This window comes from Nanorana parkeri, unplaced genomic scaffold (genome assembly GCF_000935625.1).
Source record: "Nanorana parkeri isolate BGI_ZX_2015 unplaced genomic scaffold, ASM93562v1 scaffold54, whole genome shotgun sequence".
In the NCBI taxonomy this organism is placed as follows: Eukaryota; Metazoa; Chordata; class Amphibia; order Anura; family Dicroglossidae; genus Nanorana; species Nanorana parkeri.
Genome location: NW_017306322.1, coordinates 1,670,434 through 1,735,215, shown reverse-complemented (window position 1 = coordinate 1,735,215; position 64,782 = coordinate 1,670,434). Strand labels below are relative to the sequence as shown.

The following is a 64,782-nucleotide window of genomic DNA, read 5'->3' as shown; positions in this document are numbered from 1 at the left end:
TCTTTTTTTTTTTCTCTATTCTGACATCGCTCGTGTCAGAATAAAGAAAAAAGACACAGCGGGGTTTCTCTTCTTGGCGGCCGGGAGCGGGGGGCTCCCAGAGCGCCCGGGACACCCAGAGCGCCCGGGAGATTTTTAAAATTTTTTACAAATTTTTTTTTTTACAGCAGCAGAGCCGCCGGACAATAGGAAACTATTGGGCGGAGCTAGCTGTCACTGCTAGCTCTGCACAATCGTTTTCTATTTACTTTTTTCTACTTTTTTCACTCTTTTTCTGTTCTGCTCGGTGCCTCTGAGGGACCGAGCAGAACAGCCGAGCCAAATGCCGCTCGGCGGCATTCGGCTATTCTCTCACTGCTGTTCGGGATCTTTCAGAATAGCCCGAACAGCAGTGTGAAGCCTGCCGGAGGTTCGGCTCAGCCGATCCAGATGTTGGATCGGCTGAGTCGAACTCCTTCTGCACTTCGGGTCAGCCGAACATGCTGAGCATGTTCGGCTGATCCGAAGCCACACGAAGCAAGCCGATGTACGGCTGATTTCAGCCGATGTACGGCTGAAATCAGCTGCACCAGCCTGAAGTGAATAGCCGAACAGTGTTTGGCTCACTTCACTTCTGATCGGTCATTCACTCGGCTGCCCTAGGCAGCTTTGTGAATAGACCCCGAGTCAGCTCCTCCTCTTCTGAGCCCTATAGAACTACTCTCTTTTAATAACTATAGAAGGTAGCTCCCACCTGCTTTGCTCTTTTGTCCTTGCTCCAGTTCACCTAAGATCATTGCTTCCCATCAAGCTCTGCTATGTTTAAGCCCATCTTTGTTCAGCCTCTCCTGGAGTGGAAGGTTCTGATATGGGGGATAGACCCTCATAATTTCAGTGGCGTCCTATACTGCCTTCCTTACTGGGAAAATGATGTGTCAGCTATGCATTAAAGAACTCTCTCAAGTTGACCACAGTGGGGACGAATGCAGTGCTGCAGAGGCTGGTTACATCACTCTGGAGAATTCTGTTTCCTTTGAAGACTCAGTGGATAGGAGGACAGACCAACAGGGTTGGCAAGAACTTTACGTACCTGGATCAGTAACATCAAAATGGTCTTGCAGTCCAATGTAGAGAGGTCTTTGATTATACCTGCATTGCCAGACCTTGTGGGGGCATCTGATCTTGTGAGATGGTTGTGTATATGGTACATCTCTCTTCTCACCTTAAGGCTCAATCAGTAACTGTGAAGAGAGCCCTAAGGCTCAGGCTTTGGGCAGCAGACTCATGTTCCAAACATGTGCAAACAAGCTACTGCGGGCCCCTTCATCAGGCAACTATACTGATAATCAGACTGCCTTCCCAACCTGTTGCTATAAAGACAGAAAGCAAGATTTTGCCTACTAATGTACTTTCAAATCTGTAGTGTAAAGTTAGGTGTTACAATGTGCATGTGGCTTAAAGTGACATTAAACCCTCAGATTTTTTAACATAAAACAATACTGTAATGTGTGCCTCACTGTAATCCATGGTTGTTTCCCTTCTCTTTGCTGCTCTTCCTTTTAAATCTGTATCTCTTCTCATGCTGGGCAGAACTTCTGTTTTGCAGCAGACTGCCTTGTCTCAGGAATGGATATATGGTGTCTGTGTATATGTTTGTATAGGTTTGTAACCTGAGCCAGCACTACAGGAAGAGGCCCTGAGCTGCAAAGGGAAGTTCTCACCTAGCATGAGAAGACATGAGGATTTAAAAGGAAGAGCAGCTAAGAGAAGGGAAACAACCATGGATTACAGTAAGGCACACATTACAGTATTGGTTTATGTAAAAAAATCTGAAGGTTTAATGTCACTTAAATGTGTGTGTGTGTGTGTGTGTGTGTGTGTGTGGTTACTGTAATATTTTCTCTTTTGTGCAGTGGAAGTACAAGGAGAGGAGCTCTGATTTCATGCAGTCTGACAGGGTCTATTAGGAGCCATTGATGATTGCACTATATACAGTGGTGGGTGATGTCATTTGGTGGAGAATCTTCATTATCTATACGAGATTTAACTTGTGGAGGACTGTTTGATATTTTGTTATACTATTTATGAATTAAATAATTTTTGCATCCATACCGCATTAGCCTTCTGCTAACTTCCTGCAATCAATTCTTTAGTGCTATAGTTTGTTATTTTTTTGTTCTTGGCTACCAGCTGGAGCTCTTAATATTGAGTGAGACAGTGGTGCTCAACTTTAGGAGACTCCTAGTTGTTTTATTATTTTTGATACTCATGCTGCTCACCCACACTGTGCACCTACACTGTCTACACTGTGCACCTGCACAAACACCCAGGCAGTGGGAGACTGTAAAGGCACGATTGCAAACTGCGAGAATCGCGCCAAACCGCGCATGCGCGAGAATCGTGGCAAACTGCGCGTATGCGCGAGAATCGCGGCAAGGTGCGCGGGAAAACGCACAGGAAGTGAGGTAGCTGTCTGTGAGCCTTGGGACTATAAAAGGAGGAGCCAGCCTCTCTGGCATTGCTGATGGTCTTGTCAACTTAGTGTTTGTGCCTGTGTTCTGTATCTGTTACTTTAGCCTGCCTTGACTCGGATTGCTCTGGACTATTCTCTGCTTGCTGCCAGCCCCTGACCTCGGCTTGTTTCCTGGATATTGAGTTTGCCTTACGATTTTGTACCTCGCCTGCCCGACCGGATTTGACCTTGGCTTCCTGACTTCTCTTCACTGTTGTCACCACGCAGTGGGTGTTTCCAGCCTACGGCACTCGTGCTCCTCTTTGCCCTGCACCCTTCTGTTCCCAACTCCAGGGGTCGCAGGACACGATTCGCAAGAGACGCCTCCCCATCTTCCAGTCTCAGCCTCAGGTACGTGATAGAGACTTTCTTACACCAACTTTGGGGAAAATTTTCTCCCACTGACAAGCAGTCAGGGGCAGAAGATTTTTCCACTATTTGCATATTATAACCCTACACTGTATATGCTATGTTGTATATTATACTTCTGTTCCCTGCACTGTACTCATTATATTCCACATTATACACCTGACCCCTGCACTATGCTGTACATTATACTTGTGACCCCTGCCCTGTATACACTATGTTGTGCTCTATATTCCTTACCCCTGCACTGCATTCCGTTTTGTACACTGTACTGTATATGCTATGTTGCACATTATAATCCTGTTCCCTATACTGTATATGCTATGCTGTACATTATACCTCTGATCATTGTACTCCACTCACTATGTTGTACACTCACTGGTGGAACTACCAGGGTCGCATCGGTCGCCATTGTGACCGGGCCCTGGCGTTCCGCCTACTGGGGGGGGCCCAGAGAAGAAGAAGATTCCCCCCCCCCCCCCCCCCCCCTCCAGAGATCATGCCGCTCCTTCCCTGCCGCTCTGCCACCCGCAGCATGTACAGGCGGCTGTGTGGTAGGGCTGGAGAGGCTGTAACACTAGTCCCGCAGAATGTGCTGCAGGCACCGCCTGGCAGCACATTCTGCTGCGTGAGAACCCTCTCTGCTTAGCCACGCCCCCTGGCCGCCTACACATGGAAGAGGGCCCTTCAGGAGAGGGAAGGTAAGTCTGAAGTGGGAAGTGCGGGGGCACGGGGAAGTGTGGGGGGATGCTGGTATTCTGCATAGCTGACTTTTATTATAATGTATTGCTGGGACTTGTAGTCCCGCATAGCTGGTGGTATTCTGCATAGCTGACTTTTATTGTAATGTATTGCTGGGACTTGTAGTCCCGCATGGCTGGTGGTATTCTGCATTGCTGTATGATGATTATACAGCTATGCAGAATAGCACCAACTATGTAGGACTACAAGTCCCAGCAATGCATTATATTTTTAAGTAGGGATACACCACTGCCAATACTGGGCATTTTCACGAGTACTTATACTCATGAAAATGCCCCGATACTAAATGCACATACCGCTGTTCTTTCGAGAACGCCGATGTAGTCGAATTTGCCGACCTCAGCATTTGCATTTGCGCACAGACCAGTATTATCGAGGAAACCGGGATTTATTCACAAAGTATTTTGTTTAAATTGTTAATTGTGACCGTTAATAATATTCCACCCATCATTCACTGCCATGGATGGCATACTATTAACAGTCACAATTAACCATTACAAACGAATACTTTGTAAATAAATGCCGGTTTCATCTTAATCCCATCTGTACGTAAGCGCAGATACTGGGTCGGCGTTCTCGACAGAACACCGGCACAAAAAGTTTAAACAAGCGGCTGCCTGAGGTCCTGCGCTTGCTGGGGACCTCGGCACCCTTCCTGTTAACCATGCGGTGCCATGGCAGTGGGGGGTTGGGGGGGGTTTCCTTCATGGTTTCTTGCACCGGGGCCCTGAAGGTTCTAGTTACACCTCTGTGTACACTGTCTATGCCAGGTGGCCCATTTTACTCCTGACCCCTACTCTATATACACTATACTGTATTGTTCTTTATATCAAGCTGGCTAACAGAGTCCCAACTAGTTTTATTACTTTTGCCACCTACAAAACCCTTTAACCCATCAGCAGCCAAAACAAGTGTTGCAGTACTCAGCAGAAAGGACAGCGTCAAATGATGTTTTCTAAATATTTTATGCCAACTGTCTTTTCAGAATAATATTTGTTTATTATTGTATTCTCTGCAGGAGCTGTTGGGTTGCTACACTTTTAATACACTGTAGAAACTTAAAGGCATTTGGCATGCCTGGAATAGAATGTGGAAGGAGAACCTCTGTCAGGTTTTTATCACTGCCTGTGTCCTCTCTGAGGGGACGTACCCTTCCTAATGTTCTGATCAGTACAATGTTGGAAAGCGTAAGTGATGAGAAATTTAGAATTTCAGATTTAGAAATTCCGATTTCCTCTAACTTACTGTTACAATGGGACTCCAACAGCATAATAAACAGGAACAGGAACCATACCGCACTCCTTACCGGGATTCCCACTTGATGAGGATGGGTGCTCGAAATGACTACGGATGGCACCGCTACACATTCACTTCTTAATAAATATGTCCCAATGCATCCTGCATATCCCTTTAATCACAATTCAACATCCACTCAATCTGTTTATAAAACACATAGGGTTTTTTTTTTATTATTCTAAAATATAATTTTGGACATTTAAAAGTGCAACAGTTAACACATCTGTGGAGTACATCACAGTCAAAACAAATAAACAAAGGCAGTGATACAGCTTAACATAATTGTTTTGGCAGTATTTAAGGACTATATAGTAATAAAATATACAAATTGATGTATAACATCATCATAGCTTACGTCCTTCATGGCAAAGTAGGACTTTTAACACAAAACCCATTTCGTAGAAGTATCTCCTGATAGCAGTGTTTACTGGAAAATAAAAAAATTGCATTTGAAAGTTGAGTTTGTTGAACTTTGATGCTATTGAAATAAAAAGAAACTACCATTACGGTAAATAAATGGAATGTATCATGGAACCATCACACCTTACACTGCTTAATATATTAAACAATCTTGCAGATTTGGTCCACTTGGTTGGTTCTTTGAACCAGTTTCCAGTTTATATTGCATATCATTTGGATTATTACCAGTATTTAACAGTGGCTAATTATTGCTAATGGCTAGTCAACAAAGTTGAATTATATAATAATATTAATAGTAAAAGACAAGAATCCAGATGTCTTATGGCAATCAAACATACATCATATTCCCAAGATTGGTAGCTCCATTGTTCCTAATATGGCCTTCCTAATGGCAACCTAGGTATACCTTTCTTGCATGACCATTTTAGATCATGCCAAAAACAACATAGGCATCAGCACTGTACAAATATTTTTTGAAAGCCCAGTACCATATACTGTTAATTACCCATAGTTCATAATTCATGAAATTGTTTAAAATTGTATCATGTAAATAATATCACATAATGTTTAATGTTTCTCATAATCTGGCATTTTAGAACATGTTTTAGAACCTAAAGAAACAGAAATGTTCACAGTTGTTTATTGATGGAGTCTTAGCCCAAGCTTATGAAATGACCTGAAGTCTACTATTGTGATATCATGCCATATGTTCTACACAAATGCCCTCTTCATCAGTTTCTATGCTTCTGATATCCACTACACATCAACGAAGTGCATAAGCTTCCTCTTTCAGTAGAACCCCACTCAGTGGAGTCAGTTAAGGTTATTTTCACTCTGTGCCCCCTTTTGTACTTGTTTCAATAACATTAGCCGTGACATCACTGTCACTAATATATTTTTGCCAAATTATTTCTTGGTCAGCTCATTGAAGGGACACCACCCGTACCATTGACACATGTAAATCTAAACCTATACAATCTGATTAATGTTTTAGTGTATCATAATACAGTTAGAAATACTTAGTATTAGTTTATTTTACTTTGTAACATTGTAGAAAATTCTAAACTAGAGCTAGCTCTATTCTGTATGCTTCATCAACGTAAACTCTAGTGGTCAACATTTTTCTGCCAAACCTAAAGTCACTTCTACCACATGTTAGCAGAATTCTGCTATAAGCACTATTTCAAAATCTGTATTAATCCACAGACACAAAACTACATGACTTTATGTTAGCTTTTGTAATCTTTAAAGTCCCTTGTTAAAAAAATATTACTTTCAATTTATTACAATGGGTTACCAAAAATACTTCTAGTATTAATGCAAATATTTGCGTTACTTGCAGAGAACAATAGTTATGAAAGCATCGATGGTTACTGAGGCCCGGAGCCCCACAGTGTTTACCCCAACTTATGTTAAAGTTTGTTAAAGAAACGTATACTTTATGAGTCTTCTTCAGTCCTTGAAAGTGGTTTAAAAAGTGTTTTTCAGTTGTTTAACAGCAGCCAATTAAAAAAAGGAACAGCATGCAAAGTCTTGAGTGGTCTGTTCGCATTAGTTTATATAATAAGTTTATTTCTTCATTATTTACATAATTACACTGATGACATTCAGCTGCTGGTTGGTGCCTGCTTCATATAGGCTGGAATGCCCTTGGAACACATAGCTACAGTTTAAAGGTCTGTCGAAAAACATAAAAAAATATAGGAAGGATATGCTGAGATGCTACGATGTACCGCATGATAGAAATAAAAAATGTACTTGGAAGAGCTCAGGAAGCTGACCATTGATTCCAGTTCCTACTTGTGTTCTAGGTGCACATAAAGTTCTGAGAAAGTACCATGTGGTTGGCAAGGCTAATAGTTCCTTGTCATATTGTCCATTGCAATAAAGTGGTCTTCTGAGTAAAAAAATAGAAATCCCTGGATGTCATTTCTCTTGCTTTTGTTATTTCCTTGGAATGATTAGAGGAAAGGATGTTGAGATATGTGTTCTAGAGAAAACTGTCCTCAACTAGATCTGAAGAATCTATTCCAATGTCATCCATCATTTCAATGTCTTCAATGGTCTCATCCTCTCTCTTGACAATTGTCGAGCTGCTGGATCCAGTCTCAATTGCACTTTCTTCAGATGTTTGAGAACTGAAATTAAAAATGTTTTATCAGTTAATCAATGTATAAAAAATGATAGTAGGCAATACAATTCTGTGTTGTTGGGTTTACTGACTTCCAATCTACCTGGAAATGCATTAAAGCTCAGCTTCAGCTCAGTTTTTATGAGGGGGTGGATGGGGGAAGGGTTAGGATTTTTGTCAGGTGAATATGGGCTGGAAAATAAAATTTAGTTTCCCCAAGAGGATAAGGGTCATGAATAAAAATGTGGCAGGATTTCTAACTTTTTCCCATATTCCTAAAACAAATTAGGAATAGAGGTGTCAAGAGGATGTTAGGAATGTACCATGTTTTTAAAATTACCCATGTGCCAATAGTCTGCAATCCGCTGGTATATGGTAAGTGTACATGGGTATTAGAGGTCAGTTTTAGCATACAGTGCTCCATAAGCTCCAGTTCAAATACTGCCTTTCACATCTATAAAAAATGCATCATAAACGGATGTCAGAAGTAAAACACAATTGCCTGTGTACCCTTGCCACAAAGTTTCCAGCCACTTCCAAGATCTGCCAAACTCCTCCCATTAAGTATTAGGCACACAAAGGTCTAATTTTGCTGTACAAAAACCAATGGAGATGATGATGTTGAGTAATAGGTCCTGGAAGTGGAATGAATCGGGCTGAAGAGGGTTGTGAATATTAAGGTAATCTACCTATTATACTCGCTAATTTAATCTCAGCTGATCCCCTTTTAGTAATCTTTCTCTCATTGAAACACTTAGGTCTAGGTGATGACTGTGGCCACAGTACCTCAAGGCCAATCTTAGTTGGGTATGTCCATTTTCTTTTTACATTATTAACTTGTTGAGTCATTAAAAGAAAAGAAAGCTCCTGTAATTACCTGTGTCTGTTTCTCTTGCCTGACTCATCATCTGAAACCGGGTCAATATCTGGAAGAGGGATGATGTAACCACTATCAGCACTGAGTCTTTGTTCATCAAATACATTATCTCTGTCCTTCATTTTATTCTCATTCTTGTAAGTCACCCCAATGTAAGAGTTGTCATTTTCGCAACCCATACGAGTTACAGCTGGATGGTCACTTTTCAGGAAGTCATGAAGAATCTTCTCATAGCACTGCAAACAAGGGAACATATATAAGTTGTGGAATACTGGTATAACAGTCAACATACAAACACAACCAGACCCTACCATTAGTGGAATTTGTGTTAAACATATACGCAGATATATGAGACATGTGAGAATTCTGGGTGTCTTTAGGAGTTTTACTTCTAAGGAGGTTTACTTTAAGCTCCATACAATCTTTCTCTACATTTATTAAATGATTTATATATCCCAGTACTGGTACTCTTTTAAGTGACAGTATGAACCGCACTTATAAAATAACCTTTATTGTGGTGTTTGGCTTCCGTATATGTTTGCAAATGTATGTACCTGAGACTTTTTTTTTTATTATTATGTTAAATGAAGATTTTAATAATCTCCCTTTAGCTGAGTATCAGGAAGTATGTTTTGTGTTTTGCTAGCACTGCTATCTGCTCATGATTTAATCATGGGATCACTAAGTAATATCATAATATCAGAACAATACAATACACTTGTATTGTTGAGTAAGATACAGGTATTGTCTGACCAAGTTTGAATACAAAATGAACTGGGCAGCATGGTGACATTCTAGTGCCTATTGGACTATGCAGTGATATTATTACAAACTGTGCAACTACTACTGCTTATGAAAATGGACAGGTGCAATGTTTATATGATAGAATATCTATTTCTGCAACTTCAACTGGGCAGTTTTTGTGATGTTAAAACTAACGTAACAATCCCTGCCAGAGACAGAATGTTTAAAGTGTAGCTCATTATATAAATGTAATTAACCGCTAAATGTATATGATAATGAGGAAAGGTTTATGAAAATTATCCCAAAGATATAGTTAACAAATTATTATTTCCTTTTTTTTTTTTTACTTCTGTGAGATTTGCCATTGCACTAGATCCTTTTAACATTTGTTAACATATTACATGCGGTACGAAAACAATGCTAAAGGATGTCTTTGTACCGTTTTATACTCTGCAGGTAGAAGGCTTTCCACTATTTCGCTCAGATGGTAGAAGGAAGGTCTCTTCTCTGGCTCGCTGTTCCAGCACTTCCCCATGATGTCATATCTGGGATTAAAAAGACAAATTAAGTTGCCTTCATAATCACCATTGGAAAATATTTTAAGGTATTACGGACCCGCTGATCGCCTATATGTGTAACACCCGGTAACGGGTGTGTGTACTGATCGGGTCTTTTCTGCCCGTGGGTGCCCGCTAAGGGGCGCGCGCGAGCAGAAAAAAATTGCCGTCTGGAGACGGCAACCCGCAGATGCTGCAGTGCCGTCCGTCCGTTTTTCTACTACGGGCGGACGGCAAGAGGTTAAACATGTATACTTACACTTCATGGGTGGCATACTCTGGTTTTGCCATTCTGTAGCCACTTTTGATTTTGTTATAAAATGAAGAATCCACTACCATCCCTGGGTATGGTGTTCCACCTTAAGACACAAGAAAAACTTAATAAGGGTGCTGTTTCAAATACACACAGCTTCTCTGACCAATGTAAACCATTAATTCTAATTTGAACCACTTGTGGAAAAAACATATTAAGCTAACAACAATACAAGAAAAAAGTCCTCTTGTTAGCTAAGTATGTATTGGTCCTCACCATTTTGCTTTACAGCTATAAAGCTTTTAGATCTCCAAAGCTGAAATAAAATGTGATTGGCTGTGGGTTTCAAATAGCATTTTCTCTACCCCCACATTTCATCTATATTGTGTTTTGTTTATGATTCGCATACTGGATGTTCATTGGTGCACTGAAAAACGATGGATCAAATACAATTCATTGTTTTTCATTGTACTGCTGATACCATAAAATGTTTTACCGTACCTGTTTTTGGTAATCAGCACAGTATGATCACAATGCAGCATATCACATATCAGTTTAATGGGGTATACACAATGCTGGTGACCATACCTCATTCAATGAATAGGGTTTCTTATTATTAAATCTCACATAACATGATAATTATAAACACCTACCAAGAGAAAATATTTCCCAAAGAAGAATGCCAAATGACCACACGTCACTCAGGGTTGTATAGAGGTTGTCAAAGATGCTTTCTGGTGCCATCCATTTTACTGGGAGAAAAGTCTGCAGAGCATACAACAAGAAATGCAGCAGTGAACCCAAGGCCAGAAGTCTTAACTTTACACAAATAACAGACAGGCCAATATGATGTGTCTACAAGGAACATACAGGGGAGCTTTTAGCATGTGGCATCAGCTGAACTCACCTTCTAACTAGCTTAAAATAGGCTATAACATAGCAAAGTATATAATCTCAACAAATATTTACAGGACTAGTACTTGTTTGTGTGTAGGATAAAACATTTAGCCTAGGCAGACTTTGGGTGTGGCTGGCTAAATTAAGCTAGTGATTTAGGGTTTGCATACGTTAGATAAATGACATGTAATTTACTCTGACCTACACTTCCACCAAGCATCACTGCTCTAAAATCAAGCATGGCCATGAAAATTATAATCTTCTTTCTGTGTTAGACTGTAAAGCAAGGGTAGAAGTGATACGTACGCTGCCCTTTGAAACATAATTAGAGTCATGCATGATGTCTCTGGCCAGACCAAAGTCACAGATCTTGACTATTTTCCCCTGTGCCAGCAGAACATTTCGAGCTGCCAAGTCACGATGTACGCACTGTATAAGGATAAACAACATAGAGAAATTAGGGGCTTTGCAGGGAGTGGATTGCAAAACAACTCTGGAATCATTATGTGAAATGTATTTACATTCTTCGAAGCTAGGAACTCCATGCCTCGAGCAACTTGGTAGGTGATGCTCAGCAAATCCAGCATCGTCAAACCCTCAAAGCCTTCATCTGAGAATAGGTTTTTGACCTCTGTTTAAAGGAAAAATAGAAATATTTTATTTACAGTCAGACACTAAACTTGAGGACTATCTAAAGAATTAAAAAGCATGTATAGCTACATTCTAAATTTGCAAACATTCCTTGGTACGTTGATATATTATATATTATAAACTTGATATTTTATACACTGCATCAAGATCTCCCGTGTTGCCAAACATATTTATTATTCAAGTAGTCTGCCGTTTTAGGATGGAAAGAGACTGACTTATTTGTATTTAAACTTAATTATTGAGCAGACATAATATTGTATTTACACCCCACAAATAATAACACCCACTTCTCATAAATCTTCAATCTTGAGAAGGGTTCGGAGATAATCCATTACATTAGAGGACATTCAAGTAAAAATGGTGTCCACTGTAAAGAGTCAGAACATAGCATTGAAACCAATAAGGATATTAATTATCCTGTATTTAGATATATCTGTAGTATTAAAATAATTTTAAAAAGCTGACTTAAGTGCTTAACTACTTAAAGCTGCTAAATGGCTTATTTACCTGACATGGGCTTCTTTTTGTAAGATGCAGGACGATCATACCAGGACCTCTGAATGTCAGAATACTTAGACACCTCGTTCATCTCATGCATTGGAACATACTGGGTATTGTCAACCTGCTTCATGTCCATATAATCACCATTATTTTCAAAGGATAAAATTACATAGCTGCAATGGAAAAAGAAAAGTTATCAAAACCTGTTGAACAGTTTCTTGTAATAGAGGTCAGATACATACATGCAACTTGTAACTCATAATTTCAGCAGAGTAATTGAATGCAGGTAACATGCTATTTTTCACATGCAGAAAAGCAGAAATTATAGGTGAATTTGTCCATATATGATCAGTTCGGTTGGCTTTTCGTTAACCAAAATGACCTAGAAGAGGACATAATGGTTAGATGTTTTCACTATTGAAGATCAACTCAGGTCTGTGGACATTTTTAAAATGTAAAGATAGAATGTATTTTTATAGAACTAATAGCATATTAAATGCCTAAAGCCCAAATCATGGTTCATAAAATATTCTACAGTAGTCCACTTTATAGTAGGTTAAAGACACTGGCTAGAGGGGGTTGTATGGTATCTTTAATTGGGGGAATCTGACTGTGGAGAAACAATAGTAAATGCTACTTACATAGGTGACACACTATTAATTTTGATGGAACTTTTCCTACTAATGCCCTCCTATGACACCTGCTTTGGTCAAAATATGTCTTGTTACCACACTACACTGGTCTGTTAGTGTACACTAAGTATACTAAGTACACAGTCCTGTGGCAACATGTGTTTTGTGTAGTGTTTACCCCACACTACTGCATTCTCAGGAGCATATCTGTTCTTTTAATTGGAATCTCACGATGACAGTACATACAGCACACCAATGAGAACTTTTCAAGTGATTTTTATTTTACCCAATGCAGATTATGTGTTTGTCTTTTTAAGACTCAAGACCAAAAGATCACCTGTACCTAGTGGAATAATAGTGACATATATGACACTTCGGTGGCTTTGGTCCAGTAATAGGCGCATAAGGCCCGTGGCATACCTTTTTATAGCAACCATGTTGGAGTGCTGTGAACTTTATGAAAATATAAAGTATATATGTACAAATACTGGATGTATAAAATACAGATTATCTCAAGTTGGCATGCTTTATGTAAGGATAATAAATATGTTTCCATCCAATTAGTTTGCATTAAAAGTCACATACATATTAGTATGAAGGTAGAAAGTAAAAAGGTGCCATACTTTTCATACCTTCTGGTGCTCTCATCAACCGGGTTCAGTCCAAAAATGTCAAGATCTTTCTTCAGCTTTTCTGACTGTCGACTCTGAAAGTTGTCCCGATTCTTGTGCAGATAATTCACCAGGTCCCCATAAAAACAGTATTCAGTAATGATGTAAATAGGTCCTAGAAGATAGAAAATTAGCCAGTTAAGCTACTGCTTTTAACAGTTTTGGATGAAGTGGTCTAACTGCACCTCTGTATATTTTGGACAGATCTAACAAATCTAACTTAGCTTTTCTAACATCTAATTTTGAACTTAGAGGATTATTAAAACGGCTCTAAATGTTTAAATACTGTACACAGTTGTAAATTCACGTTTGGGCATTAGAGAAGTATTCCATCTGAGATATCACCAAAGGTTTTATAAAGAGGATCAAAGTAAAATAAAAAATTAATATAATAATAATATTAGATACCTGACTTGGTGCATGCTGCTAACAAGTTGACTATATTCAGATGAGGTCCAAGGTGAGTCATGATTTTCAGTTCAGACATTAGAGCTTGTTTCTCACTGGATCTGGCAGTGGCTGTTAAGTAGGAAATAAATTGATATATTTACATTTGTTCAAAAAGTATATGTATCATTAAATGTTTTTTTTTAGATAGATAGATAGATAGATAGATAGATAGATAGATAGATAGATAGATAGATAGATAGATAGATAGATTATCGTATGGATAAAATATAAATAGAAAGATAGTAAGAACACCTACGTTTAAGCATTTTCACAGCTACTTTCATCACAGGCTGTGACCGGCTAAGTCCATATGCGGCACCTTCTACTACCTTTCCAAAGGCACCAGATCCAAGTATTCGACCTGAATATTATAAAACAAAACACAGATTGTTCTATAAAATTGTATTAAATAAAACAGAAAAACAAGTAAACTGAACTAATGTTTTCAGCTGCAAAGAAGAGCAAAATAACATGCTTACCAATTACATTGTCACACTAATTGCAGATGTGTCAGTTTTTGCGTAGATGCTAATGGTTTCAATAATCTGCTTTTTTTTTTACCATTGAATTCTCAAAAATTCTCAAAAAGTTAAAGGAACCTTAGTTTTCTTACCAAGAACAAGGCCATCTCTTGGAAATTCCCATCTTGAGTCATAGGGCAATTGCATTGGATCTACGTATATATACTCATGGCCATCTGGGCTGATAGACTCAATGACACGCCATCTAATTTCATATCTAGGTTTCTGAAAAATAAAAATAAAAATTAGGTGTGAGAATGTCTATGAACAAATGGGGTGTTGACCACTGCTTCACTGTGTGTGAGAGTCATTTCCTACCTGCTTCCATATGATGACTAGGACTATGAGTGATATGATGACAATCACAAGAAGAACGAGTACCGCAGCTGCCACTGTTAGTTCTGAGCGTAGAGCTGTGAAGAACAATTCCTTGATTACAATACTATATTTTCAAACACTGAACTACAGGGCTATAATAACAAGTATGAGTAGGAACCCAGGTTTTCCTTTTGGTTCATGAGGAGAACAAATTTTAATAAGGGGATTGAAGGGTTTGATAATGAGCACTGCACAAGCTGCAATAACCTATAAATCAACAATTATGATTCATTGTTCTGACTCTACTAGTTTAAGAAAACTAAAATCTGGTTGGTTGGTTGGTTGGTTGGTTGGTTGAAAACAGGGGAAAATGCATGAAATAACTTTTTGGTATATGAAATGTTAACTCTAAAAAATATGCACTAAGAAGCAAAGCTTGGCAAACAGTATCAAGGATAAATTGGGGTACAGGGAAGAGTCTGTTTACTGAAGTCTCTAGTATAATAAAGTAACTGTTATCAGCTAGCACAACCAGCCTTTCAAAAGAGCATTTTAGAAAGGTGCATTGTCTTAGTACTTACTAGCAGCAACCAATTTCAGCTCCCTTGCAACAACCCCAAGATCATTCTTTGCTATGCACCGAATTGCTACAGTCTCATCAACCTTCTTGAAAGTCACTTGGCTCTCCACTGTGTTCTCATTGTTTTGATGAGTCTCCATCATGATTTCTGTACCATTGGTTACCAAAACAGACCAGGAGCTGTCATTATTACACCTGAAAAAAACAGCACATTGTTAGGGATCAGGTGTTGCTATGTCATGGACCACATATTGTCACACTGCAGAAAATGTAAGCCCTTTACCTTTTTATATCCTTGCACACCAACCATTCAACATCAGGAATGGGCATTCCTTTAGCCAGACACTCCACAGTTTGCTGACCAGATGAGCCATGATGATCATCCACCAGTTGTAATATCAAAGCAGGAACTGTGGGGAATTGAAGAAAAACTAAACATAATACTTTCCGAAGGGGTCTATTAAGAAATGTTTTAGATAAAATGTTATGTTTTAGATACTTTCTTTGTAAAAATAATTATTAAATTGCTAAAGCATATGCATAGTACATTCAGATCAAATACTCAAGGTCTAAGAGGGTCTTACAGTGTTATCATTACCCTGAGTAAGTTCTGGAGTTTCAGAAAGCCTGAAATACTTTTATACTTTCATGCTTTTATAATGACTGGTAGATAAGTAATTAGACGGCTGCGGTGCAGGGTGACCCATTATTAAACAATCAGGGCCAAAGGTAGAGAAAAGGTAGTTATTCGAGAACCTATGTATAGCAGTAGGTGTCCCAGAACAAGTTAGTGACTGTGACTAAAACCTGTCAGGGCATACTGGAAAGCCTTCTTACAAAATGTTCCATTGGCAGAAAGAGAAATAACAAAAGAGAGCTTATAGGGACACTGCCATTCATAGTATTGGGAAAATGAATTTTGTTAATGTTCAATCTTGTATAGACAGTACTTTTTCTTTTATGGCACTTGTGAGCTCTGCTGTTAAAAAAAAAGTTATTAGTAAATTACTGAGGACCTGGGAACTGAAATGTTATGGTACTTGAGTAAGCAGACAAATCATGGCTCTGGGAGGTTTAGTTGGATGTCCAAGATGTAAGAGACTCTCCTTTAAAAAGAAGTGGGTCTGGACTGGAGTAATCCATGGGGACTGACCCTCAATATGGGTATTGAAGAGTGGAACCTAAAATGCTAGATTTAGGAATAACAATAGTGTAAAATCACAGGCCAATGGAGATTCCCTGCAAGTGACTTATGTGCATAGAATATGAATCCCTACTATGTGTCTGTGACAAAGACCATTTATGTTATTTGTGCTAAAAAGATAGAATCACCTATAAAATTATGTATTTACCTTTAATTTTCAGCTCAAATGAAGATGTTTTATTTTCTGCATCATTCTGAACTACAAGTGTATACATGCCGCCATCCTCTTCTTTGACACGGATAAGATTCAATCTACTTAAATATCTGGAAAAAACAAGATGCACACATTTATGGTATATCTAAAAATATGGTATTTTTAAATGGTATGTATAAAGTGAATATATACTAAAGCTACACACTTTGATGGCCACAGAGTTGCAAAGAATATATTTTACTGGAGCTGAGCTATTAGTGTGAGAGCATAACAGGAGTGTCACAACACCAATGGGAGTGCAACAATCTTTTACAGATGTCCTTACGTTACATTCCACATTAATCCTCATTTTAAAAAAAAATAATTAAATGTAAAACTCAGCATCTGTGAACTAGACTAAATCTGGGCATACACTTACAGATTTATTTAGTTCAGCCTGAAATGTGGACTGACAAATCTCCCCTGCTGCTGTTCATAATAAATAAACAGTAACTGCAGTTCATTAGATGACTTTAAGTCTATTCTGGTGTGTTGGCAGCCCGATCAGACGAATGGACTCTGTAAATGCACCCCATCAGACCAGATAGGCCTAAATGAGTCCTAACTAAATATAAATATAAAACTTTTATTTATTCCAAGACATGAAATTGGTATACAGTTTATCTATGTCTTACTTAGCTTCCTCATTCCTGATTGTGGTCGTAGTGATCTCAGTCATGCTGTCATTCAGGGTGACATAGTCCTTTAACCAGAAGATCTTTGGTGATGGGTAAGCCTCTACCTCCACAGAAAAAGATTTTACTTCATGGAGATTTGCAAATTCTAGCTGTCCAAACTTGGGGATCAGTGTTACAAATCCTTTATCTGCAATTGAAAAGGATTTACAGAAATTACACAAAGTGTTACAGGTATTTTAAAATCCATTTACTTCCACAAAAATAAATTTTAAAAAATTCCAGCTTAGCTATGTAGCACAGTGCATGTTCTTTGTGATTCCCCTCTCGCTCACATATGTCAGCCTACTAAAATTGACTAAAAACAATGTCCTTGGCTTATCCTGTAGCTGATTTTAACTCCTGCTGAAACTGACTTTAACCATACTGAGCATGATTCACTAAAGTGCCAAGTGAGGTAAACTGAGATGAGGCGAACGCGTCAAAAATCCAATAGCAAATTTTTACAAATCTGCACCAACCCGCCCGTAAAATTGCCTTTTACTCACCGTGAACTGTCACGTTAACTGTTTGTGCTTCTTTGCCGTCTCCTATGGCAAAAATGACTGCACATTCATATTCCCCAGAATCCTTTTCTGTAACATTTGGGATGGTCAGTGTATATTCCAGTCTCAATTGAGGCTTCTTGCTTTCTTCAACTTTTTTAATGCCAGATTTTCTCTGCAATTACAACACATACTCTTTAGGGCACACAAGAAATAAAACTTTACCATGTAATTATTTAAGAGAGTCAGTTAGTGTTATAGGCCGATTCTACAAACATGATGCAACATTTAGATTCTGTACAAAACATCTGCCAAAAAAATCCAGTGGCATGTTACCTTTGTAGAATATAATTTAAAATTCATTGGGCAATACTAAGTAAAAAAGCTGTAAGTATTGGTGTTATTATGTTGTTATTTGATGACGTTTAAAGTGGTTGAGTTAGGGATCAATATTTGCAACTTGATTTAAGTGGATTGACTTTTCTATCCAGGGTCACTGTACAATCATGGAAGGGAGTTATGCAAGAATAGAAATTGTCCTCCATATTTGAAAATGACAAGGGCATAACTATAGACTTGGCAACAACAAATTACATCTATAGGACTTGAGGGGACAGGAGATGGGAAACATTGCTGATTATGCCAAATACTAATTTATATGCCAAAATGTCTGCTAAACAAGAATGTAAGACCCTGTTAATAATCCAGAGTCATATCTAATTCATGTGCTATCTGAGAAGCCCAATCTTCTGCCCTGGTTCTCCTGTTCATTTTATTCAGTCTGTTATTTTTAGGCCATGTCACAGTCATGTGCTTAATATAAAGACATAATGAGCAAGGCCTAATTAGCTGCTGGCTGTGGCTAAGTGATCACCTAATTCCCTGCGGATAGCAAATTTTGTCTGTGCACTATTGTTCTTTTCCATCAGCACAAAAATTATTGTATTTTCTCAGTGATGGCTTTTTTGATGTCCTTTAAATGGCAGCATAATCACAAACAATATAATAATTAGGAAGAAATAAAGTCAGTCATTGTATACTATTGATTGATCAAAGAGGGTCATCGTGCTGCAACCTGTTTTGTTGTCAGGGCAGTAACATTTGGTAATTTGTTTAATCCCATTCCTTTAATTTCCACACTGCCACAAAATTATAAAGACTGTTTGGAGGTATAAGCATTCACACTGTCTGCTTGTGTTTTTTCCTGCAGTTTTGAAATGTAATAGGTGATCAGTTTGAACAGTGTATGATATAGTCCTACTTCATCCTGTAGAATATATCTTTATATTGGCAACATCATGGAATACCAAAGTTAACTATTCATACGATCAGTTAATAAGTAACTAAAGTACTACACGTCACAGAGTTGAAGTGAGGAAACAGGAAAAGAGAATAACATCTAAAAACTAATGGGGGTGAATAGAGTTTGTGTAGAAGGGAATGCTTTCCCATCTTGGTCTCCCCATGGTTGAGCATCTAGGTAAATAATCTTGCATGCAATTGTGGGTAGACATAAGAGATCTAGGGTTGATCTATTTGTATCAACTTGTTGTGGCTGTCCTTTGGTATACTGGTGAGTTTTAATTGATTGTGATTCCACAATCAATTAAATTCCTACACAGTGATTTAAGCAGGTAGCAACAGCATTTGGCAAATTTGAGGAAAATTGATGTATATATAGTTTGGTAAGACCTATGCTACTAATTAGTATTCTGTATTAATGGAGAATTTTCCTTTATGATGAGGAGCCCCTAATGATTTTGCTATGGAGCCCCATCACAAATAGTTGCAGCCCTTGATCAATACTTGTATACCTTCTGTATGGAGGACATTGGTGAGTCCAGCTTTAGCTGTCATTTGCCAACTTTGGAGTGGACTAGCATTTATAGACACATTTATTTTGAGTGCATTTTTTTATAATGTTAGATTTCTAGTAATTTATCAATGGCAGGAAAAGGCTGTGAAAGCAAAGCAGTGATTAAATATATAAGGTGCTGGATTTACATTTCTTCTTTGTAAAGTACTATTATACCTTAAATAATACAGAGGAACAGTCAAAATAATGTAGTTAGGCAAAGCAATCTTCAGTTTAATGTTGTTGTGATATCCAATTGCTGACCTGGGTTACTACTTTCTACTCTTGTCCTAGTTAAACATTAACTTGCAATTTTACCTGCTTTCCGGGGTAATTCCATTGCAGATCAACCAACTCATTGTCTAGAACAATGCAGGAAATGGTGATGGTTTCACCTGTAGTGTAAACAGTTTTTGGAGCTTGCATTTCCACTGCAATATTATTACTTGCTGTAAGACAAAGAAAGGGCAGTTTATCAAACATTAACAATATTAACATTTTTAGCGGCTGCACATATTGAGCACTTTTCATTGCACACTTTTGAAAATATTGAAGTTGTTTTCCATTTTAAATTGATTGAAGATGACAACTAGTATCAACATATAAGTGAAAGACTCTTAGGTTTGTGGCCTGTTTTATGGAAGACGTCTATAAATCAAATGTGCTATAGACATAATCAGTGTTTAGTACAACTGTTTAGATAATCTCTAATTCTTTGTTATGAGAAAAGGGCACTGTGTTTAGTTAATATCTATATGTGTCTCTGCTAATTGCTTCTTTTATTTTCTATTTGCTTTGTATTATTTGAGTGATAAAGTAATAATTAAGAATAGCTAAAAAGAAAAAAAGAAAAAAGATTATTTTTCTGAAGTCTATTACGACAATGGCATTTAAGTTCTGAAAGTTTTATTGGGTATAATGAGTTAATTCGAAGCTCTTAGGCCCCATTCACACCAGGGCAGAAGCGTTTCAGCGGGGTTTACAAGCGATTTTTGAAAGGGCGCTTTTAATCGCGTTTCAGCGCATTGCAATCTATATGGAAAATGCGCGGAAAAGCCTTGCGATTGCATGAACAGTCCCCATAGGAAGGTATGAGATCTTTCATGTCGGCGGTTCAGCGCGGACAAATCTGCGTGACCAAACCGCCCTGGTGTGAACAGGGCCTTAGAGATTGAGCCCAGCAAAATGTAGCCACACGTAAAATACAATCTGCAATAGTTACTGACTAGTCTTGAGTTTGATTCTGTGTTGAACACTGTACAACACTGTAAAAAACTAGAAAAGTCAGACAGATGTGTTCCCCAATTAGGTGCATCCTTTTCCAGCAAAATCAAGGAAAAAGTAAAAGTAAAAACGAATAGGTTATGCTTATCTTTCCTCCAGTTATTTTATGAGAGGCCTAGTTTAGCAGAAAAAAACAGAATATACCATAAACTGTATGCAGTATTATTCAAGTTCTCTTTCAGTTTGCACAATACTAAATATTGACAGTAAAGGACTATTTAGAAAACCAACAGATTTAAGATGATTGCACAATTTAACAGAATAAAGTTGGATCGAGAAACGTTATTTTGCTGTGGGTATTCTCTGATCTCCACATACACCCTCTGGATGACCAATCACAGGGGAAGGAGCAATTGTCTAAAATAGATTTTCCCAATGACTGTTACATCCAGCGCCATGAGCTTCTGTACAATACAGAAACCCTTATCCTCAGCTAAATAGTTTGTGCATGTTTATGCAGTCATTCTATTTTAGGATCTTGTGGTGCTCAGATCAGACAACCACCATTTATAGATAGCCTTGGACAACAAATTGTGGTCCATTGAGAAGCAAATCATATTACAATCGAATTGTTGATCAGGGTGGATTGGATGGTAGAAATAAAAAACGGCTGGTAGGTGCAATGTATGTATCATGCGTGCTTTTGAAGGAGGAAAATGAACATGCAGTCTGAGTGAAGGTGTGAGGGAGTAGGATCTAACCAGTACAGGACTTGAGCCCCTAGTTCTCATTCTGACAGAGACAATTTTTTCCATAGTAAGGACAATCACATTTTGGCCTCTCCCTTGACCCTAGTATAATTGCATTAAGAATGGGGCATGGTTTTGCCAAAAGAATAACAAACCCATAAAACTTATATATATATACTGAGTGGCCAGATTATTATGACCACCTGACATTTATAGACAAATTAGCTATAATTAGCTATAATTTCGCGCTGAAATTGCTAGAGGGCCAGACGGGAAGCAGATTGTTTACCACGACAGTAGAAGTGATTTTTTTCTGAAGATACGGGTAAACCACGCGATTTAACATATATATATATATATATATATATATATACTGTATACATATACAGTGTATATATACTGTATATAAATAATATCCAACAGATACATTTTCCCAAAACACTGCATAAATCATTTTCTGACATTATAAGTACCTTTCCATGTCTGTAGGTTGAAATCATCTGTTATGAAGAGCACACCATTTACCATGGTTTCACAAATGTAGACACTTGATAGGAAATTGCCAACAAAACCTTGCTTGCTGTCGTAGAAGGCATTGACAATCTTGTCCATCTCTTTGTTCCTCAAGGTCACTTGGCTGTTGGGATCAGTTGTCCGACAAGGAACGATAGCAGAGTCATCTTCTTCCACTACAATAATGTGGTCAAACATTGCACATGGAACAAAAGGAACTGTGGGATCTAAAAAAACAGCCCATATATGAGTAATAAAGCCTTTATTCCATATTGTGGACATATATATATATATATCTCATATATCCACATGTCAACATTATCTATGCAAATTGTACAAAGGAACATCACACTAGTGTTGAGTCACTGCTACTATCTCATTCAGGGTCTCTGATTCGCAATAGAGTTTAAATTAAATTCTGTTTATTACACCAAGGAAAAGCTTTGCAGTTCTGGAAAAATTTACTCTCCATTTGGTACATCTTAAAGAAAAACAATGACCACTGCCTCTAATATCCATGTAGCCCTAGTTCAAATTTATGTAAGCGAATGTTTCTATAAACGTGAAATAAATAATAAAACATTTCAAAATCAAGCATTTGTAGTTTGTGATTGGTGGTAAGTGGACAAACCTGGAACATAAATGTACATTTCCATGCCTTCAACTTCCAATTCATCTGTCTGGGTGTGATTGTAATAGCAGGTATAGGATCCTGTGTGAATGGCAGACGCGTTCTTCACTTCTAGCACTGACATAAAGAGTCCGCTATTGTTTTCTTCATGCCGGATGTCTACATTGTCATCACCGTTATCTTCAGTGGGATACTTCCAACTTAGCTCACTCTCACCACTGCAGCTTATTGAAATGGAATGGTGTAACTGTACTACCATCTCATCATTCTCTGGGAAGATCATCGGCAAGGGGTTCGTACCATAAGTAAAAAGTGGAGCTGTAAAGCAAGCAAACAACTTTTCATCAGCCAACAGTACCTTACTGATGATCAATTCTGAAGAAGAAAAATTATTTTTATGGAAAGATGTCTTTATTTTAAGTTAAACCTAGAGCTCTTATGTTTAGAGTACTGAAAAGGAAAGATTTCATGTTGCTTAGAACAACCAGACACATTCCAGTTTTCCTAAGTTAGGAAAAAAAACTGATAAAACCATTTTGAGGTCCATGGGCTTATTGTACTGTAACATTACTAGATGCACAGTGGTCCCACCAAACCCCAGTACTCAATGTACCCAAAACTATATCTGCCTGAGTTAACTTTAGAGTAAAGGCCTTTGATTTGTATTTTTGCTAGTGATATGTGAGAAAAAGGATACTTCGCATGAATTGCTAATTCTGTGATTTACAGTTGTACAAATCTCTCTGTGGGGTATCATTGTATAAATATATCTAGGAATTAGTATTCATTAATTTCACAAGTAAATCAGCATTTGAATATCTAAAAAAAAATCAGAGCACTGCCATTCCCTGGTCAAAAAAAACAAACAAAACAGCCTAAATGTACCTGATATAAATTGAAGATCAATGCATCCATCTCTCAATAATTCTTTTGTTATATACGTTTATAAAATAACATTACATATGTTCTTTTGTACATTATTTAATACTATCCTCACATCGTTTTTTCTTAAACTTGTTAATTTATTTTGCTACACTGTAAGCACTTTATTGTTACTCTGAGGGTTCAGTAGTTGTCCAGAGCAATAAAAGAGACAGAAGCTGATATTAAGAATGATTTCTAGAACTCAGCTAAATAATTATACTGCACATACAAATTTATTTAAAATTCATTCAGCAAGTTTTGTGATTCAGGCATTCCTGCTAAACAGCACAGCCAGGTCAATGTCCTCACTTTTCTCCACTGCAGTTAAGAAATAAAGTTTTTGCATTAACCTGACCCAATGGGCTGACTGGACAATGATAGTGCAACTACAACACTAAAGTGATCCTCGCTGTGCTCTCACTCTGTATCCTACTGTAACCAAGCAACCAGTGTTAGACTGACTGACTGCACTGTGATCATCTGGATTGGCTCACATTGCTGCACATTTCCCTCCCAGTCTGCATTCTTCACTTCGGGGGCTTACAAAAAGCTAATACAAAGGTAGATGAAGCTAATTTTACTGTCTGCATTAAAACACATATTATATGTTTATGTAATGACTACATAACGGCATTCAGTTGCGATCTTTAGTTCTACCTGGAATTAAGTTTCAATCTTTACCATGCAGACACATTCATTTGGCTTATATACATTAGATATTGCAAAAATGTCATACTTACCAATAAACAGAAAGCATCCCAAAATTAGGGATTTCCTTGGGGCAAGCGCCATTATTCCTCAAGCTGCAATGATAAAAAAACATGATCAGTACATATTATAATGAAAATCAGCAGGAAATAAAAGTTCTTGATCTTAGTACAGGACTTGCATATATTGTGGTGCCCAGTAAATGTATTACTTACTTACTTAAAATGCCTTACTCTATTCAGATATGGAGCTTAAGGGGAATAACTGGTGAATCACACCAAATGCCTCTACCACAGTCACATAAACAGAAAAACACTGAATGCGGTTGATTTACTACAGGCAAACAGGCTGTTCACTGTGCAAGAGAATTTGCACTAGGGGAAGACTACCCTTTGTTTAGTGAATGAGGTGAAGTAAAATCATCTGATCATGCGCATGCAAATATGCTTTTTTAAGAAATTTCATGTGACTGGGTATTCTTGGCAAAGTGAAATTTCACCACATTCACTAAGCTTCCCCTTCAAAGTGTATTTGCCGGAGAAGCTTACTGAATTTGGTGAAACTTCCCCTACAAAGTGCATTGGCCTTTAGTAAATCAACCCCAATGAGATTTGATCAGTAAAGATACATCATAGAAGAATAAATGCAAATGGAAGCAAACAGGAATGCTGAAGCGCCCCCAGGAAATCCCCATGGAATGGTGAATAAAAATGCAGACGTCAACAGATTCATAACACTCCTCTACAATGCCCTCTACTGGTGTCTAGTTCTGATTCTGATGTGTTTCCCCTAAAAAGTCTGAAAGTGAGCTATTCCCAGTTTACCGAATGTCATGTAAAACCATTACATGAAAACAACATCTGTAATCTGATTGATGGACAAGACAATTCAATCTATTTCAGGCTCAATGACTCAGCCCCACTGTATACATTGCATGAAGGTGACGATGTTGACTTCCATATGATTGGATGTGCAAAGTTAACAGAGATTAAAACATTCATTGCTAGACGAAATAAAAATCAACAGAATATCATAGGGAAAGAAAAAAAATGCAATGATAGAATCAAACCAAAATGTACATTATCTATAAGCCTAAAAATGTTGTCTGTCTATGTCGGCAGTAAGACAGAAATGATGTCACTTTTCAGGAATCGCAATGACATATCTTAAAATATATGTAACAACGAGGTACATGAAACCAAGATATGAAAATCTGTATCTTGCATTCCTCCTAAAATATGCCCTACCCTTCATATACATATACAGCACATTCATTCAATGTTACAAGTATTTGCATCATGAAGCCGCCACCCGGGCAAAACATAGAGAATTAAACATCTGTATCATGAGATTATGGCAAGAAATATGACTAGATATACATAATATGGACATTGCATCCAAGAAGCTAGATAGGTATCCTATGGGTATGAAAAACATCAAAGGGCCCAGGAGCTGAGCCTGTCTGTGTTTTATCAGGACACTCTTTGTAATATCTATCTTTTGTCTAAAGCAAACAAAATCCTTTATCTATAAAGTGACTGTATGCAACAAACATAATTAAGAACCGTTTTGTCCTAAAACCACAAGGAAAAACAAGTTACTTTCTTAACAGTCATTATCCAAATGGTTTATTTGATATGGTTTCTTTTCAAAACCATTTTTTTCTCATAAGCAATGGACTTCTACTATAGTGTGTTCAGCTAGAACAATAGTTGTATAAAGGGACATTTGAATAAAAATATATATATTGTGCTTAAAGATTTTACCAGGAAATTGTATATTTTTATTGTATAAATTAAATTTGGATTGAAAATAAATGCCTTCTAGTCCACCTCAGATATGGTTTGGGTGTATAAAAAGGAGATGCTTCTGAATGACCAATGCTGCGCAGAAGTGATATTATAGTTTGCATTGTTTTGGGCACACCAAATCACATGAAGGATTCTTATAATATTTTTACAACCAGGCATTGCAAAGCCAAATGATGGTGTCCCCCTCCTCACTTCACCATTCTGTAGACTACACAAATGACAGAGGGAATGCTGCCTTCAGCATGACCTTGTAGAAGGAGCTGAGATATCAGTTGGGTGTAACCACAAACACCATGGAATTATGCCATGTCCCCCCTCCAACAAGACCTCTAGACCAACACTATGCTGTGTAAAATCATCTACTTTATTATAGCTCTTAAAGAAACTCAGTTCTAGAACCCAGCACAGTTTGGGGTTTTATTTGCTCTTTCCCAAACATATCCGGTAAACGTTGAAAACCAAGGGTTGTGCCTTTTTATATCACACACCTACCACATTCAATCAATCAGAGACCAACATTCTTACCAATAGGAAGTCCCTATTTTAGCCTCCCTCTCCATGAATTCCCCATTGCACAAAATTGTTAAAAGGATTGGGGAATCGAGCTGCAGATGCATGATGCCTTTATTATGGCCTTGTGAGAGGCGTAGGAGGCACATTCTTCTAAATTAATCTCACCACTGGAGCCACAAAAAGATATGAGTCTGTTGGGTGATGTAACCAGACACTGTCCAATAAAAATGGATTCTTGGGTGAGTGGATCTTTAATCTATATGGACTGCATCTTTACAGTTGAAAGTCAGGCAAGTCCCCAATTCATGTAAAGTACCCCTGGTAAGGTCACATCTTCCACAGAACAAAAGACAATGTGATAAAAAAAACGCAATGTGTGGAATGTTTTTCAGTATGCCACAAGTGCCATCATGTGTAAAGAAACAGGGCAGATTTAGTAAAAATAATTGTGTCTACCATTCCATTCATACACCCAAACTGAGCCAAAACATAGACATTTCTGCAAACCTGGTTTGGTATTACGTTTAGTATCAGAGAAGAAAGAGCCTATCTCCATGGTCAGAAGAATACAGCTGGGTATCAACATAATACACCCTCTGTGTGATAGGACCATGAAGCATCAAAGGGAAACTACATATTTCATATACTAATATAAAATGAAATACTGTATATGTTTGGCCTGGACTATAATAAATAAATAAATAATCTACAAATGCACTATACCATCCAAAACCACTACACCTATAAGTGAGATTTAATAACTCACAGATATTTTTATTAAATGATGTAGATGTTTTGAGGAAATGTGATTGGTTGCTATGATTTACTGCATTTTGACATGATTACTACACTACACTGTCTTCCTGAATAACTTGCCATGCGCTAACGCATTTTGTGACATGTTTGTTAAAAGACAAGCTGCTAAAATAAAGAATGCTGTCAGATTCAGGTTCACAATTACAAAATGAAGGAGAAAGAAGCAGCACTTTATTTTTTTAAAAAGCATGTCACATGTCAGTGTGGAATCCCACCAGAATGGAACTATGGAAAAGTAAATGTATTTTAATTTTGCTGTTAGTTAATTATTACAAAGGGCTAGCCTATAAATAGAAACAAGCATTCTGGAATCTAAGGAAGGCTTTTTTTTAACTGAGAGCATTTTACTAATGCTTGTTGTTGTTACCAAATGACTACATTTTTGCAAATGGAAGCACTTGGATTTGTAATTCTTTATAGCTAAGGCTAGGACTTTTAGATTTGGACATTTGCAATAAGAAAAATATTCTGATCAGAAAAAACAAACCAATGTACCACAAAAACTAAGTTGCTAAGCAATACCTAGCAACTTTACTGACACTGTATGCGTGGCAGCAATTTTTCTTTTGCATGCCTAAAACGAATGTAATGTTGCATACAAACTTGCCTTACTTCTAAACAACATTGGAATGTCTTAATTGTCAAATAAAATACAAACACAACTGCTGAGATCACTCTGTATAATGTATGCTGAAAAGCTTTTAAGATCTTGGATAGAACATGTAATTGGGAATAAATGTCATGAGAAGGGAACAAAACACATTAACAAGAGCCATCTACTGCTGAAATAACCCATCTTTCGTTTTACTTCGATCATGTGTAATATGTATATTGACCACTAGAGGGCAGTGGTGTCCTAAACATGCACAGCCCTGGGTATAATGCTGGATCCAGATGCTCATGACCATCTGAAAGACCCCTTGCATTGTCTCTTTAATCTGCAGTCATAAACGTCAATTACAAATTGTTATTAAAATGTAAGCAAAAATATTACGGCCTGTATTTCATATAAATCCATGTCCTGATGATCCTTTACTATATAACTGATATCATGGCAGTACAGAACACTTGCATGCTTTTTATTCTTATGTCACAGTCCAGCTGTTTCTTCTAGCCAGATATAAAAATTAAGCACATCATATTAACTAGTGGGGTTGATAGAGACTGTATCCTATTAATTAAATAAGATGATGTTGTGTTCACTGCAAAACAATGTGCTACCGAATTTCCTTCACACATGATTCGAAGTGAATGCAGTTCAGTTTCACTAATTGTACTCCGTTCATTTTGCCCTGTTATTATTATATTTAGGGGGGGGGGCAAAAGCTTACATTATTTTTTTTTAAGTATTTAAAGGCAATATACATAACTAATGCAGATCAGGGGTTATGTACTAAAGATGTAGCTCCTCTAGTCTATGATGTCTGCCCAAAATACTCATTTGGATTTAGAGGAAAGCTGAGTTTTCTAAAATGAGATGTATATGAAGTAAACCCCAACTATGATGTGAATGAATCCTTCAGTCAGTCAGGCAGATATCTATATGACCAGCCTATAGCCTTCCACTGTCAGCAACGTGTCTACAAATCTGCCTTTTCTTTGCTTGTAACATCTCATACACAGTACAAAGCAAATCATTCATCAAAGGTAAAATACAGAAGTTACAAGTGCAATGGCTGCAGCCTTCCTAATTTATAGATAGCACTGTGTGTCTATTTGACCCCAAATCAGGACTTTAAACAGTCACCAGGGACAAGCCAGGTTTGAAGATGAAGTAAATGGATTGAGCAGAGGCTGAGAAGAGAAGCTTTGCTTGAAGTCTCTCCCAGCTGACAAAATACTAACCAGAATGTCTTTTCCAGAGGCAGAAGCTGCACATGGGGTCAACGAGTATTGTCACCGGTCCAGGCAGGGGACAAAGTGACACAACAGACACCATCTATACACCAACAAGGTACAGGGCGAGAGATCAGTCCAATCCTAATAAATAATGCCTCTGTGGCATCAATTGTATTATGAATATAATAGGAAACACCTATAAACAGATTATCAGGTATAGGAAGCAGTGGGCATTGATTTAAGAGATAAGGAAGCAATCTAAATAACAAAAAAATATTTTTTTAAAAGCCACAGTTATTACTGAAGGATTTTAGAAGAAATATAAAAGCACTGATAAGAACAGAAACGGATGCCAAATAATAATAATGCTAATAATATTACTACTACTACTACTACTACTACTATTATTATTATTCATATTATTATTATTTAGCCACTATTTCACTAGCCAACCATATCAACACCAATAAACTCAGAATTAGTTTGTTTGTTATATAGAGTGAAAACATAACTGTGGGTGAAATAAATGTTGCTATAAACAGCCATGATGATGCAGTTTAATGTTTAAAAAATGTAAAAATAAATAGATGAATAAATAAATCAAACGATTTGTTCATGTATTTATTTTGACATTTATTTTGACATTTTTACAAGCTAAAAAATGTTTCCCTTTAATTTGTAAACGAATAATATTTTTTATGTATCTTGATACTGTGCACAGTAAAACAAATTTGCATGGAGGAAAGAAGTACACAATTTTTCGTTGCTGATCTGATATTCAAGGCTGATTTCTTCAAGAATTCTGTTAGATGTTCACATTTTGTTTCGGGTTTTTTTTTTTAAATGAACCTATATGGTTTGATGGCATATATTTGTTTTGGATCAAAACTGCCGACATTAGCTATTTATAATCCCAATAAATACATCGTAAATAAAATAATAAAAAAAGAATTGTACACAGGATTATATACTAATATCACGACATAGGTATTTAAAAAAATGTGTGAAAAGCAAGCCTTTCCAAAGGCCTCTTTAACGACATTACAAACCGGTAAAAACGAAATGTGTTTTTGATTAAAAATGAAATTAAATCAGGTTCTAATGTCTTAAAAACGAGTCAATTGCAGTTCGGTTATTGTGATTTGAACGGGACAAGGAAAAGACAAGCACAGTGACGGCCACTAGAGGGCAGCAGAGACCGTAAGAGCGATCCCTGGGGCTTCATAGTCCCTCCAAGTCCTCTACAGAGACCCTCTGGACTGTGGCTCCAGCCTTATCCAGCACATCCGACAGGCACCACCCAAACCAGCTCTGCCTCTCTTTATCATCATGTCAAGCTGCCCACACCAATGTTGGCTCATTTGTTTTTCTTCTTTTCTGTGTCTATCGAGTCCTACTGTATATCTGAACTGGTGCCAAAATGTCTATCTTCATTTCACTGCTGTTCAATTATTCTTACAGATCTAACAGTTTAACCAAGGTCACCTATCTCAGAGCAAAGTATAAAACAGGAAAAATTACAACACAACCTCAAGAAACGTATACTATGCATCCAATGATTTAAAATAAGGCTTATTTTAGCAAATAAAAAACTGGTGGGTAGGTCAAAACAAGAGGTATTGATTTTCCCCTCACCATTAATTTCACATAAGTGTGCAGATTTACACAAAAGAATCATCTGAACAGAATTTAAAGCAATGAGGATAATAACCAGAACACACTGGGCCAGTCCACATCCCCCATCGCCAGCATAGTCCAAGTTGGAATAGTGCATAGCCCCCCTCCCCCTCTCCTAGGTCACATCTGGAAGAAGGGGGGAGTAATTGTACCCTGCCTATAATGTCTTCCATACCAGTCATCTGGCGTCTCCTTCTCTATCAGACTTTGGCAATCTCCAGAGCCAACCTTGATACCATCAATTTGTTTACACGATATTTTTTTTTTTTCTGCAGCTATACAGAGCCCAGAAAGTGTCCTCTACATTCTGATCTGCCTCTAGATACCAGAACACACCACTGCAATAGAAATAGAGGTTACTGCAGGGAAAGCTAATACCATTCATTCAATAACCTTCTGCAATAAATAAATATGTGGTAATGCATCTGTATCATCATCATGGTCATTACATCTGGGAAGACGTAGGTCTGGAGAAATGTATTAAAACACTTTGAGATACCCATCATCACTTTCTGCAGAAGCAACAGTTAGATACTGTGAGTGATGAAGAGTGTCAGAAATGTTCCTCTGTATGAAAAATGTGCATCTATGTCCCTCTATTGTCTGTACAGCTGATTGGAGATAAAGAAGTGACGATACATTCTATACATTCAACTATATAGAGCCTATGGTTAGTTCCTATTACAGGAAATTGTCTGCCAATGAGGCTGATTTACCAAAGAGAATGGTCACTGAGCTTATCACATAAAGCTGAAAGCTGAAGATGAAAACGTCAATCATTCTGTCATGTACAAGGCACAATTCTGTTTAATAGTTCCTCATTGGTAATGAAGTAAACAATCACTACCACTTTAGTAAATCCACCCCATAGCCCCATAGCATTGTATGTTTATGTCACAAAAAATGATACTTTCCAAAGGCTTTCAGAATCTTCACTCATTGATTTGTCCAATCATGTGAAAAGCAAATTACTGCTCACTTTAAATGCCGTCAGTCATGTGCAGATTAAATAAACAAATAGGAATTTGCTTTTCACATGATTGGATCATTGAAGTGAATATTCGCACCATTTATTGCACGAAGATTCTCAATTCTTTAGTAAATCAGCCTTTATGTCTTATGTGTAATTAAATATCCAAAATACATAATATTCTCTTGTGCTACAGATATCTCTCCAGCAACTTCTACTATTCCAACTCCATATTATCTTATGCTGCTACAACTACTCCGTCATTCCTTTAAAATGTTATGGTTGTCCCAGGTCCCCATGGTGCCTTTATGCTAATCCCAATGACATGTGTATATTTCCATTGCACAATGTCTTATGTATAGCCTAACTCATGGTGTATTGGTTCCTCCATAACCAGAACTCCCCATTGACTTTTCTTTTCTTACAATCATGGCCAATGGGGTTAATTCTCTAAAACAGTGGAAGCTGTTATCTTAGCAAAGTGAATGTTCAGTGAACTTAAAAAATAATGGGAAGCTGTGTGCAATTAAGTTATTCAAGATGAAAATCAAGAAAACAAAAAAGTCCTGTATTTTATTATTTTCCTTTGCACCTGATTGGGTATTCAAAATGAACACAGCTCTACCTTATTTACTGAGCTCAGTGAGCATTCACATTGCAAGTAAACTTTATCTTTTAGTAAATCATCCTCAGTGTCTGGTGAATATATCTCAGGACATTTTGGTGCCTTAAGTTATCTTCCAACACTTGTGCTTATGGCAACTAACAATACTCTTTATCCCATGCTATTTGAATATATTGAATTAACACATCAGGGGTTTATCCCGCCTCCCTAATTATCTCATTACTTGTCTTAATTAGTGATAATCCCATCCTCTCAATATCTCTTGCTGCCACATCTCTGATGGTTACTGCTAATCCAATCTTCCTTAATACCATGCCTAGCATATGACCCCTGTCCCTTCTTCTTACAAGTTGTGCATTTTATTTAATGGCTGTGTCTTGGCATAATGATCAATGTATAGCACAGTGCCTCAGTCTGATCATCTCCATGTACATAACAATGTAAAGAGGATGAGCTTTAGGCAGTAAAAGCGGCCTGGAGTGAGAGGTGTGAATGGATACCAAGTCTCTCGTCTGAGGAGTTATTCCACAAACAGATGTTCTCTGTCTTGCCTAAACCTTTATATAGAACTCAGTGAGATCAGTCTTATCTTATCTCTTCCCAGTTCAGTTAATATAAGCAGGATCGCTCCATTGGAGCCTGGGATTGGATTCAGGTAATGACAGCCACCAAAGTAATGACAACTGAACATCTAAAGACTTGTTTTCCAGGGAAAGTTTGGAGACAAACCTGACCTCCCTAAAGCAGCCATACAATCTATGTACTATTTACACTCTCAACAAGATGTACTACTTAACATCAACAATGCTTATTTACACTGCCAAAGTCTAGATATTCAAAGCCAATTTTTCCAGAGGTTCTCAAACTTTCCAGTAGGAAGATACATTTGTGAACATCATAAAAAACCTGGCATATAAAAATCCCTTTGTTTAGCAATGTAACTTGGATGCTAACCTATAGAAAGGCTGTCCAAAATGTTCAACAGGGAGCAGGAGAGCCAAATATCCTGGACCATGACTAGACAGTTCCTGCCAGGCTGAGCACAATAAATCTGAGTTTCATCTGATGCTAGAACCTCACCAGAACACTACCCCATAGTATGCACATTGCTGTGAACAGCCACCCTTATCATTTTCGACCAGTGATGAACTCCAGAGCCACAGAGAATGCCAACCAAGGTCTCCCTATCAGGGACAGCTAGGGTGAGAGGAGGAATGGGGAGGGCTCTCGGGAGATTTAACAGCTCTGGAGCCCAGCAGGAAACTGGAAACATCATGTAAAGCCCTTTTCACTCCTTTGACTCCCACTAACTGTTAAAAAACAATTGACATGGCAAGGGGATGCAAACAAGTGGCAGTGAAAGACGCTGAATGGGACAGCTATATATAAACCATACTAGACACATAGAACATCCTGGAAAAGGTTGCATGAGATCAAGCCACAAAGATAGCTTATGAGAAGAGGAAAATCAAGTCAGATTACAGATGGCCAATAAAAAAAGTCAGACTTGAACCGATAACTGCTCAGGAGGTATAGCTGCAAGGTAGCTCATAATAGAAGTTGAGGAGGAAAATAAAAGTCACAAGTCAGAGTACAGATGACCAATATAAAAAGTCAGACTTGAACTTATAACTGTTGTGGAGGTATAGCTGCAAGTAAGCTCATAATAGAAGTCCAGGAGGAAACGTCACAAGTCAGAGAACAGAAGCACAGGAGAAGAATTCATAAGGAGGGTATAGTAGTTCAAGAGGGAAAGTCCCAAAGTGAAGTTATAGTAGCTAGGAGAGAAAGGCACAAAGTAAACTTGTAGTAGCGCAGGAAAGAAAGTCCCTGCACCCAGCACAAAAACATAGAAGGGACAGTCACAAAGTGATAATATAGTAGCCAAGGAGGAGAAGTCACAGAATAAAGTTATAGTAGCTAAGGAGGGAAAGTCACAAAGTGGTAATATAGTAGCCAAGGAGGGAAAGTCCCAAAGTGAAGTTGTAGTAAGTAAGGAGTAAGGCACAGTAAGGTAATAGCAGCCAAGGGGAGAACGTTACAAAGTTAGAGTATAGTAGCCAAAGAAAGGACCATGACATGTAGGTTATCATAATTTAGGAGGGAAAGTAACAAGTAAGCTGATGGTAAATCATGTCACAGTAGCTGAAGAGGAAAAAGTATAGTTACAAAGTACCGATTGGAGCATACGAACTTATTACATTAGTCAAACTTTAACAAGATTACCTTCCTTTGCAAACTCAACAAATAACCTCTAAATATATTAACACAACGCCAATAACTGTTGCTACTTACCTCTCTTCCGTTATATTTTTCAATGTATACCCAAGAATCCCGAATATTAATAAGTATTCCTTGTTATTTCAGTGTTTCCCGCAATATAATTCTTATGAGATCATACAATTTGAACAATGATTTCGGTGCACTTGGATAACAATTCCCAAATCCTGAGAGAGACCCCGATTCCAGCTATCAATTCCAGAAATCCACGTTCCAAAACTGTGGAGGAGCCTTCCCCCTCCTCAATGTGGTTGTCATTAGCTGTGAATTGCTGGTGCACCAGAGGAAAAACACAAGCAAGCCTTCAAGAAGAACCATCCAGAGGAGCCCCAGGCAGACAGATGTAGTCCTTCCTCAGACCTTCAACAGTATGAAATCATCTCCTAAGCTCCAGTAAGGCAATCTTTCTTTGTACATCCAGGGTGCGTGAGACCATCATGATGGAAACAGCTTGGTGTGCTCTACATCCTTAGGAAGCTTGCAGAGTAGACTTGAAGGAGGTATCTCCACCAACATCAATCCAAAACGTGCAAAAGCAGCTGCCCAACTATTCCTGGACTCTGAGACTCTGCATACACAATGGCACTTCACAGCAAAATACCAATAATGTGTTTTACACAGTGCCCTACCTGAACCCACCATAAACTTTATAACTGCCTAATACAACCCAGATGCCAATTATATCGCCTCATTGGTCTATTAAGATGGAGGATGTCAACACCTCCAAAAGTTGTCTGCAAAGTGCAAAGATGGGTTCAACTGGCCAAATTTCAGCAGCTATCATAATGTAATCAAGCAAAATTATGATTGCAGTAATGATATATATATATGCACGCAGATAAACTCTGTCTTACCTTTTCAGTATATAGTAAGTATCAATAAGTAACCTATGCTGTATAAAATAAAAAAGTGGATATGTCAGAGAGTTGGTGACCAACCGTCTTCTACATGGAGCTGTAATAGAATGGAGCCCCGAGTCTTGGAATTGATTTAGTGCGATAGCCCATCCTTCCCAAAAACTAATCACCCTCATAGATGTCAGACCTCCTCCCCTCCCTCACAATAGGAGACAGCATCTGGAATAAAGTCCTCCCCCTAGTCTAGCTGACTTTTTTCATACACAAACACGTCCAGCTATACAGCCTTTGCTACAAACAAGCCTTTCACTGCTGTGATGTGGATTGAAATGCTTTACCATAAACACTGCTGGCTGGACAACATTACACATAAAAGACTAATCTCATTGCTTGCCTTTGTTCTATCTGCTCCTTGTCTGCCTAGATTGCCCAGCATAATATGCATGATTTATATGGCAGAGCCATAGGAATATTATCAGACTGCTCTGTTTAGAATCAGAAAAGAGAGATTCCATATATTATTATAGAAACCAGGACTATAAAATACAGTCACTTAGCCTGGTACATTATAAAAGCACCGTTCATTTTCGCAGAACTCCCAAACTTTCCAGACCCTTGCCTTGTTTTGGTTGGCAGGGGGCGCTGTTGCTCCAAAATTCAACAGCAAAGCACTAGAGAGTTGCAGTAATCATAACCATGTGTTTAAATAAATACCCTTCAACTTGGACAATGGGCTTTTTAAGCTATATTATTTGACTGTATTCTGTAACAAAATATATGGATTTTGCTCCTAATAAATATGCAAAGTTGTTAGTACTGCAGTTGGACTGGATGTGTTTGTGTGTACTAAAATGATATTGTCTTTCTTTTGTGTGTGTTTTTTTATTTTTGTGTTTATTTTGTTTCAATGTATATGTATTTTCTCTTTGTGTTTTCAAAAGTATAAACCTTACCAGAGCAGTGAACGTGCTAGCTAGCTGCACATAGACTGGTCCTTGTACATGGTTTGCACATAGCTAGCAGCAGCTCTTTCCTTGCTCTCCACTAATATATCTTCAGCTGGGGTGACTGCAGAGCCATACTATTGCTTCCATATGTTTTTTCAGGAAATCATTGGAGGCTAATGTATGAGCAGATTTTACTCAGGAATGCTAACAGGATACCGATCTGCTTCTAAACAATGTGCAGGACACATGGCAAAATGCCACTTTTGTTGCTGCTAGGGTGACCATTAAACATAGATATATGTTACGTATGCATGCATGTTACTTACCTAATCAATCATCCCTTATGCATATTTATTTGATTTTGAGTACTGCTTAGTGAATTAAGGGCTATCATTGTTCAATGGGAAAACATTTTAAATATGTATTGCTCCAAAAAGAATTGGTTTCATTGTCAGTGCTTTGTTGTGTGGTGTAATGTATGTTATAATTTAAATACAAATATTTTAAATCTCAGTTGTACCTTTAGCTTGAAACAGCTTAATACATTTCAGGTGGACCAAAACAAAAGGTGTGCAAAGTCACGTTAACACAAGTCTGTTGTAGTAACGTACAGTACATCATGCAAATTAGTGCAACACACTGTAATGCACCATTCGTATATTAGAGAGTTGCAGTGGCTTTCCTTTTAAATGGCACCTAAACGCACCATTGCAGCTCACCTTCACAATGCATGGTGTGGATTGAAAAGCTGTACTATACATTGTGATGCAAAAATACCCTTTTTATGCATTGCAGCTCATCTATTTTGAATGGGCTGCCTATTGCAGCACACCACAATTCCCCTACAGTGCATGGAAACATGTGCATTGTAGCACAGAGCAATGAGGTGTGAACTGACCTTTACTTTTTATTTTCTTCAAAAAGCAGTCACAGTCTGGGTCCAAAAGCGTGTCCCCTGCCAAATGCTGTAGAGACGGACCATTGCTCTCTGTGTGGATGCAGTGCTCCCTCTGCAGAGGTCTGACACAGCCCCTACTGAGTCAGACTTATAGCTCTGCAATTATCAAAGCTAATGTTGATGATTGGAGAGCTCTAGCTCGGACTGAGCAGGGTGTGTGTTGGACTTCAGCATTGAGACCACTGCTTCCACATAGAAAGTATTAGGGTAGTTTTTCTGCAGAATGCTGGCAGGATGCAGGCTTTTCTACTTTGGCTGTGGCTGATGTGTGAAAAACAAGAAAACTGTGAGACTTTTGTCCACCTTTTGTTTTGATGCACCTGGAATGTATTTAGCTGAATTAAACTGGAAGTCGAATTGGCCTTTACAAATCTGTCAAATATAGTCAATTTAATGCACTTAAAGGAGAACTATGGGGTTAGGGCTTTACCCCATAGTTCTCCTTAGGGTAACAGGAGGACACAAACTAGCGTCTTCCCGTCACCCTAAGCTCAGTATACCGCAAGCTGCAGCTCGCGGTATACTGAGACGCCGCAGCCGGAGCGGATCCCGACATCGATGTCGAGATCCGCCCAGCTGTGTGAGTGACAGCTGGCTCTGCCTATCTAGAGGCAGAGCCAGCTGTACCCGCCCCCTCCCCTGTCCATTCCGCCAGTCAGCGCTGGTGGATCGGAGCGGGGAAACCAGCCCCCCTCCCCGCTGGTATGTGTTCGCTCACTTCCCGATCTACTGAGCCGACCTGTGACAGTCTCATTGTCACAGGTCGGCTAGAACTAAGAGGTGAGTGAAAAGCACTCATCTCATAGTTCTCCTTTAAAAGTATAAATATGTCAGCATGACCAGGACAAGTGTTCATTGTAAAGCATGATAAAGTTTATAGAAAACCTTTTTTGAGAGGAACACAGAGACCAATATTGTGGACTTATTCCAGCTGCCTGGCTGTTCTGCAGATCCTTTTGCTTGAATACTTTAAGTCACTAACCAGAACAGACATACACATAAGGACTTACAAATTCTCTCTGACTTTCCTGCATAATTCTTTAAGGAGTGTTAGAAAGCATTGATGAAGGTCAGCATGTTAGCCAGCAAACTCGCATTTTCAAAAGGAAGTCAGCAATGACAGCCTCCATTTTCTTCCCTCTAGAAATATGCTTTGCACAGTGGCTGTGCACTAACGTATGCGCTGAGTATGTGCATCACTGAAGGAAGTGCCAGCTCTATTGCACAGAGCACATTTGCCCCCTCAATTCTCTGGTTCCAGAGCAGCAGACATGCTGACCACAGCAGACAAAAGCCAAGATGTCTTAAGCAACGTAGTGATAAGAATACCTTAGGTAAGAAAACCTTATCCAGTCATTATTGTATTCTCCAGAGATAAGTGGCAGCAGATGGATCTGTACACCTGCTCTTACCTCTTCCACAACATGCTGACTTTGGCAGCCTGGTAGCAGAGGCTACTGGAGGACAGCCAGACTGTGCCACCACGTGACCGATTCGCTGATGTCCTTGACCAACTTAAACAATACCAATTTTTTTTTTTGATTGAAAAATATACTTTATTAATGTAATAAAATATACAAAAACAAGCTATACATTCGGGGTACATTCTACCTCGTACTGCGACGCAGCGCATAAACACCACATAGCAATACAGCTCACTCACACAATAAATTACATTCGCACTGCGGCGAGATGCCTGACGTGTAGCGCAAGACAAGAGTCCTGAGCCCTCCACGTCATTCATGACACCGCATTACCCCGTACTGGGTCTGTGGTCCGTAGGATCCACATCAAATACCTTCAACTAGATAAAACTTCAATAAACCTTAAACAATACCAATATGGCAACTACCTCTGGTATCTTGCTGCTGGGCTCCCATTCTTATCTTTGCAGAGTGAGTCACTGACTCATATACTGACTATGCCCATGCTTTTTTCATATTAGTGGCTCATCATGTAGTGAAGGAAGAATAAGAATGACAGTCCCTGGAGCATGTACCATTTTTCCTGCATAATTCTTTAAGGAGTGTTAGAAAGCATTGATGAAGGTCAGCATGTTAGCCAGCAAACTCGCATTTTCAAAAGGAAGTCAGCAATGACAGCCTCCATTTTCTTCCCTCTAGAAATATGCTTTGCACAGTGGCTGTGCACTAACGTATGCGCTGAGTATGTGCATCACTGAAGGAAGTGCCAGCTCTATTGCACAGAGCACATTTGCCCCCTCAATTCTCTGGTTCCAGAGCAGCAGACATGCTGACCACAGCAGACAAAAGCCAAGATGTCTTAAGCAACGTAGTGATAAGAATACCTTAGGTAAGAAAACCTTATCCAGTCATTATTGTATTCTCCAGAGATAAGTGGCAGCAGATGGATCTGTACACCTGCTCTTACCTCTTCCACAACATGCTGACTTTGGCAGCCTGGTAGCAGAGGCTACTGGAGGACAGCCAGACTGTGCCACCACGTGACCGATTCGCTGATGTCCTTGACCAACTTAAACAATACCAATTTTTTTTTTTGATTGAAAAATATACTTTATTAATGTAATAAAATATACAAAAACAAGCTATACATTCGGGGTACATTCTACCTCGTACTGCGACGCAGCGCATAAACACCACATAGCAATACAGCTCACTCACACAATAAATTACATTCGCACTGCGGCGAGATGCCTGACGTGTAGCGCAAGACAAGAGTCCTGAGCCCTCCACGTCATTCATGACACCGCATTACCCCGTACTGGGTCTGTGGTCCGTAGGATCCACATCAAATACCTTCAACTAGATAAAACTTCAATAAACCTTAAACAATACCAATATGGCAACTACCTCTGGTATCTTGCTGCTGGGCTCCCATTCTTATCTTTGCAGAGTGAGTCACTGACTCATATACTGACTATGCCCATGCTTTTTTCATATTAGTGGCTCATCATGTAGTGAAGGAAGAATAAGAATGACAGTCCCTGGAGCATGTACCATCAAAAAACAAATATTGGAACTCCCATAACCTTATCCTGAGAAGTCCCTTTTAAGGGCTTCCACTCTGTTTGGAGAGAGAGAACCTTCTGGTTATCATGTGGAGAGTCCATGCTCTCATGGTCAGTTCATTGTAGTCTTCATGGTCAGATCATTGTAGATCAGTGCAGCTAGGATAATGTTGCTCCTATTCTGGTACTCAGTGGGGCAAAGAAGTGTTGGTATAGCTGCCATATGAAGGATTGCATTGTTTTCAGAGGGTCAGCTGACTCATAGAAATACATTGTGAGCAGGAACAGTGAAGCACGACCTTTGTGTAGCATTACAAAGCACAAAGCAGATCCTGCATATCTAATGAACAAATATGGCTACCTCCATAAACATTCATAATTACAAACTATACGTAAAAACAAGAGTTATAAAACATTAACATTCATGGATAAGATTTACATGAAGTTTATATCTTTTATATTCACAAATTCATTAAAAAGACTGTATATTATCTTTAGGGTGACTATGCAGATGTTAAATATTTGCACAGAAACATGTTAGACCTTATTTATTATAATCAGCATGTGTAAACAATTCTTTCTGCTTTCCTGCCCAATTATTATCCACACAGATATCAATCAGAGAGACAGACAATCTAATATTTCGATAGCCAGTATGTGATTAACGTGCACATGTTCTTGAGTCCTCTGAATAATCCTAAAGTTTAGCATGGGTGCCAATTCTCTGGATTGTACAGATTTGCCTATACACATGCGTGGCCAAATCTGTCAGGAATCAGACCTCCCGAAATAAAGGCCTATTCGGCCTGATAAGTTCCTTTGTGCCAAATGCTGTGTAATACAGGGATGTGAGCTGTCACTGTAACACAAATATGATACAAATCAAGAAAAACACAAGGCATTATGAAACTGTGACCAGAGATCATTTTGTTATATTAGTTGCTTGTGACCCTGGACATGTTGGTCCAGGATCACAAGCATGAAGCAAATGTTGGTCTAGCCAAGCTAAAGAAACAGAAACCTTTCCATCTTCAGCACTTTGCATTCCTGTGGATGTTTGTTTCCCGTTTTATGGGGAAGCTAAATATAAAGGCACACAGAAGGGAATTTATCAAAACTGGAGCAGACAAAATCTGGAGCAGCTGTGCATGACAGCCAATCAGCTTCTCTCTTTCATTTTGAAATATTAACTGAACAAACTGAAGAGAGAAGCTGATTGGTTGCCATGGGCAACTGCTCCAGATTTTGTCTGCTCCAGTTTTGATGAATGCCCCCTACTGTCTCTAGAATAAAAAAGAAAATTGCTGAAGGTCTAAATTTCAGGCACCTGGAGGTGCCTACACATAGCTGCATCTGCCTCAAAAAGCCTGCAGATAAGATCAAATACCAGGACATTCTGACAGGCAGAGCTTTGATGTGCCCACCCCTTCCTGCCTCCTGTGCCAGAGAAGCAGCCCATCATAGTGAGGGGCATAAAGAAATATGAGGTAACAAGTGGGTCATCATGACAGGTAGGGTTCGAAACAGGTAATAAATGCACAAAAAAATGCAGGATCATTACTGTAGCCCAGTCTGCTCCACTTCCACCTCACTTACCTATACAGTTGCAATTTAGTGGTTGTACACAGGCAGTTCTGACAATACATGGGTAATAAATGCGCAGTCATCACAATATGCAAGGAACAAATGGGCAATTACAAAAACACAAAGGCAACAAATGGCCAGTGAACATAGGCAATAAAATGATTGAACAATCATTAGAGCCTAGTCCACCTCCCCACACTACATGTAAAGCGTATTTGTGCACTTTTGCAGCCAAATTGGGATAACGCCTACTTTATATTTGTTCGGCTTATTTGTACAGCTTATTTATAATGATCTCTATCTCTATGAATAAGCCGTTTGGTGAAACATGTTAGAGTTGTAAGAGCCTGTGTTTGTTTACAGCACGTTTTGACTTCTGGAATAAACATTGTCCAGCTTGTGATACCAGTCGTTTGTGCGGCAATTGTTTCTGTATTAACTGGTATCAAGCTGCAGCGTGTTTTTCTGGCCTGCACCGACAAGAGGGATGGGGCTGTGTGACCACAGGACAAGGAATATAAGTGGTGGCTGCTTTTTGAGCTTTGCCTACTTTATATTTGTTACATGTTCCCATTCACATCGTATAACTTGAAAAAAATATCTGCTTACATTTTTGTACTTTTTACTTGCTTAAAAATCCTCCCTAGCTTCCCCCTACGCAATGTTAAGGAGGAGTCTGTGGGAAGTTGTGTTTGCTCTAACCCCTGTCTGTACTGTGCTGGCAGACGTTTTACTATCAGTTGTATTATTATTATTATAATACAGGATTTATATAGCGCCAACAGTTTGCACAGCGCTTTACAATATAAGGAAGACATTACAGTAACAATACAATTCAAGATGGTAAGGAGGGCCCTGCCCGTGAGGGCTTAAGGTGCCCATACACTGCTCGATTCTCGTACGAGAATCGCGGGAAATCACGCTATCGTACGAGAATCGAGCAGTGTGAACGAAGACGTGCGACCGTTTCTACTGTACGGTCGCACGTCTTTTGTCTAAGGAGCACGCTAAAAAACCAGCCGAGAATTGAACAATTTTCGGCTGGTTTGAACGGTGCTCGGGAGACAAATGCCGAACGGGCCGGTGTGCGCACACTGCCCGTTCAGCACTGCAGTCATCGTAAGCCCGCCCCTCAGGGGGGCAGGCTTGCGATGATCGAGAGTACGATCTGCCTGTCCAAGATGGGCAGATCGTACGTTTTTTTAATCACTTTACAACCATCACAAGACTAAGGTCTTGCGATGGTTGTACAGTGTATGGGCACCTTTACAATCTAAGAGGGAGGGGCAAGTGATACATGAGGAGGTAGCTGTGTGGGGATGTTTGAAAAAGAGTTCAGTGGTTAGTTTTAAGTGTGATAGGCTTCCCTAAAGAGATGAGTGTTTAGCAATCGCCAAAAGTCAGAGTGGGAGAAAGATGGACAGGTTGAGGTAAGGAGTTCCAAAGAATGAGAGAGACTCTAGAGAAGTCCTGGAGGTGAGCACAGGGGCGGATCCAGAGTCCAGTCTGGGGGGGGGGGGCACTGCCAGAAAATAAGCTCTCCCCCTCTTTCCCGGGCCACAGACAGTGATTTCAGCAAAGAATGTGGAATTGTTCAAGAAACTTTTGGACGATTTCTTAAGGGACCGTAATATACAGGGGTACGGGTACTCCTAGAATGAGATCCTAATAGGTTGGACTTGATGGACTAATGTCTTTATTCAACCTCAAATACTATGTAACTATGTAACTATGTAACATACTCACCTGGCCTCTCCTTCTGGGATATTTCCGCCGCTGCCAGTCTTGGGTGGTCTGTACTCACACAAATTAGGCAGCTGCAAAGCCCCTGCGTGATCCGAGGCGGCCGCCTGACTAAAGTGCAGCCTCGGCTTTGGGTCCCGATTGTTCAGGCGGCCGAAGGGCGATAATGAAGCCACAATCTGGATAAACAAAATTCCAGTTTTGGCTACACAGTGAAATATAGAGACGCCCGATGTAAAGCTCCCGGCCGGCCATGTAATTACAACGGCCGGCCGGGAAGCTGCTCGTCGGGCTCCACCGTCCTCTCGCCACAGACGAGCGGACAAGTGGATTTTTCAAGTCCTGCCTCTGATCCTCGCACACAGCCGGGACATATAGCTGTCAAGCTGTCACAGAGTTAACTGCGATTCAGTGTAAAAAAACGGCATATTACTTGTACTGTGCCGGTTTTTTACACTGAACCGCAGTTAACTCTGTGACAGCTTGACAGCTGTATGTCCCGGCCGTGTGCGGGGATGTACTCCTGTCACTAGTACAGTACCACGGGTGGGAGCGGCTCTATCTCAGGGGGGGGCAATTGCCCCATTGCCCCCCCCGCCTGGATCCGCCACTGGGTGAGCATGGGAGGAGTTGACAAGGGAGCTGGAGAGCAGGAGGTCTTGGGAGGAGCAGAGAGGACGTTTAGGGTGATACTTTGAGACAAGGTTGGAGATGTAACCTGGGGCAGAGTTGTGGATGGCTTTGCAAGTGGTTGTTAATATTTTGAATTTTATCTTTTGGGCGATTGGAAGTCAGTGAAGGGATCGGCAGAGGGGGATTGCAGACACTGAGTGGCTGGTTAGGTGGATAAGTTGTAAACTAGATTTGAACACTGTCTGCCCTAACAAAGGGTTAAAGACTTAGAAGCATTGTATGTTAATGAGAGGAAGCTCAGTCTGTCTTTCACTTCGTCCCTCTTCTTTCGTTTGCAAACAGATTGACTGCAAGCTCCATTTGGTTGAAGATTTTCCAACCGGCTCCTTCGAAGGGTGGAGGGGTGCCAACAGGGGCACCCACTGTGTGAAATGTGTAGTGTATGGCCGGCTTAGAGATACATTTGAAAAAGTATTTCTAGATATGCTGTGTAAATGGGAACATGTAACCAACATATATAGAGGGATTTTCTCAGATTTGACTGTAATGGTTGGTCCATTCACAACTTGTCAGTGTCCAGAGGGAAGTGCTACAGGCTGCACCTCTCTCTTTTGTCACAGTATATAGTATTCTGAGTTTCCAAGACAGTTCAAGAGAGTTCCCACCCATGTACATGGGGATTGGGGACCAGCCTTCTTCCAAAGTTGTTATTAAGCCCTGCCCCCTTTCTGGCACTAAGCCAGAACTCCTCCTAAGTAACTCTCAAATGCCAGAAGTTTTTATATTTAGTGGTTGATTAAGATCATTTTTTTTGATAGACTGAGGATTGTTTAGAATGTCTGTCAGGTTGTTATTGCTGTTTGTGTCACTGGTAGAGAGATATACCCTACTCTATTTGTCCAGATGACAGTCGCCCATGGCAACCAATCAGCTTCTCTCTTCAGTTTGTTCAGTTAAGCTTTGAAAATAAAAGGTATAAGCTGATTGGTTGCCATGGGCAACTGCTCCAGGTTATGTCTGCTCCAGTTTTAATAAATGCCCCTCAATTTATCACAAGGCACAGAGGAAATGTTACCATCTTAGTGCATTTTGTATGTACTGTGAGCTTTCAGCAGGACGTTGATTTGTTTAACTTGGTGCCTAGAATTGGTGTTTAAATATGCCAGTGCATTTGTCACCGTGGACATCCCTGTGAAGGAAGCGGCTGTGGGCACCTCACTTAATGTGTTTTTCCACTGTATTTATTTTATTTATTTAGGTATTACAGGTATTTATATAGCGCCGACAGATTTTACGCAGTGCTTTACATGGTGAACATTCACATCTGTTTGTTGTATGTTCTCATTCACACTGCATACCTACAAATATTTTTTACCTTTTCAGTTGTTTACTTGGAGCAGGTTTATACATTGGACTTTATAGGCATGTTGTCTTGTTCAGAATAGCTTGCAATGTGCATTTAAGGGGCAGGTTTTAGGGACCCATCTGCATTAACATACAATCTACCATCCAAGCTTTGAGATATTTAACTCTTTGTTAGGAGAGGCAGTATGCATGCCAAGTTTATAACTAATAAGGAGTTCTACCAGCACAGTGAAATCAAATTTTAATATGGTAAACCCAACTCCCCAGCCCCCTCTTAAACATGAAATAAAAGGAGAAAGCTAAATAAGATTTTTCAGCAAGTAAAAAGGTAAGCAGAATTTTTTCATGCTATGTGAATGGGAACATGTAACAAATATAAAGTAGGTGGTATCCCAATTTGGCCTGACCTTGTCTAAAACATTTAAAAAATAACATTTAAATAAGTGCCAGTGATGTCTTCCATCTCTTTCTTTTACAACCCACTGAGTAGCTAAATTAGAACAAGCATGCAGGTCAGGGGCCCAAGCTACACTAGCTGCATACTTATTATTGGTATCATTGACTCGCTTTGTATTAAAACAAGAATATGGGGTGACAGTCTTTAAATGTACACAATTTAGAACAAGCTAGGAATGTCCGCCCCATCTATCTATCCTTACAGGTACATTTTAACATTCCATCCTCATCATATCATTTTTGGGTGATTTCTAAATTAATTTTCGAAGCAGAAGGCTGTATGGATACAGTAACTCTCACATCTACTGTGGGATAATTCAAATGATTGTGTATAACATTGTAGCATTCATTTGATGCACGGGCATCGGGCCTCTCACATTCAGCTCTCACTAGGGGAGGACTGGGCTAGGGACATTTGCCCTCTGGCCAGTTCTAAAATGTTGTGGCCCTTAGATATTTCACCATTCATACTACAGTCAGAGTACCATCCGCAGTTATTACAGCTGCTGGGCATTATATAGCTACCCGATCCCTTCCATTACCAACTTCCTTTGCTGCTCTGATATGTCATATAACCGACTTGTGAGAGCTGCAAAGAAAACTAATGGAAATGTCATAGGTGTGTTCCACCATGTCCTTTAGAAACTGCAACATTTCTACAATCAATTTGGCACTATGGCAAACATTGTATGGTATGCTTTCTTTAGCCCACAGAAATCTGCCCCTACCATGAAGGTGCAAATTGGTTGTGTTTGCCCCCAGGACAAAGGTTCCCAGTCTTCCCCTAGCACCAACACTTAATCTCCACTTCAGTTAAACAAACGCTATCCACGGACATTTTAAAGTTGAACTCCGGCAAGGCAACCCCCCTTCCAAACATATATGCCCCACTCTTCTCTAGCTAACAAGCCCGATCATTATACCCAAAGTACATGACAACCCGCCTTGCTTTCTCACTGCAGTGTGGGCAGGTCCTTCTTTGGGTGCCAACATCACTGCTTGGTAATGTGGGCACCTCCCACTAGGTACATTGGCAAGGTCCTTATCAGATCCTGAAGATTCTAGCAGTGGCATGATGACGACAAGTAGTGGTGGAAAAATACAGTTTGCAGTGGGTCCGGACTTCATTCACAGAAGAGGCATCCCAGAGGGTCATGTGACAGCAGATTCTGTTGTGTACAAAGGGGTATAGGGGGAGGAAAGGTTGGGAGATTGGGTTTAAAAAACAGAGGTGATGCTTTTTTACAGTAGTTCACATAGACATATGCAATCTAGAGCCAATTTAGAAGAAAGCCAATCAATGCCTTACTGAAACCCAGGAAAACACATGGATAACATTCAACTTTAATGCCCTTCATAAAAATTGACCCAAAACATAAGTTTTGCAAAACAAAACTGCTAACCCAGATCCACCATGCCGCCTGCTAAAGAGCAATTTGTTTCTGCAAACCTATTTGTTTCATTAAAGGTCCAGTTCACCCAGAAATTATGTTTTAGTCATAGGTGGTGCTTGGTGGGCCGAATCATCCAATGACTTTATGGGTGTAACGTGAAACATGGTCACAAAGTTGGACTATGCCTTTAAAGTAGATATTTACCCCTAAATGAATGACATTTAGTTGATGAAAGCACTGTATAATTTTAGCAATTACCTTTTTTTAAATAACATATTTTTCACATTTTTGCATCCATGTGCTGACCTCCCGCAGACTCTTTACAGCAACATTCTGTCTACATACGTGCACTCCAGTAATGGCTACGTGGCATATTTCTTCGTAGGTCTCCTAAGGGTGACAATAATGGACATGCCAATGTAATGTGTATTAAGAATTGTAGTCTCCTTTGGAAGCCCATGGGAAGGGTGACAACGCAAAAGCACAGCTGGGAGACAGGGAAAGATCATTGTCACCTCAGGCAAAGGAAGAATCTAAACAATATGGCAGGATCACCAGGTATTATTTTGAATGAAAGCTGCAAATATAACAATATTAAAAAATGGATTTGATACATTACAGGTTTGGTAATAGATATTGAAATAGTACATCAGAATAACTGTGACTATGAAAAAACTAATCTAGCAGATAGACGATCTGTTTAGCCAAGTGCGTATTCCATGAACTCCAACAAAAGGTCTTCCAGACCCTCCTGGCAGGAAATGACTGAATGGTCAATGGAATGTCCTGTCACTGCTGGCTAATTGCGTATAATAGATGTGACCTAGAAGGATTAATACCTTGGCCAGATTAAATTAGCATATCTGGGCTTGAAATCAGGTCTTAATGTGATATTAGCACCCCTGCCTGTGTCTCCCATCAGGAGGGAAGAGGCCTATGGCAAAAGATTTAGACTTACAGTTTCAGCAAACTCCATTTTTGGAGAAGTACATACTATAAACCTCTCCTGTTAGTAATTACATTCTTGCTATAAAGTCATTTTTCAAGTCTCCTAGCAAGTATTTACTGGGAAATAAAGCACAGATCTCTGTGTCTTTTCTGCCTGCTTCTTCTACTCAATAATATCTTACAGATTGCACGAAGATGATGAGCTGCAAATAAGCTTTGCCTGTAAAGAGTCACATTTCATGTCCATGTGCTGTGTATGGAGTATTGGAAGTGGTGCGTGACCCAATATACTTAAGCAAACAAGCTGCATGCTAATGGCAAGGGGCACACAGCTCTACAACCAGCTTTGTTTGTTTGCACAAGGCAAAAAGGGCTAAGGTGACAGAATGCATATTATATATAACATTTAATGTGACCAGATGGAAGTAGCTATAGAGGAGACTTGTGAAAAATAAAACTGCAGATTTATGAAGACATACAAACTGTGATTTGCTCACATGCAATTGTCTATGGCTTTCAAATAACACTCCAAAAAACAATATATTTTTATTTATACTCTCATCTTTAATTTGTCACCAGCCTCAGGCTCGGCGCTACCGCAAGGCAAGTCAGGCGGCCGCCTGGGGGTTGGGCTACACTACCCGTGGCAGAGGATGATTATCTGCCGGTAGGTCCTCTTGCTTACTTCTCTGCAGATTTACCCGTGGCTGGCCGGCCCGCACTTTCTTCCCCTTGCTGGCGCCTCATCTATCTTTCGGTCCCTCTACGCCCCGCTTCTGGCCGTTTTTTTTTCTACCGTTTGTGCTGGCTTTCCTACCGTACGGTCTCTGTCCTTGCACAGCTATCGCTGTGGGCCACGTCCTTGTGGCTGGCTTGCTGTTTGGCAGGAATCCCTTGCTCTGTCAACTCCTTTTGAGGCATCTGCCTGTCTCAGCTTCCTGCTCCTCGTTATCCCCCTCTTGGGCTGTCTTGACTTGCGCTTTCGGCGGGACATGGACTCCTTGTTGACGCAATTTGTCAGTTGCGTTTACAAATTGCTCTGTTTGGTCTACATTTCGCCGAGTCTGACATCTGGGATTATTCATTCATGATGCTCTATCATTATGCCGGATGGGGTCTTTTTCCCTTTCTCGCCGGACAAAGATTTTCTCTTCTGTTCCTGTCCCCGCTTTCCTGCTTGGTCGTCCTTCCGTGTTGTCCATTATCTTCTATCTTGTTGTACCGGACAGCTGTTCCCGCCGTCCCAATTTACACCACCTGCTTATTTTTTCTTTTGTTTAACCTTTTTCTTCCTGTGCCTGCTCCTACTCTGGCTAGGTGAGTGCGTTGGCTGTTTTCTCTTGCCAATGTGTACTCCTCCGTCAGCACTCATTCGATTCGAGCTGTGGCTGTTTCTCGTACTCACTCTTTTTGGTAGTTCTTGCCACCATCATGTGGTCAGTGATTTGGTCCAGGGAATCTACCTTTTGGAACTTCTACTTCAGGCCGGTTGCACATCCCAGGATTTTTTCTTTGTCAGCGTTAAAACTGCAAAATATGAAGCCTCCTGTCTTGCCATAAAATTGATGATTATTCTAGCTTTAGTGACCGAATAATCGGGATTTTATTAAAGACAGGAGGCGAATATTTTTCCCACCCGTGCCTGTTACTTTTTTTCCCTACCCTTGTTTTATATATATGTTCTTGACATGCTGTATTGATTTAGTGACTAATGGTACGTTATATTTTTCTGTGCTGTTATACCCTGGTCGTTTGGTTTGCTGTTATGTTTTCGCTGTTTTTGCTCTTGTTTCAGCTACTATCTCGCTGTGCCCCACGGTACTCCAAATTTTCGGATGGTTATTCTCGGATTCAGTTCGCCTTGGTTCTGGTTTGAGTTCTTGTGTTCTACCGGTTTGTCCATGGAGACTGCTTCAAAGAAAAGAGGACGGATCTTCATGTGGGCGGACTTTATAACATGCTGTGTGCTGCTATTGGTTATTTCCGTTTCTGTTATGTTTCTTTGCTGCTATGAGGATTCAGTAAAGAGAGTAATGCAAAATATTCGCCTCCTGTCTTTAATAAAATCCCGATTATTCGGTCACTAAAGCTAGAATAATCATCAATTTTTCAACTATCTAAATGGTATCTTGAGGCCCAACTGTCCGGCTCCCTAGGATCTCTGGATGTCCTTTGATCCGTGCTCTTATAAACTTCACAGAGGTTCCCGCCATACTAAATAAAGCTTAGTCCTCCTGAAATGCCCACGGTCACCCCTGATATAGAGAATTGGTCTTCTCCCCACAATACTGACCCTTATGGCTATAGGTTAACAGTGTGTAGTTTAGTTCATTGATTGTATTTTTTTTTCATTCGTAATCAATGCAAAATGTTGCTAGAGAAGTTTTTCACAATGATGTGATCTGGTTCCTCATTTATTATTACTTGGATATTTCTCAATATGCATGTCTAGATCACAGTCTGCGTACTGATAGATGATCTGTGATTCGTGTCAATTATTGACCATGTATGCATTGTCTTATCTCTTGGTTTCTCAATAAAAATCTAACATGCTAAAAAAAATAAAACAATTTGTCACCAGCTAGCATAAAAAGGACGTCAGCAGAAGTTTAGCCCTCAGGTAGCACATATGCTTATAATCGTCTAGTGGTGCAGAAGAAGGAAAGGGGACGGGGCATTACTACAATACTGCAGTCTTCCACTGGAGGTAGTCCTGAGTAAATTTATTTTTGTAGTAAATGTAAATATATTTTTGTTTGATAGTTGGAGGTTTTTGTTATGTTTAGCTATGACAAATGGCCGCAAGTAGCAGCTCACGAGAAGTTGCTTTTTTTGGGCAAGATTAACTCCACCACTTCACCGCATCACAGTTTTGTTATAACTTTATGGGGTTTTTACATCAGTTAGTCCTTTTTATCGGGTAAGGTCACACAAAACACATCTTTCAGTTATGGCTGGACTTTGGTGGGCTGAATCATTCATAGCTTCCTTATCCCTCTCAGGAACTTTAGAAGCAAGGTCTTTGTGTCTGACAACGCACCACTGTCTGGAGGAAGATGGGTGTTTTATTCTTTCTGCTTCATTCTCCATATTATAAAATAAGTTCACATTAAACGAGTAGTGGGAGACACTGTTGTAATGATTGTGCTTGGTGGATGTAGCAAGGAATTTCGGTGAAAAGGTTTTGCCTCTGAATTCAGTGGGGGAAACAATGGCAATTAATAGTGTATAACTTCAGAGAAAGCAGAGGGGGAAGTTGGTCCAGGGCCCATGAGGTCTGAACACCCAATACAACTGCTGCTCCAGTTTTTTTATCGTCCATATACAATAATGCAGCATTCTTTTTTCCTTTTTTATTTAATATCAGCAGATTGTAGTAAGCATATTGGGATTACTGAGGAACTAAACATGATTATCAATCTATTTTATTTTTTTATGTATTAAAAGCATTTTCATAGCACTGTCGGTTTACACAGCGCTTTACTCTCTGTACATTCATATCAGTCCCTGCCCCCGAGGAGCTTACAATCAAAGGTCCCTATCTCACATACATGCACATACTAAGGCCAATTTAGACATGAGCCAAGTATCCTACTATCATATCTTTGAAGTGTGGGAGGAAACCAGGGCACCCCAAGGAAACCTACACAAGCACAGGGAGAACATGCAAACTCCATACAGATATTGTCCTGAACAGGATTCAAACCCCACTGCTGAAAGGCAGAAGTGCTATGAAATGTGAGAATGCCCTTGTTCACATTCTACAACAGGAGGAACTCTGAGAAATGTAGTTATGTCTCTGGGTGAATGGTTCACACTAAATCCAGTTGATAAAAGGAAAAACATTGTATGAGATCCAATTCTTTCTTATTTTTTTAATTGTCAATACATGAGCTTAGATTATCGAATGTAATATGTGCAACCCCAATTCCAAAAATGTTGGAACGCTGTGTAAAATCTAAAAAAAAACAGAATGCAATGATTTGCAAATCTCATAAACCCATATTTTATTCACAATAGAAAACATATCCAATGTTTAAACTGAGAAAATGAATTTACCATTTAAAAAAGGTCATTTTGAAATTGATGGCAGCAACATGTCCCTTCTTTTAACAACACTCTGTAAACGTCTGGGAACTGAGCAGACCTGTTGCTGGAGTTTTGTGAGAGGAATGTTGTCCCAATCTTGCCTGATATTGTCTTATTTTTTGTCTTAAAGGAGAACTATGGGGTTAGGGCTTTTCCCCATAGTTCTCCTTAGGCTAACGGGAGGACACAAACTAGCGTCCTCCCGTCACCCTAAGCTCAGTATACCGTGAGCTACAGCTTGCAGTATACTGAGACGCCGCAGCTGAATCGGATCCTGACAATTATGTCTGGATCCGCCCAGCTGCGTGAGTGACAGCTGGCTCTGCCTACCTAGAGGCAGAGCCAGCTGTACCCGCCCCCTCCCCTGTCTGATCCGCCAGTCAGTACTGGAGGATCAGAGCGGGGAGGGGGGAATCCAGTCCCTCCCCTGTCACGGCAGAGTGCTGTGACAGGAACGAGAAGTGAGCGAACGCCGGTATGTGTTCGCTCACTTCCCGATCTACTGAGCCGACCTGTGACAGTTTCATTGTCACAGGTTGGCTAGAGCTATGAGGATGAGTGAAAAGCACTCACCTCATAGTTCTCCTTTAAGATGCCCAAATATTTTCAATTGGTGAAATGTCTTGGCTGCAGGCAGGCCAGTTAAGCACCTGAACTCTTTTATTAAAAAGCCATGCTGTTGTCATAGATGTAAGTGTAAGCGTATTAGCATTGTCCTGCTGAAATATGCAAGGCCATCACTGAAAAAGATGTCATATGGATGGGAGCATATGCTACTCTAAAACCTGGATATATCTTTCAGCATTGATGCTGTCTTTCCAGATGTGCAAACTACCCATTCCATATGTACCCTCATACCATCAGATATGCACCCCCATACCTCTCCTCTTTTGTCCGGAGGATGGGGTGCCCATGGGTGCCAAAAAGAATGTAAAATTTTAATTTGTTGGACCACAGAACAGTTTTCCACTTTGCAACAGACCATTTTAAATGAGTTTTGGCCCACAGAAGAAAGCAGTGTTTCTGGATGTTGTTCAGATATGGTTTCTTCTTTGCATGAGCTTTAACTTACATTCTTGAATGGCACGGCAAACTGTGTTCACAGACAGTGATTTTTGGAAGTATTCCTGAGCCCATGCAGGGATGTCAATCACAGAATCATGCCTGTTTTTAATGCAGTGCCGTCTGAGGGCCCGAGGATCACTGACATCCAATATTGCCTTTCTGCCTTCTCCCTTATGTACAGAGATTTCTCCAGATTCTCAGAATCTTTTGATAATATTATGTACTGTAGATGATAATATATTTAAAGTCTTTGAAATTTTACGTTGAGGAACATTTTTCTGAAATTGTTCAACAATTTTTAGACAAAGATTGGTGAACCTCTGCCCACCTTTACTTCTGAGATACTCTGACTCTCTAAGATGCACTTTTTATACCCAATCATGTTACTGACCTGTTGCCAATTAACCTAATTAGTTGCTGTAACCAATTTAATCAATTTCAAAATTACCTTATTTTTTTTAAAAAAATGGTACATTTTCTCAGTTTAAACATTTGATATGTTTTCTATTTTCTATTGTGAATAAAATATGGGTTTATGGGTTTGTCTCAACTTTTTTGTAATTAGGATTGCAGAATATTTGTATGCAATACTCACACTATATATAGAGAAAGAAAAAAGTTAGTGGCTGGCTTAACAGATGAGGATGTTTTCCATCCATTCATCTCTGCTTGTAACTTGGCTCTGAAAAGTAGGTTTGTGCATTGGATGAAGGAAAGAACATTTATTTGCATACTGCCATGCTAAACAGTGGATTTAGTTTATTACCCTAGTTTTCCATTGTTATATTTGTTCATACATTATGGTGAATACAAGACATTCAAAGAAGCTGCCTCTATTTGGATGGCCTTGTTATTTTTCATTTTGCCCAGTTACCATTATAAGTCCAAAGTTGTTGTTGTAGCCCAATTTTTGGCTTTAGATTTGATTGAACTTCCATGAGCAGAGAGAAAAAAATAAAGTGTATCTAAAGACAAAACTGTTTGTTTTTTTCAAGTTTTAAGTAGAGTGGAGAAGGAATAGACTACCTGTCAGGTTTTTATTGCTGTCTCTACCTGTGTAAGGTATGGTTACTCTCTCTATTTGTCCTGGTGCCCATTGTCATCAGGTCTGAAAAGCAAGGAAAAATCAAAAATTGCATTTTTATCAGAACAGGAATTGGGAAAGAATCTTCCAATGGGAAAGAATCTTCCAATGGGGGAAAATTAAAATTTTTCATTGTTGTCTTCCACTGACAACTATCTAAAATAGTATTTCCGTCACTCTGGGGAGTTCTATACAAAGTTGAGCTTTTCATTGTAGAGTCTCTAAAGCCATACCTTTTTTTGGATTAGTATAAAGTTGGGAAGGGTTAGAATGGTGTTATTGCTTTCTGTGCCGCCTGCCTTCCCAGGGAGCGCTACCCTTTCTAATTGTCTTTATGACAATTGTCACTCAAACAGAAATGGAGGGAAAATCTTGCAATGAAAACAAAAATTCTGGTAACAAGTGTCCAAGAAAGGCGTTCTCTCACTTTTGAGAGTTTTCAGTTCATTTTATGTTGAGTCAAGTGATGTAAAAAAAAACCCTGCTGCATTTTGTACTATATCCCTAATGAAAAACAAAGTTTTGACTTCAGATATACTGTATTAATTTTGCCTTAGATGTAGTGAATTACATACAAGGATGTAAAACAGTTCTTTTTTAATAATCACGTTTTTATTTCTCATCGGACTTTTCTTTAACTATGTAAAGGTGGTAAAATTAACAGTTTAATAAAAGAAAAAACCTGATTAAATATGGAACCAAATCTGGATAAGAATTTAACAGGCTGCTTAATAAGGTGCCAGCGATATAATTATAAGATTAGGTAAAGTCTAAAATTGAAATACCAGAAATCCTCTTTTCGCCATGGAGATGTCAACAAATAATTTATATATCCCAGTGTGGTCTACAGAAGGTAATTCCCTTGCCAGACATTAAATGTGGAATGCTGGCCACCAAATAGTACTTGTAAACCTCAAAAAAATGTGATTGTCATTTTGGCCTTGATAAAGTCAAACCAAACCTGAGCTTATAAACATACGTGTCCACATCCCTGCACTTTATATTACATTTACAGATACCAGGGTGGCATAATTGACTCAATGATCCATTAAAGCAGAGGGTTCTGGTAAGCAAACTGCTACTAATGCAGTCCAAAGTAGGCATATGCAGCAGCATACCTCTAGTGGTTAAAGCCGAACTTTAGGCAGCCGAAAAGAGGCAAATGAATGCAACCCTGTAATCATTTTGTGTTTTTTTTTAATGCATGCAGTTTAGGTACCTGAATGTGAATTATCATTTTTTTGCAGTCTTCTGTACAGCAGAGCTCAGGCAATGAGAGAGAGAGAAGCAGCATGAGGAGCCAATCAATTAATGTGCTGATAAGGATCATGCTGATAAGAGGAGAAAGAAAAAGGAACAGATAGATGAGCCCATCTCTGTGCTGCTTATCCTTTCACTCTCCAGTCACATGCTGGGGATGAGCATATGGCAGCCTAAGCTCTGAAAAAGTAGGTCAAATGATACTCAATGTCACCCACCCTGGAAGACTGAGATAATGTGTGGTGAAAAAGAAGTACTGTGGGGGGCAGCTCTGGATTGAAGGTGTGTATTGCAGGGAAATGCTGATTTTTTTCTTTTCCTTTTAATGGCTTTTTTTGGCTGAAGTTTTGCTTTAAGATTTCCATATGGTGATGAGAGGGTACAGCATGCACTCCTCGGCTTACAGTAACAACTGGAAGATAAGCTTCTGTTAATGTGTGGGCTGGTAGGTCTGCTATGATCTGATCCATCAATAGATTTATGGATCCCTCTAGTGGTCTTAGCACCCCAGCCAGACCTATGTATCCTGCCTAAAAATGCAGTCCTGGGGTTTAACCAATCTTTCAGTTTAACTAAGAACTGCAGTGTTTACATTGCTCTAAGTTATAATACTAGATATTGTTTCAACCTCAAAAATATATGTTGCTATTCTGAAAAGGTACTTTTTATTCTGTGGCCATATCCATTCATAGGGCATCAAATGGCACTGATGGACATTTTTGCACAAATCCAGCTGAAGAAACAAGATTCACTGGACGTAAAACTCTAACTAGCTATAGAACATAAGAAGGTAATATCAGAAAAAGAATCTTGCTAATGAGGGTGTTGACTGAAGCATTGTTGTCAAACAAATCTATGAACTGTGTGGTCTCCTTTTTGACTCTTCGAGGTGTTGACCAATGTAGCTCTTATCTGTACATCAAACCAGTAAATATGTGCACCATATGTGCCCCCGGGTGTATGCATAGAATCTACCCTGTGTAACACATGTGCCTCTGGCCATTTGCAGTGATAGGTTTCCCCCTTCTCTAGGAGCATCCGATGAATGGTTCCATTCTACTACAATGACACAGGTCTCTGATTAACATAAGTCCTAGGTAGATAGAATGAATGACTGATTGACCAGTCTGTGTGTTTTCATGTCATGCAATAACCTTGTTCATTTAATGGTCAGTGATGGATTTAACTGTGTAAAGCATTTTCCCAATATGTCTGCTAGTTAAGACTCATGCTGTTTGACTTCAGCTGATGTAACGGCATTGTCTTAGTAAAAGAAGAAAAAAGTAGTAAGATTCTTGTGGCAAAAACTATTTTAGAAGGATTTTTTCTCACACTAAGTATCGTTATTGGCTTGTATACATAAATACATATGTAACCTATCCCAATTAATCTCCTGTATGTGGAAGATGACTTAACTAATGCAGTTTGCATGTCTTCCCTGAAGTTCAGCCGCAAACATCCTCTCTTGCTCTACAATTCCCTGCATACTTCATAATGTGGGTAATTCCACAGCAAAAACAAAGTTTAATTGCGAATAGCTCAGTTCTCTTCCTTGCCTGTTACGATATATCGGAAAAAGGCCACATGTAACACTGATTATTTTATGCTTACGCTTTTTTTCAGTTTTCATTAGAGAAGAGGTAGAATGTCACTCAGGGGGTTTTATGTCTCTGTTCCTGTTGGAGAGATTTCCCCACTCTTTGGTCACCAAGAGAGAAAGTGACGATAAAGTCTTCCAATGGAGCACCAGAGAGTAATTAAAATCCCACAGAGGTTTTAATTCTACCATTCTCTATCCAAATTTAAAAAATAAATATATTGGCTGAATTTCTACTTTTCATGTTTTTTGGGGGAGAACCTCTTAAGTCATCTTGCTAGACAATTTCCAAGGAAGTTTAATGGTGAATGCAACTGTAGATGATATGATGGTTGGCCTCTAGCAAATGATAGAACCATTGAAAGGTCCTTTTGCATACAACACACTTTCATGTGTGGACATATTCTTCAATAAACACATATAAGAGGATTTAAAAAGGAACTCTAGCCAAAACTTGTTTGCTTAGTTTTGGATAGAATTGGTAAGGACAAGAATGGCTGGCAGTGTTTATTCCTGTCTGTGGCCCCACTGGGAAGATTTTTCCTCACTTTCTGGGTGGTTACTGGGACCAAATGGTTTGGCTGGAGTTCCACTTTCACTTCACTGAAAGTGCTTAATTCATAAAATAAGTGCAGTCTGGTATTTTAACTAAGCACTGGCTGTCAGAGAAATCTGTTATTAGCTATAACAGTCAGATAACATGCTGAGTGAAAGAGGAACAGACAGCCCCCTCCCTCTTACTGACCTTATTAATATTTTTAAATGTTGCCAACCATGCACAACAGGTTTTGGTGGCTAACTTCTCACCCCCATTCTGATTAACACTCTGCTAGATTTCCCTGCAGCTAATGGGACTACTCAATGTTTTGCTTTTGATTGTTTGCTGGTATGGGCCACTTAGAAGCTGGCATTAAGCAGTCACATTGTCTGCAGAGAAATCCATACAGTGCACTACGATCCAAAGTGGGGGAGATAGTAAGGGAACTGTATGCCACATCAGAACCTGTTGTGCATGGTGGGCAGTTTTAAAAATATTATTGAGGGGCACCAAACTGGGGGTGTTGTGTCAATGCAGGCTGCACTGGCTGAACTAAAATCAACTTTTCCTTCCCCTGCTGGCTTGCCAACTCTCACAAAGCTTTATCTTTAATGTTAAAGGATGGAGAGGAGTCAGATGAAAATGTACCATTAGGCTGCAATTACATTATGTGAATGTTGAAGTTTAAAAGAACGTTCTGTTATATCTATGCACCTCCACATGTTTTGGGACCCTTCAGCATGGGCAGTAAGCCAGTAAATTCCAGAGCAAGGACTAATGTCTCTCAGCACGGAAGAGTTATATAAACAGGGAGGGAGGGTTAGGGCAGGGCTGGGGGAGGGGGGATATGCAGAAGTGCCATTCACCCTAGGAACCTCAGAGGAGGAATGAAAAAAAGGACAGGACCTGCAACCTATGCTGCTGAAGTAGTTCACAGCTCATGGGGAAAGGGTGTGCGTATTTTGGCCATTTGCTTTGGGTGTTAAAGGACCTTGTCACAGTAATGAGTCAGGGTTACGGGGAAGATTAGACAGGGAGGGGTAGGGTTTCAGACTTGGTTAGTTAGAGAATTCATGTTGGGGTGTCAGGAAAGGTTAGGGTTACAGGGAGGGTTTGAGATGGAGAAATAGGAGGGGTTATGGTGAGAGGTAATGTTGGGGTTACAGGTAGGGTTAGTGTTAGACTTACAGGGAGGGTTAGTGTTAGGGCTTTGGGAAGGTTGGTATCAGGGTTAGTGTTGGGGTTTCAGGGAGGGTTAGAATAAATAAAATTTAATTTGAGGACACACAAGTCATGTACATTTATAAAAACCATGAACAGGATAATATCTCCAACAGATAATGTTAAAATCTATCTTAAAATGTGGCTAGTCCTGCAGGTACCAGACTTATATTGGAGTTCTTGGCATTTAGAATACCTATAGTTCACATGAGAAACATACAGCATCTTTTGTTTCAAATTTTAGTAATGGCTTAAATTCAATCTTTTTTACAGATATTTTTTATTATACTGTGATTACATGCATATTACAAGAATAACAAAAAAGGACATTATCATCTAAGAAACATTTCTCTCATTGTTTCACTCTTCAATAGTACTGTGTAGTACAGAACTGGTTCTGCCACAAAAATAACTTGCAAAGGCATAATATACTGCAAAATAAACTTTATATACCAGATTTCAGAAGTGGTTTATGTTGGACTTGAATCTAGAGGAAAAAGTTTAAGAATGGATGTAACCAAAGAACCTCAGATCTTACCACAAAATTGAAGCTTATCTAATAGTTTGTAGCTAATTGTGTTCAGAGTAGATTAGAGCTAATTAGTTTTTTTACCATTCAGTTAGTGAGGTAAAGGATGGTCCCTTCCATGTTAGTAAGATGACCATTTTATCATAAAAATAAAGTTTGAAAAGGTAACGACCAAATAAATAATGGACTGACTCTTGATGCTAATGCATTCTGAGATTTCATCTAATTGTTGAAGGAAAAGCAAACTTGATGCATTTCAGGTAACTACCGCTTCATCAGGAGTGTATTGAGATGTTACATTTAAGGATTACATCACCCAGATCTTTTAAAAGGGTTAAAAAGGTTTTTAAAGGGTTAGTAAAACCCACTAGAGAGGACCAAAGCCTAGGCCCAGGCAAAGGGTCCGCCAAATGTCCGCCGCTCTATCCACTGAACATATTTCTAAAGGACACAATTAACTTTCTTAAAAGGCTGAAACAATCCAGAGATATATGCCGTTATATTACTGAAGGTATCTCTAAAAAGGTGTAACTGTTAAGCATAGTAGAGGAATCTGAATGTGACGCAAGGGTAATTGTATCTTCTCCTTCAGTCTCTTTAAGTGTGGCCTTGAAAAGGACATATAGTTTTATATATTCCGGTCTATGTTGCACTTGTGGTACCTTTTCAAAAAAATTTAATCCCCTCTTTCTTCATAGGTATCTTCAAACTCTGGCCAATCCTGGTGTGTGACATACCAAAGTATGTAATTTGGTTTTGTCTTTTTGACAGACATTCTTAAGGGTTGCATAGTAAGTAGAGACCAGTTTGACTGTACCTGGTTGTTCAAGAGACCTTTTGAGTGGTGTCTGGCCCAGGAGAATATTTTGTATGCCAAATTTAGTTTGGGCAATGTGTTGCAGCTGGAGATAGGAAAATGCAAATTTGCAGGGAGTCTAAATTGACATAATCTGATTTGAGGAGTGAAGTTAGTTAGCATATCTTATGTCAAAGGAAGATCAATGCTGGGACAATCTAGGATAGTTTGAAATTCAGATAGGCTGGGTTTTGACCAGATTGGTTTGTAGGGAGAGTTAGCATGGTCTTTGTTAGATAATGTCTTCTTTATGCAGAGGAAAATGGTGAGAAAGATGCAAAGTAATGTAGGACCCTGGGTTGTGGGAACTGAGCACCCATATACTATAATATGTAATAATTCATCGGAGGTATCAATTGCAGCTTTAGTAGTGGTAGAACTTCAGGTATTGGGACAAGCCAGGCATTAATGTTTACAAGTTGTGATGCCAGGTAGTAATAGTTAAAAATGGGAAAGCCAAGTCTGTCATCTGTGATGGAGGTCTCAGAGTCCCCAATGTATTCCTAGGGCTCTTTCCCTGCCAGAGAAAGGAGATGCAGATAGTATCAATTTTCTGAAACAGGTCCACTGGAATTTTGCAGGGGGTGACCAAGAAATATAAAATCTAAGGGATTTTGTATACAATATAATAATCTTGTATATAATACCTCTTATATAATGAAAAAACAAACCTGGGGATAATTTTTCAATAGATTGACTCTACCCATTAGGTCCAAAGACAGAGTTGTCCACTGTCTAGTTTCTAGTTGAAGGGTTGAGATAATGGTGTGAAGGTTGTTATGGATATAAGATTTAAGGGGGAGTTGAACCATCACCCAGAGAGGTATCTGAAGTTTTGAGGTTGGGTGGACTTGGCGGATGGAGTCTTGGTCTAAGGAAAAAATAGGTTTTGACCATTTCATCCTGAATCTATAGTATACTCCAAACTCTGCTTTCATTTCAAGAAGGTGGTGTAAGGACCGGTTTGGGTCAACCAAATACACAAGGTTGTCATCTGCATATAGTAATATGAACACTTCTAGTCAGGTAATGGGGAGGCCCTTACGAATGGGTGAATAATAAGGAGTATGGGGGCAGCCTTGCCTTGTTCCCCTATATATTAGAGAAAAGTTAGGGACAAAGGTCAGAGATGGAGGTATTGACTCCTGCAACTGGGTTTGTTCAGAGTAGTTTGATCCAATTCAGGGTTGGGTCTGAATCCATAAAGAATCAATACTTTGAGTTGGTAAGCCCATTTAACACTGTTGAATGCCTTATGAGTGTCTAAGGAGACCACTACTCTTGTTCCTGAATGTTCATGAGGGTGCTGAACATTAGAGCTGTTGGATATTTGTTCTTGGGAAGCAGCCAGGTATAAAGACAGTCTGGTCACCTCCTACCAGCTGTGACACTACTTTATGAATCCTGATGACCAGAACCTTGGTCAGATCTTTTTCTAATAGATTAACATCTGCATGAATCATTGATATGGGGCCATAGGATTCACACTTAGTAGGATCCTTATGGAGTTTCAAAAAGAGGATTATAAGCACTTTGCGCATTGAGGGAGGCAGGTTTTCTACCATTAACACTGCATTTTACGTGTCTAACAGATGTGGACTAAGTAGTATCTTGAATTTGTTATTCCAATCAGCTAGAAAGACACTCAGATCTGATATCTTATGGGTTGGGAATTAGGAGTTTGCAAATTCTATTTCTCTTTAGCAAAATGCCCATCAAGTTCATCATCTGAGGAATTAACTTTAAGTTTAACTTTATTTTTTTTTGTTTAAATAGGAAGACAGCTGATCAGAGGAGTAATTGAATTGAAAAGTTGCAATGTAGAATTAGAGAATGTGAAGGCATCCAGAATTGTATTATGTGATTCATAGGATTAACCCAAATGATCTATTTTGGCCAGGTAGGTAGCCTTTCCTTCCAAAGGCAAATTTTCTTTATTGAAATATAACTTTTTCCTTAGTTAAATGTTAATTAAAGTTAAAGTTAGTTAGTTAGTTAGTTAGTTAAAGTAATGATTGAAATGTTTTGAGCTGATGAGTGATGTGGCACCAGTGGCACCAGTCAGGTAATGATATTAAATATTAAAATTCATAAATTTTCCCTTCCACCAAGGCTTTCAGGTGCCAAACTACAACATATATTGAGTCTTCTTTTTTATAAAAGTATAACAATTCATTTATTGAACATAACAATTATAAAATCATTAAACTCAAAAATTCCAGACAATGAAAATGAACAATATAACTATTGTGCTCAGCTTATTTTCATCACTTACAATGCCTTTTATATCCTAATGATTTAAATCTTAAAAAAATCCCAACACAGGATGAACAGAGTATGAGAACGTTTTAATTTAAGAAGCGCATTTAACTTGACTGGGCTGATGATGAACAACAGAGCACGAATAGCTATAATATTTTTGCTTAGTCTATGAAGAAAAGAGGACAACTCCATAGTAGAAGAGATTTCTCTACATAAAAGTCTCTAAAACAAGCAGAACTGCAGACATGTATGCAAGTTCATTATTATACGAGCATATAGAACCTGAAAGCTCTCTGTGATTGCAAAATGGCCTTGCAACATAATGACTAATAGGGCTAGCAGTCACAGCCTAGCATCGCCTTAGACAAAAGACTGATGTGTTTATATGGTTGTAACGTAAAAGAGGAACAATAGGAAGGAAACAGGGTTGTTACACAATCTGGGAATTATTTCCTTTTCTGTTTGTTATTTTATTTTTCCTTGCATTTATACAATATGTAACACTTGGCAATCGAACATTCTGTTTAACTTATGGTTTATTTATATTCCTTTTCAATTTTCTTTGCTATGTATAGTATGTGGATGTACGTAGTGCAAGTAATCATCCACAAATGCAGATTTTTATTTTAAAAAATATCATGCTTCTATTTATATTTAATTTCACAAAAGTATAACTGCAGCAGATGGCAAAGTCAATTTCCTAGCTAGGCTGTTTTGCAACTGTTGGATAATCAGAAAGTAGAAGTTAACTATATCTGAGCAGATTTAAATTGAATAATTAAAACTTTAGCCATTTTTAAACTAAAAATAGGATATTCAACAGTTGTTTTTTTTTACATTTTCTTTGCTCATGTTTTTTATAAGTAGTCCTTTCATTTACACCGCTGGTTTTTAACTATAGCAGCAATATACTGAAGGTTCTAAGGGGGCGTTATGAGTCATAGGGATTGATTTACAAAAGGTAAATAGGCTGTTCAATTGGCAAGAGAATTTTGCTTTAGCTTAGTGAAAGAGGCTCTGCTGACTTCCATCATCCAATTGCGCAAGCTAACATACTTTTTTTTTCTTGTACATGATTGGGTATTCTTTGCAAAGTGAATTTTCACCAGATTGTTTAAGCTAACAGAAAGTTTCCTTGCAAAGTGAACAGCCTATTTGTCTTTAGTAAATCAAGTTAATAATGAATCGTTAAAATATGAAATCATAAATCAAGTAGTGTCATTTCATATAAAGCGAGAGTGCTTTGAATGAGTTTCTCAGCATCTGCAGTCTAAAATGGGATTCTGGTATACACTATTACATAACACTGAACCACCAGTAAAGAAAATAAATACATTCTTTCACTGTCCTTTTGACTCCTCTTTCTCCCATCTCACTTCAACGAGGCAGTTGGTTTATCTGACTTCATGACATGGGTACTTCAGTTAGAGCAATCGTTTAGAAATGATGCACCAATAACTGCATTATCGTCCATAAATATATAACTTTAGGTGAGAAACTTTGGATCTTTACATATAATTTGACCAAAGAAATATGACATAGTAAAAATCTAAAAATCACATTAAAAATCGCAGTCG

General features: G+C 39.0%; 1 protein-coding gene across 3 annotated transcripts; it reads right to left on the bottom strand.

Annotated features, from left to right (window-relative positions):
* Positions 1-5,063: 5,063 nt before the first annotated feature.
* Positions 5,064-35,785, bottom strand: PDGFRA (platelet derived growth factor receptor alpha). Of its 3 annotated transcripts, none has more exons than XM_018575876.1 (23): positions 35,685-35,785; positions 24,332-24,394; positions 22,668-22,985; positions 21,997-22,263; positions 19,869-19,999; positions 17,699-17,870; positions 17,151-17,340; positions 16,471-16,586; positions 15,402-15,528; positions 15,120-15,313; positions 14,539-14,633; positions 14,313-14,445; positions 13,956-14,060; positions 13,658-13,768; positions 13,202-13,364; positions 11,953-12,119; positions 11,316-11,425; positions 11,101-11,223; positions 10,551-10,662; positions 9,904-10,003; positions 9,527-9,632; positions 8,344-8,579; positions 5,064-7,473 (listed from the first exon to the last, which is right to left on the bottom strand). In XM_018575876.1, the coding sequence occupies exons 2-23, from the start codon at positions 24,381-24,383 to the stop codon at positions 7,326-7,328; spliced, it is 3,276 nt and encodes a 1,091-aa protein (XP_018431378.1). In that variant the 5' UTR covers positions 24,384-24,394; positions 35,685-35,785; the 3' UTR covers positions 5,064-7,325. The 3 variants fall into 3 exon arrangements, with proteins under 3 accessions (XP_018431378.1, XP_018431393.1, XP_018431386.1); XM_018575891.1 differs by having other exon boundaries at positions 13,211-13,364; XM_018575884.1 differs by lacking the exon at positions 35,685-35,785 and adding an exon at positions 34,846-35,270.
* Between the last annotated feature and the right edge of the window lie 28,997 nt (positions 35,786-64,782).

Coding starts and splice junctions, on each gene's coding strand:
- PDGFRA (XM_018575876.1), bottom strand. CDS start 24,383: ATGGCGCTTGCCCCAAGGAAATCCCTAATTTTGGGATGCTTTCTGTTT. Junction 17,871..19,868: donor GGAATTACCCCGGAAAGCAG/GTAAAATTGCAA, acceptor TTGTAATTGCAG/AGAAAATCTGGCATTAAAAA. Junction 11,426..11,952: donor CAAAAAGAAGCCCATGTCAG/GTAAATAAGCCA, acceptor TCCTTTAAACAG/AGGTCAAAAACCTATTCTCA.